At 37.2% G+C, this 60,236-nt stretch overlaps 2 protein-coding genes across 2 annotated transcripts; both read left to right on the top strand.

Annotated features, from left to right (window-relative positions):
- The first annotated feature begins 18,247 nt into the window (after positions 1 to 18,247).
- Positions 18,248 to 26,411, top strand: LOC108365254 (uncharacterized). The gene is made up of 3 exons (XM_017619245.1): positions 18,248 to 18,491; positions 18,561 to 18,703; positions 26,156 to 26,411. Exons 1-3 carry the CDS (start codon positions 18,279 to 18,281, stop codon positions 26,160 to 26,162), a joined length of 363 nt encoding a protein of 120 aa, XP_017474734.1. The 5' UTR covers positions 18,248 to 18,278; the 3' UTR covers positions 26,163 to 26,411.
- Positions 26,412 to 31,911: 5,500 nt separating this feature from the next.
- LOC108365255 (uncharacterized) lies at positions 31,912 to 32,350 on the top strand. Its single transcript, XM_017619246.1, has 2 exons — positions 31,912 to 31,974; positions 32,031 to 32,350. The coding sequence occupies exons 1-2, from the start codon at positions 31,916 to 31,918 to the stop codon at positions 32,320 to 32,322; spliced, it is 351 nt and encodes a 116-aa protein (XP_017474735.1). The 5' UTR covers positions 31,912 to 31,915; the 3' UTR covers positions 32,323 to 32,350.
- Positions 32,351 to 60,236: the final 27,886 nt, after the last annotated feature.

The following is a 60,236-nucleotide window of genomic DNA, read 5'->3' as shown; positions in this document are numbered from 1 at the left end:
TTAGCTCTGGTTTTGTATGGACCGTTTGAGAAGTGAATGGGCTTATTTTTTGTANGCTCTGGTTTTGTATGGACCGTTTGAGAAGTGAATGGGCTTATTTTTTGTAATGGCTTTTGCGCAGTGAACTTCTTCCATCTGTTGGTGCGCATGAGTATCCAAGTTGCTGTTTGTGTAATCTGCATGTGCTTACTATGCCAGCTTCGCGTATGCGTATGTACGCCTGTATGTATGTACATAGGGGTGCTTTTAGTCTTGTTGGTATTTTAGTTTGTGTGTACGCCTACCAGTATGTATGTATGTATGTTCATATATTGGTACCTATGTGCAGTTGTAAGACGTATGCTAGGGTGATGTTGAATATGTTATTGCGGCGTAGGCAAAGCTACGTTCCAAGGCAAAGGTTCGCCATCAACATACAGTGTGCGCAACGTATGCACCCTACGTAGCCTTGATTTGCCAGCGCAGTCGTTTACAAAAGCCGATTATGCCCACTTTGAGTTTTTGCCGATAGAGGACTACAGCCAAGTCAAGCCGTCGTTGCTGTTGGGCCTTGATAATACGTCGTTAAGCGTGCCGTCTACGACTGTACAAGCCAACAGTCAAAGCCCAGTAGCCATTTGTACCAAACTTGGTTGGATAGCTTACGGCCCAACCAGTTTGTCGCCACAAACACCAATCGTACTACATGTCCGCGAGCGAAAGCGCCCAGCCACACTAAATGAACTTGTCACCGAATATTTTGCCGCCGACAACTTTGGAGTAGGTGAGTCGCTCAAGCAGATTGAGTCTGAGGAGGATCAGATGGCCCGCCAGATGCTGGAATACAACACTCGCCGCGTGGGTAAGCGTTTTGAGAGCGTACTTCTGTGGAGAAGCATTCCACCAGCACTTCCTAACAGTTACGACATGGTCTACAAGCGACTGTTAGGAATAGAACGTAAAATGAGAGTCGATTTCAGTTTTGCCGCCAAGTATAAGGAGGAAATCACCAAATATATGCGCAATGGTTATGCCAGAAAGCTGTCCGACGATGTGTGTATGTGTTCGATGCAGCCGCCCAAGTCAATGGCGTAGCATTGAACTCCGCTTTGCTCAATGGACCTGAGCACGCCAAGCCATTATTGAACATTTTATTTAAGTTTCGCGAAGGCGCTGTTGCAGTCGCAGCAGATATTCGTGAGATGTATTCTCAAGTTGTTGTAAAAGAGCGAGATCAACATACTCAAAGATTCCTATGGCGTGATGGAAACAGTGATCGTCCAGTGGAACACTGCGTAATGCAGTCAATGGTCTTCGGAGCCATATGCTCGCCGTGCATAGCAGAATTTGTGAAAAATAAAAACGCCGAAGAATTTCGTCAACAGTATCCCGAAGCCGTTACAGCCATAGTCCAGAGTCACTATGTCGACGATTTTGACGCTAGTTTTAAGAACGAGCGAGACGCCGAACGCATTTGCAGGGAGGTCGTGTATATCATTCGGATGGGGGGTTCCAACTGCGATCATTTGTCTCAAACATCAAACAGCTGCAAGATAGCCTGAATTTAGAGCCAACAACGTCACAGTCTGTCAACTTAGAAGGCTGTGCGAACTACGAGAAGGTATTAGGAATGCGTTGGAACACGGTGACAGATTCCTTTGAGTTTCAGCTCAATTTTCACCGGGTTTCTAAAGCCGTATTAGAAGGAGTTCGTCCAACAACTAAGCGCGAACTTCTCAGCATACTTATGTCAGTGTTCGATCCGTTTGGCATACTCGCCGACTTTCTACTGTTTGCCAAACTATTAGTTCAAGAGGTATGGAAGAGTTCCATCGAGTGGGACGAAGTGATCCCGAATAGTTTAAATCACAAATGGTTTGCCTGGTGGAGTGAGCTCAGACACGTTAGTAATGTGCAAGTCAGGCGTTGGTATTCGCCTCATCTTCAAGCTGCGGTGTCAATTCAACTACACGTAGTAGTAGACGCCAGTCAAGCAGCATTCGCCGCTGCTGCTTAATTTCGTGTCGCCAGCGCCGAAGGTTGTGATGTCACCTTTGCGGCAGGAAAAACCAGAGGCGCACCGCAGAAACTGTTATCGGTGCCGAGGCTTGAACTGCAAGCCGCAGTTTTAGGCGTCCGACTCGCGAATCTAGTCTGCCAAGGCCACAGTATTCAAGCCAGCCAAATATTCTTCTGGTTAGACTCCCAAACGCTGATATAGTGGGTCAATTCGAAAGAGCGAAAATTTAAGCCGTACGTTGGTCACCGCATCGCAGAGATATTGTCATCAACCAAGCCTTCACAATGGCGTTGGATACCCACCGACAAAAATACAACGGATGTCGCTACGCGTCCGACGTGGCCACCCAAGATCGAACTGCCTCGTCCATGGTTGCGTGGTCCAGAGTTTTTGCGATTTCCGGTTGACAGTTGGCCAGCCACAACTTGTACACATATGCCAGATCTGCTAGAGGAAGAAATCACGCCTTGCCTTTACATACAAACCGAGGTAAATAATTTCTTGATAAAATTTAACCGCTTTTCTTCATCCTTCAAGATGAAACGGGTGACAGCCTGGGTCCTGCGAGCTGCCGACAAGTTTCTACGATTACAGCGTAACTACGAAAATGACGATGAGGCCAGCCAAAGTTCAGCATCAACCGCATTTGAACTTGACAAAGCAGAGAAAAACATCGTCAAAGCAGTCCAGCATGAAGTCTACAAAGAANTGAACTGCAAGCCGCAGTTTTAGGCGTCCGACTCGCGAATCTAGTCTGCCAAGGCCACAGTATTCAAGCCAGCCAAATATTCTTCTGGTTAGACTCCCAAACGCTGATATAGTGGGTCAATTCGAAAGAGCGAAAATTTAAGCCGTACGCTGGTCACCGCATCGCAGAGATATTGTCATCAACCAAGCCTTCACAATGGCGTTGGATCCCCACCGACAAAAATACAACGGATGTCGCTACGCGTCCGACGTGGCCACCCAAGATCGAACTGCCTCGTCCATGGTTGCGTGGTCCAGAGTTATGCGATTTCCGGTTGACAGTTGACCAGCCACAACTTGTACACATATGCCAGATCTGCTAGAGGAAGAAATCAAGCCTTGCCTTTACATACAAACCGAGGTAAATAATTGCTTGATAAAATTTAACCGCTTTTCTTCATCCTTCAAGATGAAACGGGTGACAGCCTGGGTCCTGCGAGCTGCCGACAAGTTTCTACGATTACAGCGTAACTACGAAAATGACGATGAGGCCAGCCAAAGTTCAGCATCAACCGCATTTGAACTTGACAAAGCAGAGAAAAACATCGTCAAAGCAGTCCAGCATGAAGTCTACAAAGAAGAGGTAGCAGCACTAAGCAGGGACGAACAACTTCACAAACAAAGCAGTATTAGGACGCTTACGCCGTACCTTGACAGCGATCGTGTTATGAGGATTCAAGGGCGCTTAGACAAAGCCATGGTTTTGCCCATAGCGACAAGGAGACCGATTTTGATGCCGCCCAAACACATCGTCTCCGAGCTCATAATTCGCCAGTATCAAGAAAAGCAACACCACCAGAATTTCTCAGTAACGTTGTACGAAGCCCGCCAAAAGTTTTGGTTTACGCACGCCAGATCATTGTTAAAAACGGTACAACGTACTTGCGTAAAGTGCCGCATCGACAGAGCTAAACCGACACCGCCGCCGATGGGTCAGTTACCGGAGGATCGAGTCACCCCTTATGTCAGACCGTTCACGTACACGGGCGTAGATCTGTTTAGCCCATTTAACGTGACAATAGGTCGTCGACGTGAGAAGCGATGGGCAGTAATTTTCACGTGCCTTACTACAAGAGCGGCTCATTTGGAGCTTGCGAATGATTTGTCGACTGATGCGTTTTTGCTATGCCTGCGAAATTTTATTAACCGCCGTGGCCCACCGATTAGAATACGAAGCGACAAAGGGACGAATTTTGTTGGCGCCCAACGAGAGCTGAAAGAGTCAGAGCGAATTTTGGATTTTCAGCGAATATCCGATGAGGTCACCAGGCGGAACATAGACTGGAAGTTTAATTGCCCTTCCAATCCGAGTTCAGGAGGTTGCTGGGTGAGCCTCATTCGCGTCGTTGAGAGATTGCTGCAGAATACACTGCGCGAAGAAGCACCGAGAGAAGACACACTGCGAAGTGTACTAATTGAAACCGAAAATATTTTGAACTCGAGGCCGCTGACTGAGGTGCCTTTGTTATCAGAGGAAGACGATCCCATAACTCCGAACCATTTTCTGGTTGGTTGTCCCAATTCAACGCAAACACCACAGCCAGTTGACCAAAAAATATGCCTCAGGAAACAGTGGCGTATCGCGCAAAATCTGAAGGACCGCGTGTGGAAGCAGTGGATACGGCATTATTTGCCGCAGTTACTCTTGCGCCACAAGTGGCACGACAAAGTTGAGGCGATTGAGATCGACGACTTGGTTCTCGTCTGCGACGATCTTCAACCGCGGAGCCAATCGAAGAAAGGCCGAGTCACTAAAGTATTTCCAGCCAAGGACGGGCAGATCCGTCTCGTCGAGGTCAGGACCGCTGGAGGAGTACTACGTCGCCCTGCAACAAGGCTTGCCATCCTGCGAATTAAAGGTGAATCCCTTACGTGATTCACGGTGGGGCGGGGTGTAATGGCACCCTGTCCATTTCATTTTAAATCGAAATCTAAACATATGGGCAACCTCGTCATCTGCCTTGTATAAAGGACAGCGATAGCGATGGGAGAGGCAGAGTTTTGACACAACAGCCAACGACAGAACAACACAATTTGGAAACGACGACGACAACGACAACGACGACCACAAAGGCGAACGACGAACGAAAAGAAACAAAGAGCACGGAACAATCCAGAATCTTTTTTGCAATACAGCTATTTTTACCCTTTTATTAACTTTGTATATTCAACACATGTTACAAATAAATTGCAGTAACAACTGTGTAAGCGTGATCTTGCATCTACCTCCGATTGACGAGGTTGCTCGAGGCGTCCGTTATTACAGCAGTAAGACTCAAAGAAACCAATTCAAAAATATTAAGCCGAATTGTAAAAGTGGCGAATTTACAAGGAAAGATTCGACCACATCTGTCCAAGAAGGAAGACGATAGGTATATCAATGGCTTCGTTTGAACGATATTCATGAGATCACATGACTCATTTAGCCAATGTACGCGAAAACTTTTCATCCTGTGGGGGCAGCGAGGATTCTTGGCCGTCCTATAATTGAAAACGCTCATCTGTGCTCTTGAGTTTCCGTATAAGGACTTTTATTGGCATACATGGTACACCGGACCAATGCTGAAGTTGCATAGAAGAATATTACGCACGCTTTTGCCTTTAAACGCTATTTTTGAATTGGCCAACGCAAAAGATCTTATTAGGCGCCGTGAAGCAAGCGGGCATTTGCTAGTAGTTAAATAAAGACTGTGAATTTGAAACACAGACGCAATTACATATGTGTTGAAAAAGTCACATTTAGATATGCAAATACATATCGTGTAAGAACACTTTTAATAATTCTATTTTTAGAATATTTAACTTTTAGGTATGCTCGTCCTTTAGTTATTTGTTGTAAACAAATTTTTGTGAATCGTTGAAATGTAGTGGCAGTTTAGTTGCCAATGGAAAGAAAGTCCTACAAAGAAATCCCTATTATCATGTCAGGTAGTTTAAAGTGGAAAATAGCTAGGTCCATTGGTGCCACGTCCGCCAAATAAAGTTTAACAAAATCTTTCAAAAAGTTTAACAAATCCCGTTAAAATTAAGCAACTTATTTAACGGGTCTTATTAAAACGAAAATGCTTGGAGTTACTGTTTGTTTCATCCTGAGCTTGGTACTTAAATTGGTTATAGAAATAAAAAGTAAGCAAGTCAGTAATTAAGGGCTAAGGCTGAGTTTTGTCGTCAAAAGTAAGGATGTTATAGTCTAAGGGCCAATTTCAAATGAATATTTAAACGACACTTAAGTTTGATTGTGGATTGTTGTTTAAATGCCATTTAGCTTTCGTTGGGTTTCAGATTAACTTTGTTTAAATATGCCAAACAATTGGCAGCGCTGCTGGTTATTCCTTGAAATTGTTGTTGCATTTGCTTGTTTGTTTACTTTTTCTGCTGAACAGCTGATTGTTTTAGGTGAGACTGATTAAACAACCTACCAATAAATTTTGGTTGTTTGGTATAAACACAGGGTTGCATATCTCATATTTAAATAGCAAAATTGGCCATTTAAGTGCAGATTAAATGTATAATCTGAAAATGAATAGTGGAAATTAATCAACAATCTCTACTTAAGTAGGCCATCTGAAATCGGGCCTAACAGTTGCTAAATTTGAAAACTATTACACATTCTTTCAGGCTTTCAACACATACTCCTATATTAGTCATCTGCCCTTTCGCTAGTTTCTTGAATGCATGCAAAGAACGAGTTTGGCGTCATGTTATCCATAATGTGCGTGTTGATCTTGTCACGAAAATGAAGGGACCTAAAGTTTTAGGTCGCCTCCGAACGGCAAATGGTTTTTATGAGAAGCGATTTCATGGCAGAAGTACACTCGGAGGTTTGAAAACGCGATGACCGCAGATCGGGAATTGCGTGGAGCAACATTTGCTGGAGCTTTTTGTTGGATCTGGATGACATTTATTGAAATAGTAACTCTTCTGACTATGAATTTTTGAGGAAAATTATCCTTATTGACTATTTAGACAAAAATATTTAGCAAAACTTAAGCTTAAAAACTTAAGCAATTTTGTTTAAATTTAAGCAAAACGGCAACGCTGGCAAGGTCCACTTTCCAAGAGGATTAGCTAACGTGCTAGCTTTATTTCTTCCCGTTCATATTCTTTTTTTGGGTTTGGAGATGCCACTAGGCATCAATTTAAATTGGCGAAGGTTTCATTTAGACCGTACGTTGCCAGGATATTCAATTCACCAAAGAACGTAAATCTATAAGAAGTGACTACACGTTATAATTGTAGCGAGTGTGAACATTAGGAGCGTGCCTTCTCTTTTGCCCAAATTCCTTTTTAGATTGGATGAAAAGAGAAGGCACTACAATTATAACATGTTGTCTCTTCTTATAGATTTACGTTCTTTGAATTCACATCCTTGCCGTAGTTTTGTTGTGAGCGGCGATCCCTTTTCTTGATTCCAGATAAGACTCTAGCGAAGTGCAAGCAAGGTGACTCACATAATTATGTTTACATATTTTTGCAATTAATATAAAAAAGCAAAAGAGTATATGTGTTCTAATTCCATTGATCCAAGTTAATATTATACCAACAAAGTTGGCTTTTATGAATCTTACGTCTAGTGAATTTACGGAAATCAGGAATACCGAGTATTACCCAAGATGACTAAAAAATGAATACAAGTTTTATAATATGCATAAATTAAGACACATTAGAAAAAGGGCATTAGTTAAAAGCTAAAAATGTTCAAAGCCGTAGACATTATGATTATGCGAATGTATGTATACCTATTTGTACGTTACGGAGCAATATTAATTAATTTTGTTATTATTATATTTTTTTAAGACAAATTTACTAAGCAGTGTTGCCAGTAAAACTTTTCTGGCTAGATTTTGCCGGTTGCGATAGCTAACAACCAGAGAAAATTCGATTTAGCCGGCATCCGATTTGTTAGCCGTTTTGCCAAAAATAGTTACCCGTTTTTAGCCGATTTGGCATTTGCCTTTTACTATTTCATTGACCCAAAATTGATTAGAAATGGCTAGCCTTATCTCGGAGAAAATTTTCATGTCGAAATGTGATATTTAAAATTGAAGGGCAATTTTTTCTAATCCGAGAAGTTTTAAAATACTGGGCAGATTTCAATGATTTTTATTTTAAGGAGTAATATACTGTGACCCAAACATAAACAGGAGCGCGACATTTTAGCGAGTTTTGACTATTTTTCTTTAGTTCATTTAATGCTTATTATTATTATGAAATTATAGCTGATTACTTAACAAACGCCCTTTAAATGCAAATTTCATACTTTTGTGTAAAAATTATGAAATTCTGAAAATTTTACTCAATGTTTTTAACTTTTTAATCAGCATTTTTAGAAATTTAAAATTTTAGTATAATAAAGTGCAAATTTAAAGTACTTTGCAATTACCGGCGATTTTGGTAAATTTTTTGTTGCCTTTTTTCATATAAATAACTTGTCGAACATACTGTGTATGGAAAAAATGCGTAACACCGTCATAAATCAACGTTAGGTCCTAGCTAGTTCAAAATTGCACCATACTCATTTAAAGTTTAATAGACCAAAAAGCTGCATATCATAATTTTTTCTAAAGATATTGAATAAAATTTTAAATTAAAATTTTTGGTGAAATTTTGCAGAATTTTCATAATTTTTGTTTATTGAGTAATCAGCTATTCTTTCATAAAAAAATAATGAACAGTAAATAACCTAAAGGAAAATAACCAAAACTTGCGAAATTTCGCGTCCCAGTTCATATTTGGGTCACTGTATTTTTTCCAAAGAACGTAGCGGGGATTTTTTTCATATAATTTTTGTTATGAATTGCTTAAATTTAAGTGTGTAGTTTTATTCGCAACACTTAGAAAATAACGAATGAGAATAAAAGAGCACGAATTTCGATGTGAAGCAAAACACTCTGGGAAGACAATAGCTGTGAATAATTGTATCATGGTGCCAACATTCTTTATTGTTGCTTATTATTGCTCTCTGACAGTCATGTGCAGAGAGTGAGCAGGTCTTTAAAAACGGAAACGTTTCGAATACATGGACATCAAAATAAAATGAAATAGTTTAATTGTTAAAAACTTAAAAAGCGACCGGCTTGTTCGATATAAATTAATTTTTTCTCGAAATAATGCTCTCCTGTTTTCCCCAGCCCTTTCACAGCTTTACATTTTTATTTCTTAAAATATTGCCCTCCGACTAAGCAAAAGTGCAATACTTCCTACTAATATAGCCATTTTGCAGGACGGAAAGTAATCCAGTGCAAATGTTACAATATAGGAAGGCGAAATTTTTTAATAGTAAAGAAAACGCCAAAAGTTTGTGATTGATCTCTTTTTTTATTTCGCTTTTATTAGCTCGGGATGTAACTATCAGCTCAATTCTGAATACTCCTAGGGAGTTTGTTTCTCCCGAGAAGAAATGCTGCAATAACTAACTACCAGGGAGCAGCATTTTCCCTGAAAATTAGGGAGGAGGAAATTCGAACTTCGAAAGACAGTTTTTTGACAGCCCAACTCCGCCATTTAAAATGAAAAATCCTCCGGGAATTTTTTTCATGATAGGACGAAAGGGAAAAGAGAGAAAACTCTCAGGGAGCTTCTGTTCAGAATCGGCCTGTATGTAATAATGAGGCGCCTAAAGTTCTGAACACATTGAAAACGACGAGCTACGGCCACAGCTTCCAATTTGTTATCTTCATTATCTAAACATGATTTTTATGAACGCGGCAGCGACATAATGACTTTGTATGAGTTTGACATAAAAGAAGACGAAGAACCTTATCTGTCGCTGGAAAAATATAAATAAATCTAATCTGGCCACAACCACAGGCGTCGTGTAGGCCGGTCGTCGCCAAAATAATTATCTACATAAGAGTACGTGTTAAAATAATTTGACAGCTGTGGTCCGCAGCTAGTCGTTTTCATTGAGTTCAGGCTCACGGTGAAATAAAAATAAGGTGATATCAGTAATCCAAAATGGCGTCGCTGTCCCACCGCCTGACTATGACGAGGTACGAATAGCGATTACGCGGCTGAAAAACAACAAAGCTGCTGGACCTGACGGCCTGCCAGCCGAGCTATTCACGTACGGCGGCGATGAGCTGATGAGGTGCATGCATCAGCTCGTATGCAGAATATGGTCAGATGAACGCATGCCCGACGACCGGAATTTAAGTGTGCTCTGCCCAATCCACAAGAAAGGCGACCCCGCCATACGCGCCAACTACCGCGGAATCAGCCTTCTAAGCATAGGTTATAAGGTCTTATCGAATGTATTGTGCGAAAGACTGAAGCCCACCGTCAACGAGCTGATTGGACCTTATCAGTGCGGCTTTAGGCCTGGAAAATCCACCATAGATCAGGTATTCACAATACGCAAAATCTTTGTAAAGACCAGCGAGAATAGGATCGACACACACCATCAATTTGACGATTTCAAAGCCGCTTTCGACAGCACGAAGAGAAGTTGCCTTTATGCCGCGATGTCTGAATTTGGTATCCCCGCGAAACTAATACGGCTGTGTAAAATGACGTTGAGCAATACCACCAGCTCCGTCAGAATAGGGAAGGACCTCTCCGAGCCGTTTGATACCAAACGAGGTTTCAGACAAGGGGACTCCCTTTCGTGTGATTTCTTTAATCTTATGTTGGAGAAGATAATAAGAGCCGCAGAACTGAACCGCTCAGGCACAATACTTTATAAGAGCGTACAATTGCTGGCGTATGCCGACGACATCGATATTATCGGTAAAAACAAGGGCTACGTCTGTTCTGCCTTCTCGGGATTGGATAGAGAAGCAAAGCGAATGGGTCTGGTGGTGAACGAGGACAAAACGAAGTATCTCCTGTCAGCACACAAACAGTCAGAGCATACGCGTCTTGGCACCCACGTCACTGTTGACAGTTACAAGTTTGAAAAAGTAGACGACTTCGTTTATTTGGGAACCAGCATTAACACCAATAATAATGTCAGCCTTGAAATCCAACGGAGAATCACTCTTGCCAACAAGTGCTACTTTGGGCTGAGTAGGCAATTGAGAAGTAAAGTCCTCTCTCGTCGTACAAAGATCACACTCTATAAGTCACTCATCATGCCTGTGCTGGTGTATGGCGCGGAAGCATGGACAATGAAAGCATCTGATGAGGCGGCTCTTGGAGTTTTCGAGAGAAAGATTCTGCGAAAGATTTACGGACCTTTACGCGTTGGTGATGGCGAATATCGCAGACGATTTAACGATGAGCTGTATGAGCTTTACAACGATATAGACATAGTGCAGCGAATTAAAATTCAGCGGCTCCGCTGGCTTGGCCATGTCGTTCGGATGGACAGAAACGCTCCTGCTCTGAAAATATTCAACGCGGGCCGCGATGCTGGTAACAGAGGAAGAGCAAGGCCTCCTCTGCGTTGGAAAGACCAGGTTCAGAAGGACTTGGCTTCACTTGGCATTTCCGATTGGCGTCAGTTAGCTCAGAAGAGAAATGACTGGCGTGCTGTTTTGGACTCGGCCCAAATCGCTTAGGCGGCTACAGCGCAAATAAAGAAGAAGAAGAACACTGCTTCTCTGTTTTCTTTTTTACTTTGACATTCGCCTGCGTTCTTTCAATAAATTGCGAGAAAATTTTCGGAAGTTTTAATTGCGTCGGTAAGTTATCTGTTTTATATTTTCGATATTTTTAGTTAAAGTAATACTTTTTCCATAACTAGCCCCAAATAAATATTCCAGAGCATTTAAAAAGTTGTACCTGCCAAATAATATCGAGTACTGAAGTACTTGGATATAATTTTGAACTTACAGCCTTATTATGTATTTCGAACGANGTTATCTGTTTTATATTTTCGATATTTTTAGTTAAAGTAATACTTTTTCCATAACTAGCCCCAAATAAATATTCCAGAGCATTTAAAAAGTTGTACCTGCCAAATAATATCGAGTACTGAAGTACTTGGATATAATTTTGAACTTACAGCCTTATTATGTATTTCGAACGATCTGTCGTTCGTCTTTGTCTTGTCTTTACGTCGATTACGTTGCAATCGTCTCGGTTACGTTGTATGATGTTGCCGGATGAAATTTTGATGTACTTCCAAAGATTTTTTCTTAGATTTCTAATATTTTCAGCTTATTTCAATGCTTTTTATTTTAAATGGGCAACAGCGGAATTGTTTACATTTTGGTTTTGCTTAAAAGTGTTTTGGTTGTGTTGCGGAAAGAAATATAAAGAAATTTAATTTTTAAAAATGCATGCTGCTATAGCGCTAATGGACGCCGAGGAATCCGAAGAAAGGGAAGGCGGATACAGAGGAGGAGATTTCGAGACCACACCAATGTAATGGAACTACCTGAGACTGAGTAAGTTCAAGATTAGCAAATAATTTTAGTATGCTACAATGTATTCGTTTCTAGATTTGTTGCAAATTTCCGAATCAACAAAGAAATATTCCAATATATATTAAACGAATTAAAGGAGCACATGGCTCCATCACATAGAAGCACCCACCTATCGCACCAGCTAAAACTCGCGACTTTTTTAAGATTTCTCGCCACCGGCAGTTACCAAAAATCTGTTGGTAACGAAAATATTTCGTCGATGGGGCAGTCAACTGCAGCCAACGTGATCAGGGAATGCCTAAATATTTTTGAGGACCATTTTTGAAAGAAATTGGTGAATTTTAGGAGAAACATCGATGAGGAAAATGCAGTTAAAGAATATTTCTATGAGAAATACGGATTACCTGGGGTTATTGGTTGTGTTGATGGAACACACGTTCGTATTAAGTCGCCAGGAAGTGACAGCCACCATTTATACCCCAACCGCAAGGGTTTTTACAGTCTTAATGTAATGACGGTAGGTTAATAATTTACTATCTTTACAAGTATACATATACACAAACTGAGTTTCCTTACAGATATGCGATCACAACATGGTAATCACATTTGTTGACGCTAGGCATCCAGGGGCGAATCATGATTCATTTGTTTGGAATGTGAGTCACGCAGAACAGGAGCTAAAATCTGATTATAACAATGGAAAAACCAACACATGGCTACTCGGTAAGTTTTAAAACTTAAAAAGGCTATAAAACTATTACTGACAATGAAAATTTTTGTAGGTGATTCTGGTTACCCCTTGCAGCCATACTTGATGACGCCATTCAGAAAATATATTTAAATGGCATAATATGTGTTGAAGAAAAAAGTGACCACGGTGGCACAGAGAAGAAGTTTAACTTTTCCTCGAGTTGTGTGAATAACAAGCACAACCAATTTGACAGCTAACGAGCTTTGATTGAGATTATATTTATATGTAAACCATGATTCAATTATTAAAGGTTTTGTAAGTAGCTTGTTTCTAAAACTTGACACTCCCATCCACAGGGATGGTTTATGGAAGCAGGAGAAAAACGGGAAGAATTCNCACCTATCGCACCAGCTGAAACTCGCGACTTTTTTAAGATTTCTCGCCACCGGCAGTTACCAAAAATCTGTTGGTAACGAAAATATTTCGTCGATGGGGCAGTCAACTGCAGCCAACGTGATCAGGGAATGCCTAAATATTTTTGAGGACCATTTTTGAAAGAAATTGGTGAATTTTAGGAGAAACATCGATGAGGAAAATGCAGTTAAAGAATATTTCTATGAGAAATACGGATTACCTGGGGTTATTGGTTGTGTTGATGGAACACACGTTCGTATTAAGTCGCCAGGAAGTGACAGCCACCATTTATACCCCAACCGCAAGGGTTTTTACAGTCTTAATGTAATGACGGTAGGTTAATAATTTACTATCTTTACAAGTATACATATACACAAACTGAGTTTCCTTACAGATATGCGATCACAACATGGTAATCACATTTGTTGACGCTAGGCATCAAGGGGCGAATCATGATTCATTTGTTTGGAATGTGAGTCACGCAGAACAGGAGCTAAAATCTGATTATAACAATGGAAAAACCAACACATGGCTACTCGGTAAGTTTTAAAACTTAAAAAGGCTATAAAACTATTACTGACAATGAAAATTTTTGTAGGTGATTCTGGTTACCCCTTGCAGCCATACTTGATGACGCCATTCAGAAAATATATTTAAATGGCATAATATGTGTTGAAGAAAAAAGTGACCACGGTGGCACAGAGAAGAAGTTTAACTTTTCCTCGAGTTGTGTGAATAACAAGCACAACCAATTTGACAGCTAACGAGCTTTGATTGAGATTATATTTATATGTAAACCATGATTCAATTATTAAAGGTTTTGTAAGTAGCTTGTTTCTAAAACTTGACACTCCCATCCACAGGGATGGTTTATGGAAGCAGGAGAAAAACGGGAAGAATTCAATCACACTTCCTAAAATTCCATAAAAAGAATTTGATTTAATTATTTAATTTAAACAAGCTTATTTACATCGAATATAATAATGATTGTTATTAAAAATAAATATATGTATGTAAATATAAATATGTATGTATGTACATATATACCAAACTTGCGTACGTCACACGGTGCATAACTCGAGAATGGATGGTCCACTTTGAACTTTTTTGTTGTTGTATTTGTTTGCCAGATGCAGAATGTCCAGATTTGGCGATTTCGCGATCTCGCGCGTAAAAATATTGGGAATCTCCATTGGCGATTTTTGGCGATTTGTGGCGATTTTTCCCTTCAAATAAATTTTTTCCAATTATAAAAATAAACAAAACTTAGTTTTCCACGATAATTTTATAGAAGAGGCTAATGAACTGCGTGATAAACTTTACTTAAAAAGCATATTAAAAGACTGTCAAAAATGTTTAATCACCCTAATCCAAGTACTTTTGAAACGATTACCTAGTCAATTAAATACTTATAAAAAAGCTTTGATTTTGTCACCAGAAAAGTGTGTGAATCCCAAGAGAGCGAGTTTCAGGGACCTGCCAATTCACTATTTGACTTTTAAGGAAAGGAAAGCAGCGGAAACGGAATATTTAAATCTTTTGACTTTCCCATGGAATAACTTTTCTCAGAACCATTCCATCTGACTCTGAAGAATTTTGAATATCAAACAGTAGGGGTATTCTCGAAGTCTTGCACGATGCACGGATTGCACGAAATGCAAAAATACTGTTCCAAATTTCGAAGAGTACGAGAGCACCCCATTGCAAAGTGGTAGCAAGCAGCGAAATTATGTATCAAATAAAATAACAAGAGACAGCAAAAAAAATGAAGTGAGCGAGATGAGGGGAATAAGGGAAATATGTAGCAATTCCAACAACAAAACAACTAGCACAGGGTCGCATTTATCTTGCTATGCTATTTTGCAAAATATATACATGGGTTTCGACGTTGCATATTTTGCAGCGATAGGAAATGATACATGAGAAAATGTATTTTCTTGTTGTGTGTTTGCAAGTTATGCAATCCATGCAATCCGTGCTACGTGCAATGGCTGTGCAAGATTTGGAGAATACCTCTAGTATGTTATCAAGGTTGAATAGCTCAATATATGACAACAACAGAAATGTATATCATTCAGACGCTATAGGTGATTTTGAAGAAATTGTGGAAATAGCTGATCTCGCCTTATTATAGGATTTTATTTAATTTTTAGCGCCGAGCTCTTAAAAGCGGATTGTGCGATTAATCAATTAATGTGATTTATAATAAATATAATAATTGCGCAGTCCTATTGCAACTGTCAGAATATTAATCATTGGCTTACACAGCCGCAATTGGCGATACGTGCCGTACGAACTCAGGAAGAATAAAGAGAACGAGCAGCTACTGAACGACTGAGACAGGGTACGTGATCTGCATCGTCAAATGAGAAGTGCCGTAAGTGTGCAATTACATCGCGCCATTAACTAAACCGAGCTGTCGTGTGACGATTGGGCCCATGGACACGGTTTGGCAATATTATATTGTGTCAAAGTCTCATTCGGCGATACCAAGATTGTGTTGTGGAGGGCAATACCTAAATACATTCGTTGGCTCATTTACCAGAACCATTGCGCACTTTACTTTACAGCGACTTGGCAGAATCAAGAGGTCCCCACGAATATCGAAAAAATATATTTCGGCATTTAAGGGAATTTCGTCTCTTTAGCCTACATTGAATTTCTGTAGTCCAACGATTCTTACCCATTTTGTCTTGTTGTCGGCAGCGAATGAAGAACAAACATTTCTTCAAATTTAAAAAGTAAAAATTTCACTACTAAAAATTTAAAAATGTTCTTAAAACTTGCAAACAAATTTGGAAAAGAAATAACACTGCTTTTGTTTTTGGGAGTAGGGTGGGAGTGTCATTGATAAAATTAGAGCGATTGAAAGTTTTGCTTACAAAACCTTTCATTATTGAATCATGTATGTAAACGTACTTTTATGCTTTGCCGTTCGCATATGTTTACACATCAAATTTCATGAGTACCTAGTACTCACGCCTTTTTTTTAATATAAACGTAATACATGAAACCGTATTATAAAGTACTTGGTTCTGAAGAAGTACAAATGCGCACATCAACAGGAAAAAGAAAGACGCAAAACCATGTGACGCTTGCGATTGAAACTGCTGTGGAAAAAATTAAGATGCTATGAGCAAAGCAAAAAGGATTTCCGAATCCACCGTGAAAAAAATTCGAGCTCAAACAGAAATGGAATGTGCAAAAAGTGTTGAAAAAGTGAACGTGGAAAGTGGTGGTACAGTTCAAATGAACCGCCGAAAATTTCGTTCTCAGCGGGGGGAAATATTGAAGGGTTGGGCTTGTCCGAACAAGAGTCCGGAGAGTATATTGAATATTCAGAATTGTCCAAATCGGAATCAGACTTTTTTTACAATCCTTCGCCCCCACATACAAGTGTAGATAGCTGTGAAGAAATTATGTCGTGGGCTGTTACGTATAAGGTCTCACAAAAAAAAAAAAAATTGATTTGTCGATGTCTGCAAAAGCTCTTTTCAACAGAAGCAGAGAAAAAATTAATGTTGGAGCGATTCCTGGAGGTGAATTCCTATACTTAGGAATTCAAAACTATTTTCAGTCTAATAGTTTTGCTTATTTACAAAATAAGGAAGTTTTAATTGACGTGGGGGTCGACGGCTTAAATTTGTTCAAAAGCTCAAATCGTGTTCTTTGGCCAATCCTTGGAGCTATAGTGGGTATTCCTAATGCCAGCCCTTTTATGATAGGTTGCTTTTCCGGTTTCAAGAAACCACAAAATATAGACAGTTTCATGACAGATTTTTGTGCTGAAGTGAAATTACTTAGAACAAATGGAATTCAAGTTGGCTTTAATCTAAGGCGTTTAAAATTTAACGTGCTTTTTTTTTCATGTGACTCTCCAGCTAGGTCATTTTTAACTCGTGTTATTGGACATAATGGGAAAAACGGATGTCCCAAATGCTGCCAGGAAGGGAAATTTAAAAAAAACAGGGTTTGCTTTTCAAAACAAGTTGGAGCATTCAGGACTGATTTTCTTTCCAATCTCGATCTAATCTTTATCATCACAGTGGAGAATTTAAACAAAAAAGAACATTTTAGAAAGAAAGCACACTCTTCTCACAAAATAACATCGCACTATCATCAGAATAACATCGCGTTTCCTTACCTTATGCTCCTGCCATCACCAACACATTGAAACACACCTTCGAAAAATCTAATTTGCAAATCGTATACACAAACAACAATAAACTAAGATTCGCGCTTGGTTCAACGAAAGACAAGTTGCCGATAGAAGATCAAAGTGGAGTATACGAAGTAACTTGTTCGCATTGCGGCTGTAAATACATTGGACAAATAAGGAGGGCGCTGCGTGCTCGAATCGAGGAACACCTGCGTGCTGTACGGCTGAAAAAGATGGACAATGCTATCGCCGCGCATGCATTGGACCTAAACAATTCTCGCTCTCACAACACAATATCCATGGAAGAAAACGTTCGTTTACTTAAACACGTTAAAACCCCAGCTAAACTAGATGCCTATGAATCCCTTTTCAACGCTATTAATGATAACTTAATGAATCTAGAACACGGTGCAATTGAATCTCCTCTATTTAATTGTATCAAAAACTAAATGTTTGTTTATATGTTTATACAGAACTTCCAACTGTCTCTCTAATGTAACTTCAATGTCAATTCTAATGTAACTTGTATGTATGTATAATTGTAAGCATCTATTATGTTTCTATTGCCCTGTCTACTTTTGTCGTCTTGATTAGTGTTCACTTGACGCTGGCTGATGATGGTTGCTCAGTTGTCAACCGAAATGCATCGGTGAAAAACAATTAAAACCCCAATTTACAACAAACAAACAAATTGAGTTTTTATTATACGAAATTTTGCGGTCTATAAGGTTACACAAAAAAATTAAAAAACTGAACATTTTAGAAGTAACAGACTTTAGAATGGTGACACAATTCCCCCTGACAGCATGCACTTAGTAGACTTAGGGGTTACTAAAAAAATTCTTAAATTTATTATTAAAAGAGCGAAAGTAACAAACATAAATGAAAAATTATATTTTATTGCTAATTATGTCCCATCAGAATTTAGTCGCATAGCTAGGAGCTTAGATGAAATAAATGCGTGCCAAATGCGAAATGGAAGCTCAGAATAAGCCATTGCGAGAGTGTAAAGTCGTGGCGAAAAAAATCGAGAGGTCTGTTCTTAGAATGACCGGTGAAATTCAAGATGGTAACTTGAATGACGTCGCAAGTTCCTTACCACTACAGTCCTCCAGCGCTGTAATAGAAATCGAACAAAAATTAAAAGAGCCAGAATACGCGCAAGCAATGGTAAAAAATTACATAAATGTATGATTGCATACCTATTTACGAATTTAATTCTTAACAATTATTTTCTAGATTACGTTTATCCACAAAATAAAGGGTTTGTCTGAGAACTTAAGCAGAGTTATCCGGAGCATTTTTTCTGACGATGTGCTGGAGCTCTACAACTGGGACGGTACGTGGGAGAAAATTGTTGCTAGTGGACAAAATTTTGCGAGGTAAATATTTATGTTTATCTTTGAATATCTTTCTTTATCACTTCCTCTTATATTTAAGTAGATGTTTTTAAAAAACAAGGCACGATGGAGTTTGAAAAGGCCATAAAAAAGGCAGTTGAGTTAAGCCACCACCGCGTTCACCAGAAAAAATATTTAAACAAAAACCCAAGGAAAATAAGTAGATTTAAGGTTATTTTTACAGTTAAATTTTCATCTAGTTTTACTACACCATCATTTTTTTTAAATAACATGAAATGAAAACNTACCACGATTGTTTATTAGGAAAAACTGAAAAAGCAACAAAGTCTAAGCGGTAGAAGTTATAGCAGCTATTTCGGAGATCACCACATCTCCTTATCAGACTTCTTTTTTCTAGACTTCAGCAGGGATCGAACCTGCGTAATCGATGATCAAAGTCAGAAGCGTTAACCACTGAGCTATGTACATCCCGTTTTTACATTTTCATGTTGTTTAACTGCCCAGTTGAACTCATATTTTTTTTACTCTACATTAAAGTGGTCCAAAAATGTATTTGAAAAAATTAGGTCGGATTTTTAATGCCGCTACCGCCTAGGATTGTTCTATACCGAAAGAAAATATACCCCTATTTTTTTATTTTGAAATAAAAAAAAAAATTAGGGAGGGCTCAAAGCGCTCAAGGTTTCCATGTATTTTATATGGGGAAAAAACAACTTTTCGTAGAAATAGTGTAGGGTTCTGGAAAATCATTATTTTTCAAACGGAGAACTTTGCTTATCTTCAGAAAATAATGCCCAATTGTTTCATTAACCATTTTTTCATGCTAACTATATTTTATAGGTCCTCCAAAACCGCAAAGAAAATTCAATGGGGGACGAATAAAAAATCTTTAATATTAGAACATGGTTAAATAAACAATTGGATATTAATATTGGAAGTCTCCTGAAGAGAACCACAGTTTTCCGACCGAAAAATATTAATTTTCAAGAACTTTATATCATTTCTATGAAAAGTTCTTTTTTTCCCCATATAAAATACATGGAAAACTTTGAGCGCTGTGAGCACTCCCTAAATATTTTTTGATTTCAAAATAAAATAAATAGAGGTAGATTTTTTTCGGTTCAGAACAATCCTAGGGGGTGGCGGCTTTCGGGTTTCGGTAGGGGTAAAATTTGCGAAGCTGTAACGCATATCCCAGCAAAAATTTCGAAGGGCTTAGCATGTGTATTTCAGCATAAAATTTGTATTTTCATTAGAAGCACCCTGTGTTTGCTTTTAAATGGTTGCATAAATTTAGGAGGAAATGCGCTACAATTGATTATTACTTCCGATTATTTAAACTCCGCACATGCATACGGCTTTGTATCTATATATGTACATAAATATGTATGGACTGATTTGTTGCAACTGGGCATGAATCGTTCAAACGATACTGACAAAACGATGTTGTCAAAACACTGATTTATGCATTTGTGTTGCTGTTACGTATTACTGTTACTGTTACGTGAAGCAAAACTGGAATCGAGTTGACGATATCGCACAAACGATCAAACAATTTTTGATTTTTATGAAGCAAGACAATCTCGACACGATATCGTTCAGACGATTGTCGTCATACGTGATTCATGCCCTGGTTTTGATATTCGTAGATGGTTTTAGGCATAGGTTTAGTAGTCTATTTTGATAAAAAAGCAAGGCGAAAATTTAAAAAAATACTGAAATCATTTTAACTGGGACCGTTGATAACTGATGAATATACATGAATATATGTATGTATAATATGCATATGTATGGATGATATAATAGCTCTGATCCAATACTTTTCGTGTAAAATCCTGGATAAAGGTCAAACAGCAAAATCACTCTCTGACGTGAGAGTAAAAAGTGAGTAACAGCAAAACGTACGAAACAAAAAAGCATCGGGTAAAATCCTGCAACTTCAATCTCTACACAGCTCTCCCAAAAATCGCTCAGATTATATTCCGAAAAGAAAAACTAAATTTAGGAATATATACAAATAGAAATGCTCAAACTATAAGCTCAAAAACAATAACTGATGCGGTGTTTCCAAGATATTTTAACGTCCTTGAGTCACAAGTATATATATAAGTATCATATTTTATCAATCATACCGATAATTTCATGTATTGAAAGAATTAAAAATGAAAATGAATACAAAAATTAAATTAGCAGAATGAATAAAATTAAGTGAAATTAATGTTTAATTTCTAACCTAACCTACATTTGTATGTATGTAACTGAATCGCCTTATAACAGCTTTACATATAAAAAGATTATCCTAATTTTCGAGCTTAACTCCCTAATCTGTTATTAGAAAAAGAGATTAGCCATGCAAAATTATAATTCAAAATATCTCAGATTAAACCGATAACTTTTTGGTGTCCAACCTAGTTTTATCGATTATACTTGCGAGGAAGAGGAGGAATGTCAAATGTTAAAGTAAACAAAAATTGACGCTAGTAAGGAAAATAGGTTTGTAAAGGCATTTTTAATAAAATATTCAGTTAAAATATATTGAAATGGCATAATATGTGTTGAAGAAGAAAGTGACCACGGTGGCACAGAGAAGAAGTTTAACTTTTCCTCGAGTTGTGTGAATAACAAGCACAACCAATTTGACAGCTAACGAGCTTTGCTTGAGATTATATTTATATGTAAACCATGATTCAATTATTAAAGGTTTTGTAAGTAGCTTGTTTCTAAAATTTGACACTCCCATCCACAGGGATGGTTTATGGAAGCAGGAGAAAAACGGGAAGAATTTAATCACACTTCCTAAAATTCCATAAAAAGAATTTGATTTAATTATTTAATTTAAACAAGCTTATTTACATCGAATATAATAAAGATTGTTATTAAAAATAAATATATGTATGTAAATATAAATATGTATGTATGTATATACCAAACCTGCGTACGTCAGACGGTGCATAACTCGAGAATGGATGGTCCACTTTGAGCTTTTTTGTTGTTGTATTTGTTTGCCAGATGCAGAATGTCCAGATTTGGCGATTTCGCGATGTCGCGCGTAAAAATTTAGGGAATCGCCATTGGCGATTTTTGGTGATTTTTCCCTTCAAATAAATTTTTTCCAATTATAAAAATATACAAAACTTAGTTTTCCACGATAATTTTATAGAAGAGGCTAATGAACTGCGTGATAAACTTTACTTAAGAAGCATATTAAAAGGCTGTCAAAAATGTTTAATCACCCTAATCGAAGTACTTTTGAAACGATTACCTAGTCAATTAAATACTTATAAAAAAGCTTTGATTTTGTCACCAGAAAAGTGTGTGAATCCCAAGAGAGCGAGTTTCAGGGACCTACCAATTCACTATTTGACTTTAAAGGAAAGGAAAGCAGCGGAAACGGAATATTTAAATCTTTTGACTTTCCCATGGAATAACTTTTCTCAGAACCATTCCATCCGACTCTGAAGAATTTTGAATATCAAACAGTAGGGGTATCCTCGAAGTCTTGCACGATGCACGGATTGCACGAAATGCAAAAATACTGTTCCAAATTTCGAAGAGTACGAGAGCACCCCATTGCAAAGTGGTAGCAAGCAGCGAAATTATGTATCAAATACAATAACAAGAGACAGCAAAAAAAAATGAAGTGAGCGAGATGAGGGGAATAAGGGAAATATGTAGCAATTCCAACAACAAAACAACTAGCACAGGGTCGCATTTATCTTGTTATGCTATTTCGCAAAATATATACATGGGTTTCGACGTTGCATATTTTGCAGCGATAGGAAATGTTGTTTCTCAAGTATTTTCTAGTTGTGTGTTTGCAAGTTATGCAATCCATGCACTCCGTGCTACATGCAATGGCTGTGCAAGATTTGGAGAATACCTCTAGTATGTTATCAAGGTTGAATTGCTTAAATATGACAACAATAGAAATGTATATCATTCAGACGCTATAGGTGATTTTGAAGAAATTGTGGAAATAGCTGATCTCGCCTTATTATAGGTTTTTATTTAATTTTTAGCGCCGAGATCTTAAAAGCGGATTGTGCGATTAATCAATTAATGTGAGTTATAATAAATATAATAATTGCGCAATATAATAATTGCAACTGTCAGAATGTTAATCATTGGCTTACACAGCCGCAATTGGCGATACGTGCCGGACGAACTCAGGAAGAATAAAGAGAACGAGCAGCTACTGAACGACTGAGACAGGGTACGTGATCTGCATCGTCAAATGAGTAGTGCCGTAAGTGTGCAATTACATCGCGCCATTGACTAAACCGGGCTGTCGTGTGACGATTGGGCCCTTGGACGCGGTTTGGCAATATTATATTGCGTCAAAGTCTCATCCGGCGATACCAAGATTGTGTTGTGGAGGACAATACCTAAATACATTCGTTGGCTCATTCACCAGAACCATTGCGCACTTTACTTTACAGCGACTTGGCAGAATCAAGAGGTCCCCACGAATATCGACAAATATATTTCGGCATTTAAGGGAATTTCGTCTCTTTAGCCTACATTGAATTTCTGTAGTCCAACGATTCTTACCCATTTTGTCTTGTTGTCGGCAGTGAATGAAGAACAAACATTTCTTCAAATTTAAAAAGTAAAAATTTCACTACTAAAAATTTAAAAATGTTCTTAAAACTTGCAAAGAAATTTGGAAAAGAAATAACGCTGTTTTTGTTTTTGGGAGTAGGGTGGGAGTGTCATTGATAAAATTAGAGCGATTGAAAGTTTTGCTTACAAAACCTTTCATTATTGAATCATGTATGTAAACGTACTTTTATGCTTTGCCGTTCGCATATGTTTACACATAAAATTTCATGAGTACCTAGTACTCACGCCTTTTTTTTAATATAAACGTAATACATAAAACCATATTATAAAGTACTTGGTTCTGAAGAAGTACAAATGCGCACATCAACAGGAAAAAAGAAAGACGCAAAACCATGTGACGCTTGCTATTGAAACTGCTGTGGAAAAAAATTAAGATGCTATGAGCAAAGCAAAAAGGATTTCCGAATCCACCGTGAAAAAAAATCGAGCTCAAACAGAAATGGAATGTGCAAAAAGTGTTGAAAAAGTGAACGTGGAAAGTGGTGGTGCTTGCAGTTCAAATGAACCGCCGAAAATTTTGTTCTCAGCGGGGGGAAATATTGAAGGGTTGGACTTGTCCGAACAAGAGTCCCGAGAGTATATTGAATATTCAGAATCATCCAAATCGGAATCAGACTGTTTTTACAATCCTTCGCCCCCACATACAAGTGTAGATAGCTGTGAAGAAATTATGTCGTGGGCTGTTACGTATAAGGTCTCACAAAAAAAAAAAATTGATTTGCCGATGTCTGCTAAAGCTCTTTTCAACAGAAGCAGAGAAAAAATTAATGTTGGAGCGATTCCTGGAGGTGAATTCCTATACTTAGGAATTCAAAACTATTTTCAGTCTAATAGTTTTGCTTATTTACAAAATAAGGAAGTTTTAATTGACGTGGGGGTCGACGGCTTAAATTTGTTCAAAAGCTCAAATCGTGTTCTTTGGCCAATCCTTGGAGCTATAGTGGGTATTCCTAATGCCAGCCCTTTTATGATAGGTTGCTTTTCCGGTTTCAAGAAACCACAAAATATAGACAGTTTCATGACTGATTTTTGTGCTGAAGTGAAATTACTTAGAACAAATGGAATTCAAGTTGGCTTTAATCTAAGGCGTTTAAAATTGAACGTGCTTTTATTTTCAAGTGACTCTCCCGCTAGGGCATTTTTAACTCGTGTTATTGGACATAATGGGAAAAACGGATGTGCCAAATGCTGCCAGGAAGGGAAATTTAAAAATAACAGGGTTTGCTTTTCAAAACAAGTTGGAGCACTTAGGACTGATTTTTCTTTCCAATCTCGATCTAATCTTTATCATCACAGTGGAGAATTTAAACAAAAAAGAACATTTTAGAAAGAAAGCACACTCTTCTCACAAAATAACATCGCACTATCATCAGAATAACATCGCGTTTCCTTACCTTATGCTCCTGCCATCACCAACACATTGAAACACACCTTCGAAAAATCTAATTTGCAAATCGTATACACAAACAACAATAAACTAAGATTCGCGCTTGGTTCAACGAAAGACAAGTTGCCGATAGAAGATCAAAGTGGAGTATACGAAGTAACTTGTTCGCATTGCGGCTGTAAATACATTGGACAAATAAGGAGGGCGCTGCGTGCTCGAATCGAGGAACACCTGCGTGCTGTACGGCTGAAAAAGATGGACAATGCTATCGCCGCGCATGCATTGGATTTAAACAATTCTCGCTCTCACACCACAATATCCATGGAAGAAAACGTTCGTTTACTTAAACACGTTAAAACCCCAGCTAAACTAGATGCCTATGAATCCCTTTTCATCGCTATTAATCAGGGACGTGAACCGGTTTTGAACCGGACCGGGTTTGAACCGGAAAACCGCTTTTTTCTATTAATTAACTGAACCCTTAACCGAACCGAAATTTTCCACAAATGGTTGATCCGAACCGAAAACCGAACCACGTTCCTAAAGGTTTAAAGGTTCATTTCAACCAATTTTCAATAGATAAATGTACCCACTTTGTTTTCTTTTTGGTAAACCTACCATGTTTTTTTAGCATGTGACAATATCAAATGTAAAGGCAACCCATCTCATTTGACAGACACTTGACCCTTAACCTTGCGCGCTGTTGCACTTGACACTTGACACTTAAACTTGCGCGTTATTTTTTTTGTTTTTCGAACCGTTGAACCGAACCGAAACCCCGGTTCAAAGACCATGAAAACCGCTTTGACGAACAAATCCAAAAGTGCAAAAACGGTTCGAACCGCTTAACCGAACCGACCAAATTTTTCATCCGGTTCACGTCCCTGCTATTAATGATAACTTAATGAATCTAGAACCCGGTGCAATTGAATCTCCTCTATTTAATTGTATCAAAAACTAAATGTTTGTTTATTTGTTTATACAGAACTTCCAATTGTCTCGCTTTGTTTACAATTCTAATGTAACTTGCTTTTTCACACATATTATTGTTTGGACATGTATTTATGTATGTATGTATAATTGTAAGCATCTATTATGTTTCTATTGCCCTGTCTACTTTTGTCGTCTTGATTAGTGTTCACTTGATGCTGGCTGATGATGGTTGCTCAGTTGTCAACCGAAATGCATCGGTGAAAAACAATTAAAAACCCAATTTACAACAAACAAACAAATTGAGTTTTTATTATACGAAATTTTGCGGTCTATAAGGTTACACAAAAAAATTAAAAAACTGAACATTTTAGAAGTAACAGACTTTAGAATGGTGACACAATTCCCCCTAGACAGCATGCACTTAGTAGACTTGGGGGTTATTAAAAAAATTCTTAAATTTATTATTAAAAGAGCGAAAGTAACAAACATAAATGAAAAATTATATTTTATTGCTAATTATGTCCCATCAGAATTTAGTCGCATAGCTAGGAGCTTAGATGAAATAAATGCGTGCCAAATGCGAAATGGAAGCTCAGACTAAGCCATTGCGAGAGTGTAAAGTCGTGGCGAAAAAAATCGAGAGGTCTGTTTGTAGAATGACCGGTGAAATTCAAGATGGTAACTTGGATGACGTCGCAAGTTCCTTACCACTACAGTCTTCCAGCGCTGTAATAGAAATCGAAGAAAAATTAAAAGAGCCAGAATACGCGCAAGCAATGGTAAAAAATTACATAAATGTATGATTGCATACCTATTTACGAATTTAATTCTTAGCAATTATTTTCTAGATTACGTTTATCCACAAAATAAAGGGTTTGTCTGAGAACTTAAGCAGAGTTATCCGGAGCATTTTTTCTGACGATGTACTGGAGCTCTACAACTGGGACGGTACGTGGGAGAAAATTGTTGCTAGTGGACAAAATTTTCCGAGGTAAATATTTATGTTTATCTTTGAATATCTTTCTCTTATATTTAAGTAGATATTTTTAAAAAACAAGGCACGATGGAGTTTGAAAAGGCCATAAAAAAGGCAGTTGAGTTAAGCCACCACCGTGTTCACCAGAAAAAATGTTTAAACAAAAACCCAAGGAAAATAAGTAGATTTAAGATTATTTTTACAGTTAAATTTTCATCTAGTTTTACTACACCATCATTTTTTTTAAATAACATGAAATGAAAACTTAATTTTCAGTTTATACATGATTCGCCTTTATTAGCGAAAAATGTTTTATTCTATTTCATTTTGTTCAACTGTGCACTTGAATTAATTAATTAATTTTTTTTTTTGTCAATGTTATTGTGGCTTATTAACATTTAATTTTTCGTATTTTTATTGAGCTTTGTACGACGATTGTTTATAAGGAAAAATTGAAAAAGCAACAAAGTCGAAGCGGTAGAAGTTATAGCAGCTATTTCGAAGATCACCACATCTCCTCATCAGACTTCTTTTTTCTAGACTTCAGCAGGGATCGAACCTGCGTAATCGATGTTCAAAGTCAGAAGCGTTAACCACTGAGCTATGTACATCCCGTAAACTCTTGTTGCTAATTCATTTTCCTTATTCAACCATCTACTATCAAGTGCAGTTGATTTGCCGCTATTTAAACTCGACATCCCGTTTTTACATTTTCATTTCGTCTAACTGCCCAGTTGAACTCATATTTTTTTTACTCTACATTAAAGTGGTCCAAAAATGTATGTGAAAAAATGAGGTCGGATTTTTAATGCCGCCACCGCCTAGGATTGTTCTATACCGAAAGAAAATATACCCCTATTTTTTTAATTTGAAAAAAAAAATTAGGGAGTGCTCAAAGCGCTCAAGGTTTCCATGTATTTTATATGGGGAAAAAACAACTTTTCGTAGATATAGTGTAGAATTCTGGAAAATCATTATTTTTCAAACGCAGAACTTTGCTGATCTTCAGAAAATTCCCAGTAATAATGCCCAATTGTTTCATTAACCATTTTTTCATGCTAACTATATTTTATAGGTCCTCCAAAACCGCAAAGAAAATTAAATGGGGGGACGAATAAAAAATCTTTAATACTAGAACATGGTTAAATACACAATTGGATATTAATATTGGAAGTCTCCTGAAGAGAACCACAGTTTTCCGACCGAAAAATATCAATTTTCAAGAATTTTATATCATTTCTATGAAAAGTTCTTTTTTTCCCCATATAAAATACATGGAAAACTTTGAGCGCTGTGAGCACTCCCTAAATATTTTTTGATTTCAAAATAAAATAAATAGAGGTAGATTTTTTTCGGTTCAGAACAATCCTAGGGGGTGGCGGCTTTAAAATTCCGACTTTATTGTTTTTAGACCACTCTACTCTACATATGTATATACATATATAGGTTTTTTCTTAATACCGTAAGTTTGAACTACATAAGTTATTTTAAATGTCTATAAAATATACTAAAATAAACGAAAAAATCAAAAGTTTAGTACATACATTTGTACCATTTATGACAGGCTTTGATATCAAGCGTGAATTATCACAGTTGACTGGTATTTGCATCAAGCGTGAGTGATCACACTTGACTGATATTTCCATAAAGCATGAATGATCACATTTGACTGATATTTGCATCAAGCGTGAAAGATCACACTTGACTGATATTTACATCAATTGTGAGAGGTCAATTCTGACGGAGTAACTCATCAATTATGATGGGTCAATCTTGTCGGACAATGCTATCAATGTTGATTAGTCAATGTTTACATCTTGTATGATAAAAACTCGTGTGCTGAACTCTGTTGGAGTAAGCAGTGCAGATATCTGTTTATGGCTTGTAATAACTTATAAGTTAGAAAATAATGCAGCATCACACGTACACAAATTTTTCCGTCAAATTTAGCACACTGCGCTTTATAATTTGAAGGAAACTTGCTCTAAGGCAATGACTGAAATTTGCATCAATTTTGTAACTCATATGATCTATCAATTGACTGTCACTGTTCTTGTAGGGCAGGGATCAACACATACAAAAACGTGTTTGATTCCAAAAGTTTTTTAGTCTTTTACCTAATTAAATTCGAAATAAAAATTATCGCATGACACCCTAATGTCTAATAATTACTGTCTATGTTTCATTATTTAAATAATAAATAATTGCTGATTTATTGTCACTCCAGTACACATTAGGTCAAATGATTACTTTTTCTGTGCGAAATTAATAGCAGCTAAAATATTGCATTATTTTAATGTAAAAAGATAAACGTTAAAACCAGTGTAAAGGCAGTAAATAAAATGTTAAACAGACTTGGCTTTCGTAAAACAGACTTTACTGCTTTTTTGTATGTTCAAAATGATGAGTATATGTTTTTAGGTAGTACTCAAAAACATTGTCCCATTAGCTTGGTTTTGACACAAGCTATTTTCTTACCATACTCAACCCCCTCCCCTTTAAAATGAGCTACATAATAAAATAAGTATGGTCACATGTACATAAATGGTTTCATCTAGCCATTAATTATGGCATTATGGAAATTCCTAAATTAAAAAAAGAAAAATATTTACTACATGTCTCGCAGATATGTCTTGAGGAGAGATTCCTAAAGCAGTTAGTCTTCATAAAACACTTCATTTTCACTTGAGGTTTCAGTATTTCCAAATTTTCCACCGATATTATTTATATTCAGAATACAAATGGTGCTTTGTGACACATTTATCAACAACCGCTGGTAACTTCCTGAAAATAATACGAATGTTTATGAAACTAATTTGTTAAAAGAATGTTCAAAGCTTTATTCACTTTGATTAAAACAAATTCGAAATTTAAGTCCGTAAATTCTCTCAAGGATTTGCCTTTTTGCGAAGGCTGCTCATCAATGGCCTTTGCGAATCGGCGCTAGTGTATTTGTAACACAGCCTCGGCTACGCTACAGGATATGAAATGTAATCCAAATTGAGGCTGCTATTTTTTTTTTGCTATCACATACTTCCATTTTCTCTATTTATCGCCATTAAAATGGATTATTTATCACCAAAAAATGTTGGAGATAGCTAAACATTCGGAAAAAGGTTAGCTATCCTATTTTAGCACTTTAGCGATAGCGAAAGTTAGAATCCGGCTGATGGTCGACACAGTTGGCTTTCTGATTTCGAAAAGAACCTCATCAGCAAGAAACGCTATGTTTTCAGATTTAAATATTTTAGCATCCTTTCCAAATTGTTTCCCATAATTTTCATATTTATTTGATAAATAATTGCAAAAAATACGCGTTTTTTCTTCTAAGAGTTTCATGGAACTTTCGCAAATATCAGCAGCACCAAATTTTTTTCAACATGGTTGACAACCGAAAAGGCTTTTCTTTTTTTGAACATCCAATCAGCCAAACTTCAAACAACTTGCCTTTTGTCATAGCATGATAGCCCAGAAAAAACCGTTTTTCTTGAAAACGGCTACAGACGGCAAGATAAGTGAAACAAATTCAACTGCCAAAAGTAAACAAAATTGTAAAAGCTTACATAAAATCATAAACGGAAATAAATCAGAAAATTTTTGAGGTTATGCAAATAAGTCAGTTTTTTGCAAACAAATGATAAAAAGTCACTTTTTTGAATTGAGACCTAGGTTCTCACTTAGATATAGTTTTGTTTCCCATTTAAAATTTTCCTTTAGTTATTCGAAATTTACAAAAACAATGCACTTGAAATTTACAAAATAAACCGGTTGCGCAAACAACATATCAATAGCATTTTGAAAGTGTAACTTTGGTTTATTGCTGTATAACGGTGTTTTTTATTTTACAAAACTAGGTTTCTGTTATTTTGGAGTATGCCCTACAGAATGGCAACAAAAAATAATGTAAAACTGCCTTTACGAAATTGGACTTTCGCACAGCCAGATGTATCATTTGACCTAACGTGCAGTACTACGATTTTAATAAAGTACTAAAAAGTAGTAAGGGGTATCAAAATATTCCCTTTTCTACTAACCTCAAATACATGACCGGAGTATGAGGGCCAACAAATAGTACAAAAACAGCTTCTGATGTCCCCTTGTTTTTATTTCACCATGGTTCGGGCTATAAAAGATGCAGAAATTTCCATTATTAATTTACATACCTAATGCCAGTACGAATGGGAATTGCCTTAAATTTCCATTTTAATTAAAGTTACCTGATGACAGTACGAATGAAAATTCCAATGATTGATTTCGCGTGTTATTCTATTAATTATACATAATAGATTTAAGATCAAGTGAATTTAAGACTTAAAAACTATAAACTCGCTTTTATTAAAATGTGAACTTAAAAGTAACAAATAAAACTAATTCAATTCAACTTTTAAAACCAACCTAAAGTAGTATTAAAGTAATTGTCAATAAAATTAATTTTACCGGAAACCAAGCCTGGGGTGCCTCTTACATTTTGTAGTCCTTGTTGGCGCGGTTTGGCGGTTATATATAAAGATTTTGTAATTTGGTATGTTGGCAACCATAAATGTATTCCGAATTTTTGTAAAAATGTATGTAGGTGGCAACGCTTTGCCAAAAAAATGTAACCGAGGTTTCAGCCATTATGTGCTGTGAAAATAGCGGCATTCGTGACTGATATACCGGGGAGAACACACCAAAGTGTAAGTAATTGTCTATTTATAATTTGTTAATAATTGTATACTTCCTAAAGGAAATAAAACGAATCCAACACGTCCGCTTATATGAAACACCATTGGAAACCCATGGTCAGCGTTTAGTCAAAGTTCCGAGCTACATATTTTTCAGCATTTTGAAAGTTCCACCATCAAGGGGTGGCATGCATACATACATAAGCGCCAGTGCACTACAAGCTCCACCATCAAGGTGTGGCATACATACTAAAGCGTACAACAAGTTCTAGCGTCGAGGGCATACATAATTTTCAAGTTAAGCCTCCAGAATTTCACCGGCTCCATCATCAGCGTTGTAGCAAAAGTTAATTTCCAGCACGGAAAGTTCAATCATTAAAGCACCACGTTATCGATGTCAACGTGGTTATTATAAGCATATTGAACAGAAGCAGGAGCTACAGGCGGAGTTAAGGCGGAGCCAAAAAAGACAGCAAGAAATATTAACGGGAGCCTCTAGAGCACCTAGCAACGTGGGAGTTGAAAGCTTTAACGGCTCGCTTGCGGACGTATTGAGCGATCTTAAGAGAACATTGGCAGATACTCGATCTGGTCAAGGTCGTAAGCTGTACGATCTTCCACAATTTGATGGGCATCCTGAAGACTGGCCCATGTTTAAAGAGGTGTTTACTATAACAACGAATGAATATCGCTACAGTGAGCGACAAAGGTAAGAGAGGTAGTAGAATGTATTTTAATTCATAGTACTAACGTTCGCGTTATTAGTACCCTGGAAGATCGCTTCGGTAGACCAGAGCAGCTGGTAAAAAGTCAAATCGGGAAAATACAAGATGTTGCGCCAATACATGAAAACCTCATCAAGCGAATAGTGCCATTCGCCACTAAGGTTCAAAACTTAGCATCGTTTTTGGAGTCGGCTAATTGTGATCATCACCTAGCGAACCCGACACTCATGGATGAACTGTTGGCGAAGTTGCCAATGCAGAAGAGGATCGACTGGTCCCGGCATGCCTTGACGATAGTACCGAGGCCGAAAATACGCCATTTCAGCGACTGATTGCAAGAGCTTTCGAGATTGGGGGCAAGTGCTTGTGTTAATACAAACACGGATCACAGGCAGAGCGGAAGTGCGGATGGTCGAACGCGCTTCTTTCACACCCAGGACCTTAACGGTGGCAATCGCGGTAGGAGCATATGTGTGGTGTGTGAAGGCGAGCACGTAATAGGCAGGTGCAAGAGGTTTCTGGATATGCAGTGGGGTCAACGATGGCGTCTGGTTCGGCAAAAACGATTGTGTTTTAATTGTCTGAGGAGTGGACACAGTAGCAACAACTGCACCGAGCAACATAATTGTAACATAAACTACTACATGCTAGGCGGCAGGAAATGGCAAACAGGCAGCGTTCATCGGAAGCAGCAAAAATACAACAAGTTCTCACCAGTGCCATTATACCAAACCCAAGTTCGAAATTGCTATATAAAATATTGCCAGTTCGGTTGTACGCCAACGGTCGAGTTATAAACTGCTTTGCTCTCTTTGATGATGGTTCGGCGATATCGATGATGAACAGTGACTAGGCTGGCCGCCTCGGTATTAAAGGGCAGAAGGAGAATTTGACGCTGCAATGGTTTGGCGACACTACGGCAACGGAGCAGTCCAGCAGGGTCGATGTGCAAATATCCGGAGTCGGTAGGTTCAATAAAAGGTGTTGTTTGCGGAATTTCAGAACGGTGAGCATCCTTCAACTGGCTGCACAGATACTCCAGCTGTCAGAGATGCCGTATAAATATCGTCATTTGCCGATCAAGAAATACGATGGAGCGGTTCCTGAACTGTTGGTCGGGTTAGACAACGCACACTTGAGCATCTCAAGGAAGACTGTTGCTGATGGAGTGAATGGCTACTCGGTGACACTTACGAAGCTCGGCTGGATTGTACATGGAGGCAGGAATCGAGGTATTGGAAAACGGTGCAACTACGTGTACTTTGCTAAAGTGGACGATAACAGTTTGGAGAGCCTGGAGCGCATGGTGAGCGATTATTTGATCAACGAAGGTCTTAGTGTACGCGAAGGGGTGCAGGACTTTGAAGCTGCAGATATAGTCAAAGCTAAAGAGTTGCTTAACAGCACGACAGTGAGAAAGGTTTCTAACTTCGAGACAGGCTTGCTTTGGAAGCAGGATAATGTAGAACTACCAGATAGCAGGAAAATGGCAGAATACAGGTTGTTAGCTCTGGAAAGGAAATTTAACCGCAATAATAACCTCAAGACAGCATATGTGAGAGAATACAGGGAAAAGGGGTATTCAAGAAGACTGACAACGGATGAGATCACGGGTGGAGGGAAACACCTGGTATCTATCCCACTTCGGAGTTTGGAATGCGAATAAGCCAGGAAAGATGCGACTAGTTTTCGACGCTGCTGCTGAAGTCAACAGTAGACTGGACCTTAATCAATCCCTAGCAACAAGTTTTCATGAAATTTAGACAGAATCCGGTGGGTGTATGTGCGGACATAGTGGAAATGTTCCACCAAGTAAAGATACACGCCGAGGATCAAGCAGCACAACGTTTACTATGGAGAACTGGCCCTAAACACCCCATTGCGGTATACGCTATGAACGTGATGACATTTGGAGTCTAGGGAACGGTTCCCCGAAGCGGTCGAGGCCATAGTCAGCAACCACTACGTCGACGATTTTGTCCACTGAAGAGAATGCTATTCGATTGACTGAGCAGGTAGCGTACGTGCACAAAAGAGGGGGTTTGGAACTAAGGCGATTTGTGTCCAATTCTGAATGGCTCACCAAGAAGATGAATGAAGAGGAAACGCGCTCGTCTTGTGTAAACCTTGAGATAGACAACGCAGGCCTTTTTCAGAAAGTACTTGGCTTGCACTGGGATACTAATAATGACGTTCTGAGATCTGTGCTGTCGTTCACGAAGGTGGATCCGGTTGTGCTCGCTGGCAAGAGGGAACCAACAAAGCGCGAAGCAATGAGTGTTACAATATCGGTGTTTGATCCATTCGGTATGCCTGGCGAATACACCATGGAAGCGAAGCTTCTCATCCAGTCTAATTGGGCGTGCCAGTATCGGTTGGGACGAATATATTCCGGAGGAATCAAGTGTCTTGAACAGGAACCAGTTGAATTGCAAATTTTTTCGGACGCGAGCGAAGTAGCCTACGCTGCAGTAGCGTATTGGAGGACGTTAGCTGGAGCAGGTATCACTAAACCTATATTCATTGCAGTAAAGACTAAATGCGTGCCGTAGAAACTTACATCTATCCACCGTCTCGAGCTGCAGGCAGCAGTATTGGCTACACGACTTCGGCAGAGCATCCTTCACTGCCATGACAAGATACCAAAGAGAGTGGTGATGTGGAGTGATTCCAAAGTAGTTTTATCTTGGATAAAGTCCTACCAAAGCGTACGTAGCTCACTTTGGAGCACTTGAACCCAGCTGATTTTGGTCCCCGACCAAGTGCAGATAGAAGGAAATCGACCTGGATTGACGGGCCAAGGTTCCTAGAAGAAGACGAGTTCATGTGGCCGCAGGACGAGGTTTCCTTAAATACGAACGAGGAAATCCGCGCAAAATATGCGGTGCTGACGATAAATGTCGACGTTCCCATGTTTGTAAGATTTTCGATGCTGATACGACGATTAGACAAACAGTCGCAGTGAACAGACGTGCTCTTACGCACTCCGTGAAATAATCATTTAAAAGTAATATTACGGCCATTAAAAAAATCAAAACTCAACTTTAGTGGTTATTACTTTGGTGGTAATTACTTTTTCAAGTTATAGCATCTTGCATAGTTGGGAGTTTTCCTTGCCAAATGCTGGTGTATTAATATTCTGGTGCTGAGTTATCTGCCCACCACTTCTACAGACGTCACTGCCGCTGCTTTCTCTACATTATCGCTGACTCTGTCTCTGCTTTCGCTCCTGTCTTTGACGCTACATTTGCTGATATCCTTCCTACACTCTTTCCATTGCTGTTGCTGTGTTGCTGTGAACTTCCATTGGAGATAAGCTGCTCACTACATAACATGACGACGCGCACTAAATCTGGTCGCCTGGTAGGTACCCACCGCACAAATCAACACCCCAACTGAAACCGTGCAAAGCCCGCCATCGCCTGCATGGCGATCACGTTTGGAAAATAAAATCGAGAGTATAGTGGAACAGATAATCACTCGTATGAAGTAGGTGGAGGAGCGGGTAATGCAGAGGATAGGAGAGATAACTGCTGATCTGGCCAACGTCAAGCTGAGTATGAGCAGTTTCGAGGTCAGAATAGATACGGCTGAGCATGTTAGTGCACAAATTATGATTTTACGTAATGACCCTGTAGGGAAAACACGAACTAGTGAACCAGATTTCTAGTTCAGTACTAGTTCTTTTTTGCCAAAAACGAACCAGGCCGATGTAACTAATTCCGCACCAGTCCAAAAGCAGTGAAATGTGGTACTTTCACTAAACTATTCTATTTTAAATTTTAAAAGCAGGGAAGGTAATCATTATGAGTAAAGTAATTTAAATCAGCAATTAATCATTATTTTACGAATTATTATTGAGTTTTATTTTTTCGCTCAAACGGAAATAATTATTATTTGATTTTTATTTTTGGCATTACAAATAATGATTATTTTATGATTTTTATTTTTTCGCGCAGAGATTATCATTAATTTTCAGTTTTATTTTTCCACTTAAAAATAATGATAATTTATAAAATTGAAAAGGCCATAAAGAGGCAACCTACTGAAATTTTTACCTGAAAAGTTTGGGTCTTATTCCTTTTATAAGGGTGCGGCTACCTCTTAAAAGGATACGACAGTAATCACGCTGGTATAGTTTTTGAGTTGCTTAATAATCATTATACTTAGTGATTCCATAAACAAAGGCCAAGATCCTGAAGGGCAATTGAGAAAGGCAATGCAGTTGCAGAAAAAGAGGCATTTAAAAAAAAAGTGTCAAAATAATTATCACTTTCTCACTAAATTTATTTAAAAATGCAAGCCACCAGAGCTACCTTTTTTTTAAGAAAAGACAAATTAATTATTTTTTATGCAATCCAGCACAGCTACCTTAATACAGTCAGTCAATAAAGTTTAGGTACAACGAATTTTTTACAATACGGGCAACTATTTTTTAAAAAATATCAAAAATCATAGTTCCAAGCCTTGTGCAAAATTTAAGAAAATTCTGCAAAATTTCATTAAAATAATTCACTTTCTATTTACGCTCTCTAGAAAAAGTGGTTTAGCCCATTCAATTTCAGTATAATGAAGTGCAAGTGTGAGGAAGCTAGGACTTACCAACAACAAAACAAAATATTGCTAAATATCAATGGTAAGTCCTACCTCAAATTTTGTTATACTAAAATTGAATGGGCTAATAACTGAGTACTTAACTTGGTTCTAAAGAGTGTAAATTGCAACACTTGGATGGAAATTCGCACAGTTTTCTTTAATTTTGCATAAGGTTTGGAAGTCTGATTTTTGAGGTTTTTGGTGTAGAATTAACCATATTTTTATAAAAAATTAGGGGAAAAAAATATTTAAAAAATAGTTGCCGGTATTGTAAAAACTTCACTGTACCTAAACTTTATTGACTGACTGTATATCTTATTTAAGTTAAGTACGACAACAACTTTCGAAGTACATCTTATACATATAAGCTTAAAAAGAACTGAATTTACTTAAAAATCAATATGCTTAAATTTAGAGAAGTAAGGCAAAGTGAACTAATATTTTTACTTTTGAGCAGAACGCACTTTTGTTTTTTACTTACTACTTAAGTTTAATACTACTACTACTACTAATGTGGTTTATAAATTTTTAATAAATGCGTTTAAACATTTGTGATGGTATTGTCCTTCCTTCAACCGATCGTATTTAATATAAAAGGGAAATGTTTCGACAAGCCTGATTAGAAATATATATCTAAGGTGACGAATTTATAACAGGTTGGGAACTACACATAAAAAATGGGTGCAGATCGAACTAGATCCCGTCTGTCGAATTAGGAACTGGTTTAGAACTAAAGAAGAGGGGATGCAGAACGAACTAGATCTTATCTGTCGAATTTCGAACTGGTTCGGAACTAGAGCCAAAGGGATGCAACGGGGGACAATTGACACTTCCTAGGACATCGCAATGTTAAATTTGCCAGTCGCTAGCATGCAAAAGAGAATTAACGCGTACTAGTCATGGTTCCAAACGCACTAGAACTGAACCAGTTCCGCACTAGTTCGTTTGCCTACAGGGGATATGCAGCGATTAAAGGAGGAACTCGCTGAACAAGAGAATGGTAGCGTAGCAGCGGACGTCATTCTAAATGGAATCCCGCGCGAAAAAGATGAAAACACTGTCGAAATTTTAAAGAAAATCGGCAAAGCACTAAAAGTCGACGCTGTCCCTGTGCGAACGGCCTTCCGTGTGCGCACTTATAACGCAAAACTGCGCCACTCATAGCTAAGCTCGCTTCTCCACATGACAGCGCTTTGTTATTAAAACCAACAAAAGAGGTCTGCAGCTTCGTGACATTGGTCGTGTATCAGAGGAGAGAGTATTTTTAAACGAGTGTCTCACCAAATCTGCTCGTGAGACTACGCATTTCGCCACACAGTTAAAATTGCAGAAGCGCTTAACATCTGCCTTCCCAATGAGGGGAAAAGTATTTGTTCGAGTGCGGACTAGAGAAACTGCAGTAACCCTGTGGGGAAAATCTCGAGTTCTGAACTGGTGCGCTTCTAGTACATTTAGACCCAGTACTGGTTCGCGATAAATCTCTTTTGCATGCAAGCAACTGGCGAATTTAACATGGCGATGTCCTAGGAAGTGTCAATTGCCCCCCGCTGCATCCCTTTTTCGATAGTTCCGAACTAGTCCTAAATTCTATAGTTCCGAACCAGTTCCAAATCGACAGACGAAAGAAAAAAGTATCATGATTTTTCAATCTTTTTCGTTCTTCCGTGTGTGCGATTTTAAGTTATTTTGTGTTTTCAATTTGAAATTAAATTTGTTTGAATGATTTTAAGAAATGTACGTTTACATACCTTGAGCTGTAGCTGAGTTTGCAGAGGTGCTTGCAGTTATTTCTTAGATTCCAGACGGTCCCAAGATGTTGAAATGTTAACACAAATTTTAGTTTTATATTACCAAGCTATGAAAAAGCATCTGCGAAGCACAGAATAGAAGCGTATTTGAACGAAAAAGCCGCCGAAAACATATCTGTGTAAAGTAAACAAGCCCCCCGCTGCATCCCTTATTCGATAGTTCCGAACTAGTTCGAAATTCGACAATTAGNTTCGATAGTTCCGAACTAGTTCGAAATTCGACAAATAGGATCTAGTTCGTTCTGCATCCCTTTTTCTATAGTGCCGAACCATTTCTAAATTCGTCACTTTAGATATGGATTTCTAGTGAAAAAAAACTGAAAAAAATTAGTTTCTTAAAAGTACCACTTTTCGCCGATTTTGGACTGGTGGGGATCTAGTTCCTATCGGACTAGTTCCTTTTTGGCGATAAAGACCTAGTACGGAACTAGAAATTTGATTCACTAGTCCGCGGTTTCCCTGCAGGGAAAGGTACTTTGCAAAGAAGATATCGAAAAACTAATTCAAAGCAAAAAGTGACTATTGTACAGTGTTGCCAACTTTTGATTTTCAAAAAGCACCAAAAACTTGGAAAAAAAGCGTTTTACCACACTAAAAGCACCAAATGGTTTTGAATCAATGGATGCTTTTTTCATAACAGTTTGTATGTATTTAACAAAAACAAAAAATTAACAATATTTACAAGAATGCATACATAAATCAATAAACAAAACTTTTTCGCTCATAACGATTGAAAAGCCACATGCTATAATGACTCATGCTTACGACGTAATACCGAAGTACTGCACACTAAAACTGATATATCTCAAGAAAGAAAAATCGAATCCCAACAAACGAAAATCATGCCCTAAGTAGAAATGAGCAAAAAAAATTATGTTTTCTTTATATAACCTCAAATATCACCAAAAACCGTGATTTGGCACTTTGAGGTTAGGATATCTCAAAATTCTAGTGCTAGAGTAATTGTGCGGCCAGATTAGGATTCAGCACCAAGAAACGATGTGTTTTACTCAGGTGGTACAAAAATAAAAATTTTTACAAATAATTAGAAAAGAAAAAAAGAAATAGATACTTAACTTACTCGCATATCTACCTGCATTTTCCACGCGAATAGAACTGAACTAGGAGAATTTGCAATTTCAGCTTTTTATCAATCATGGTTGTATTTAAATGTATTTAAATTTGTAGATTTTTGTAAATTCAGTGCTGCCACAGCTTTAAATATTTAGACATTATTTCAGGTTTTAACTATATCGGAGTAATTTTAGTTCAGAAAAAAAGCACTAAAAAAGGCACTAGGCACTAAATAATTTTTTTTGGAGTTTTAATTTTCCAAAAGCACTAAATCTAGTGCTTAAAGCACCAAGTTGGCAACTATGCTATTGTATGTTCATTCTATTTCTATTGTCTAAGTTCTCTCTTCCTTTCTGTTTATATATTTTACATTTATATTAAAATTAAGTTATTATATACTTTTCAAGTACTTGAGCAATGTCTTCTCTACTTTCAACCCAGCTAATCTCCTCCCACTCAATACACACTTTCTCTCTATTATTGCTATTTTTTCCACCCTTTATACATTTGCCATTGAGAGCAGTGTCGATGTTAAACATTAATGCTTACAATCGCTGCAGTTCCAAAGACTGCACTCATAACATGATACGTGTACTGAGTACACAAAAAGGGCGGACTTAAGGTGTGCCACATTAATGCTCAAAGTCCCCCAGTAAAAATTAATGAATTCAGATATATTTTTGAATATTCGAATGTAGATGTTGTGTGTGTGTCGGAGACTTGGCTTTCTGCGTGTCAAAGTGATGCTTTGTTTAATATAGAGGGGTATAAACTTTATCGCTCAGATAGGCTTTGGGCATGGTGGTGGTGTAAAAACGTGTATCTCATGTAAACTTACGTGAGTATCAGTAGCTTCCGATTCTATTGAGTATATTTTCATTGAAGTAGCATCCAGACTAAATAAAATGCTCATTGGCTGTTTTTACAGACCCAATAAACATATAAATTATATTCAATTTATCGAGTTTACCGAAAATATTTTACTTGGCTACAGTGATATTGTTTTGACTGGTGATTTCAACAGTGACCTGCTGACCGACAGTAAATTTTTACTTGCTTTGGAAAATCTCGGCCTTCTGCCTGTCAGTTATACGACACCTACACACTTCACTCGAAGCAGTTGTACGCTTCTCGATGTATTTTTTGTAGATTCAAGGACAAAAGTACTTCTGTATGACCAACTATCAGTGTCCAACTTTTCTAAGCACGATCTAATATTTCTAAGTTAAGACTTCCTTTTCACTTGTAATTCGCTCTCCTACACATATCGTGACTCTATACAAATTGATTATCACCGGTTAGGGAAAGCTGTTGATGCAGTTAATTGGGGGTCAATTTATGCTATGATATCAGCAAATGAACAAATGCAATTTCTTCAGTCTAAAATGAATATGCTTTTTGAACAATTTGTGCCCCTTGTAACGAAACCAAACTATGTCAAGAACCGTCCTTGGTTCAACCACCATATAAAAGACCTAATTGTGAAGCGAAATAAAGGATACTTAAAATGGAAGCAGTACAAGGTGGACGAGACCTACAACGACTACAAAAAGCGGAGAAGGGAAGTTACAAAAGCCATTAAAATACAAAAATCTGCCCATTATGAACGGCAATTTAGCACAGCTATAGGATCAAACCAAACATGGAAATGTATTCTCGAAATTGGGATTGGTAACAAAAACAATTTTACCCACGAGTCCTTAGATGTAAATGAGTTGAATGGAAAATTTGTTGAGTTGTCTGCTTGTAATAGAAATATATGTTATGATCGTTACAGTCATAAAATTAGTGTTGTTGCGCCTGGTTTCTGTTTTAAGTGTGTTGATAATTGTGATGTTGCTCAGGCGGTACTTGGCATCAAATCGAATATCACTGGTTTTGACAGTATTAACCCAAAATTTTTGAAATGTTTACTGCCTAAAATTCTGCCGTATCTTACTTACGCCTTCAATACCATTTTGACTGCGTCGGCCTTTCCTAAATGTTGGAAAAAGGCCAAAATCATTCCTATAAAGAAATCTAATGGCGACTATAGGCCAATTGCGATTCTGCCTTTTTTAGCAAAGGTCCTAGAATGCATCATGCATACTCAGATTAATTATTTCATTAATGATAATTCACTGGTGAGTCAATACCAATCTGGTTTCCGGAAAAACAGAAGCTGTGTCACAGTACTACTAAAAGTCTCAGATGATATTAGAGTAAACATCGACAATAAAAACGTAACATTTCTCACCCTCCTTGATCCCTCCAAGGCTTTTGACTACGTGAATCATGCACTTTTATATTTAAAACTTGACAATTTGTTTGGTTTCTCACCATCAGCATTAAGGTTAGTCAAAACATACCGTCTTGGCCATTCGCAAGCGGTAGCGAGATCCCTGCTTATAACTACAGGCGTTCCATAAGGGTCAATTCTGGGTCCACTATTATTTATAAGTTAATGACCTTGAAAATGTGTTAAAATATTGCAATATTCGTCTATATGCAGATGATGTTCAGTGCACGCATAGAAAACTTAAACACTGATCTAGATGCAATTAATACGTGGGCCTGTGACAATGGCCTGGTCCTAAATCCCAATAAGCCTCAATGCTTTGCTATATATAAAAAAAAAACTCAACCTTGGTCATTGCAATAAAGTAAAAAATTAACAATTCTGAGATAAAACTTGTGGACACTGCTAAGAACTTGGGTGTTATTTTTAATAGAACGCTGACATGGAAGAACCACATTTTTAGTGCAATCGGTAAAGTATATGGCATGTTGCGATCCTTATGGAGTATTCAGTACTTCACACCAGTGAAGATTCGACTGTTCTTAGCTAAAACTTACCTACTACCTACACTACTATACGGCTGTGAATTGTATGCTAGTTGTGATATTGTATGCAATAGAAAACTCATGATCCAACTACACAAGATCTGACAAGATGAAGCAAAAGAAAAAAGTAATATTCTGGCTGACGTTTGTAATTTCGGCGCCATGTTATTTTCTTTGAAAAGTAAACAAAGAATATCAAGACGAAGCATAAAGAAAAAAATGCAAGCAATTTTGCAGCACATGTTTGTGCTAATCAATTTATTATTTTGTACGTGTTTTTGCAACCAATCACCGCGCGCTTAATTTTAATTACATTTGCACAAAAAATTTATTGAAAATCGCTTAAAATCACTGAAATAAACCACCGACAAAATACACATACAGAAAGAAGCAAAACAGAAATAGCAAACTTCAAAATTACGAACGTCACACTCTTTTTTCTCAATTGCTATTACAAATGTCTGCTTCTCAACCGGTCAGACCTGTTCTAATTGGTTCATATAGAAAACTTAATATCCTGCATAACAACATTGTTCGGTATATTAACTGCGTCGGTCGTTATGAACATATTTCTACTTTTGCTTTAAAGATATTTTCTATTCCGTTCGACGATCTACTGAAACTAAGAAGTTTGACATTGCTACACAAAATCATAGTTTCACAGGATCCCGATTATTTGAAGGAACGATTACAGTTCACCAAATCTTCCCGATCGCTTGCTATATGCAATATTAAATTTACGTGCTTAGTATCTGAACATCAGCTTTTTTTCTCAATCCGTCTTTGGAATACTCTGCCCCCAGCGATTAGCTTTTTAAGAAACCCAAATCATTTTAAGAACGAACTAATGCGCCATTTTGCAAATGAATACTAAAGGTCTCAACATCTCTTTATGTCTTCTTCCTCTCCATCTTTCTTCTCTTTTCAATTAAAATAATTTTTACCCCTACTTTTTTTTATAATTTTTTTATTTTATATAGATGTGTAATTACATGTAACTTTTGGTTGTAAGATATCATACACTGTAAATATAACTATTGGTTGTGGTGTGTGATTAAGTAATTAAATAAAAATAAATAAAATAAATACGCATGACCAGGGTGGTAGGCTGGATATTGCGGTTTCGGAACAACTGCAGGAAGAACGCGAGCGCGATAATCTACAAAGGGCTAAGCGCTACAAAAATAAGGCGAGCGGAAATAGCGATAATCCGTGTAGTAGATGAGGTAGGTGTGATGACATTAGGCGGACGATGCTGCCACCGCTATCCCTCCGCATTCACATCGGTCCTGCCTAAGCGTCACCACGTCACTGAGCTTATAGTAGAATACTACCATAACATCTGGAAACACCAAAACGAAGGCACGATAATTGCGGAGATACGACGGCGATACTGGATACCGCAAATAAGAGCTGAGGTGTGTCGTGCTACCAAAAGATGTAACTAATGTAAAAAGGATAGAGCCGTGGCAAAATCTCCTTAAATGGGACAGCTTCCAGTGGATAGACTCACACCGCTCGTAAGGCCATTCACATATTAGGCAATTCACGTCAAATGTTCCAAGCGCGCTGGGTGGTGCAAAACAAGCTACTTTTCGACTAGTTGGGAATTAGACAGCAAATGGGAAAAATAATTCGAAAACTATGATTTATATAGATTTTTATACGGGCTATCCGATGGTAGTATGCGTTTTCCAAAATTTTCCCATTTTCATGGTGATAATTTTGAACGAAAATTTATTTGTAATTTTTCTCAATTATGGCAATTTTTAATATTGCTTTTAGTTATCTCAATCGAAGGATCAAGTCTTTTTATATAGAAATGATTAATAAAAAAAGTACTACTTGATATTTAAATATTAACTTTCGTTAGTTTTAGTTTACTATTAGCCAATGAATACAAAAAATTCTTACAGGCTAAGTGGATAACAGGTGACAGGTAATAAGATCAACGGAAATAAGGTCAATTGACTTTATTTCCCACCCTGGTGCGAAATAAAGTCAATTGATATTATTACCTTTTTAAAAACGAAATAAAATCAATTGACATTATTTCTCTTTCAAACATTAAATTTGCTTAGCTTCGCGGCGGCCCGCGTCAGCTACGCCGCGGCCCCCCGGCCCCCCGGCCCCCCCCTCCCCCGTCTCCCCACGTGCTGTAACGCAGGTAGATTTATTTTTTGTATACGTTGAAATAAAATTTTTATATATTTTAAACATCGAGGGCTTATATTCAATAATACCCCCTATATGCACACTTTTCACAAAGATGAGATTCTGATATAAAAATCCACCTAAGCTTTAACTGTCATCAGTGATATTAATGTTACCTTATATAACGACAGGTAATAAGTCCCAGATGGTTTCTAAAATCACAAATTAGTTTTTGTGCAAATTGCAGATAGAGGGTATTAATGAATTCAAGCCCTCGATATTTCACATTTTTATATTTGTAAGTTATTGGAAGCAGGGATGCCAACTTGGCTCAAACCGTGCCATTTGTTCCTATTTTACTTCAAATGGCACTTAATTTTTCAATTTGGCACAAAATGCCAAAATGGCACTTTTGTAAAAAAAATAACATTTCAATACATTTTTGTGAAATCCTTTGCGTGCACTTCTTTTTCTCAACTAAAATTTTCTAATTTATAAAGGCTATTCAACTGGTTTATCTTATTTTATCATTGCACTTTTGTTTTGAAAATGTGGCTTTATTTTATTGCTAAATGTGAATGACTAAAAGGAATTACACCTTTTTTGGCACTTTTATTTTTCTATTTGGCACATTTTGGCACTTTTTTATCCTCAATATGGCACCTCATAACTAAGGATAGTTGGCAGCCCTGATTGGAAGATTTCTGCTGTGTTTTGGGGCAACAACTTGTCTGCAGTAAAAAAGCATATAATTTGTGTTTCAAAAGTGTGTGAAAACCAATCAATTAACTTATATGATCTCGGTTCCGATATTAAATAATCAATAATTGTTTATACCCGCATTTTGGCACATTGGCTCGTTGAATGTGCCATCTAATAAATAGTGTCGTCATTCTCCTTAGCTGCTTTTAAATGATGTCGTCACAAATTGCTGGCGGAGACATGAATACAGTGTAAGAAAATTCTTTTTCTATAATTGTTTCCTTATAGAAAGGTTGGTTTCTTTTCCACCTTAGACATTCCGAATTCGTTCAAAATATGCTAATTTAAAACACAGAATTCTTTCAGTGTTCCTCCGGGGTTTTTGGACATGGACTGTTTCATCAATTTAATAGTGTTCGCTTTATTTTTGTGGAAACGAAACATGTTTTGCAAGTTATGGATCATTTCTACACTCTTTCTTCAAATATTTCTCGTATTCCAGCTGTGCGCAGGCGTTTAGTTTTTCGCATCGTGTTTTTACATATTCGTAATTTAAATTTTTTTTATTATAATCAATTGGTGGTAGTTCATGATTGTGTGTGGATTAATATCACAACACTGAGGATTTGGCAAAAGCCTTTTTCATCTATTAAAAAACAACACTTACGGGGCAATGTTTATTGTAAGAACAACATTTTTTTCTATGAATCGACATACTTTAAGCATTGTTGACGCTATTTCCATTTGAATGAGGAAATAGCGTCAATGACTTTATTTCCAAATTTTTGTTGACTTTATTTCGCTTTTGAAAAGGTAATAATGTCAATTGACTTTATTTCGCACCAGGGTGGGAAATAAAGTCAATTGACCTTATTTCCATTGACCTTATTACCTGTCACCGGATAACAATATAATACGAACATTCGTAAAATAGAAACAAGCGTGAAAATCAAAATCAATAAGCTGAGAGATTCTGTTGAACTCAATCAGGGCCCTAGTAATAGAAGCATTTCGTGCATACAGAGCCAATATGGAAAAATTCGGGATACCAAGGGGGTCTGGCAGGAATGTTAAAGCAAATCCTCTCAAGGAGGGCGAGACAGTCTACAACACCACAAACGATATTGAAGACGAAAGACAAAGACAAGATTGTCCTCCTACTTTGCAGGGTCCTTAGATTTATCAGTAAGCACCTCGATTCATATGTAGGAATCGGGTACGAAAAGCATAAGCTACGAAGCGCAAAGTATAAAAATACCTTCTGTATACGTTCGCTCCTTGCAATGTGACACGTAAAGTACTGTGACCAGATAAAAGACGCGTATTCAAGCCTTGAACGAACAAACAACATATATAACAATTTCAATATATAGGGATCGGTGACTTCAGAGCTATCACGCCGAACGAAAGCAAGCATAGCTTACGATTTAGAGACAACGAAGTTAATATGACTAGTGAATGTAAACTTGGAGTCAAAAACTACTCCAAGGTCTTTTATTTCATGCACACGTTTGAGGGGTGATAAAGAGATGTGGTAGGAAGTCTGAATAACATTACTACATTTAGCAGACGTAACATAAAGACATTTATTTATATTCAGCGAGAGTCGATTTTTGTTACACCAGCTGCTGACGTTATCAATATCGATCTGCATCAACGTAGAGTAGAAACTTTGAGGAAGAGAAACATGTATTAATATCGTTGATAAACAGAACAAAAAGCAGTGGACTCAGGATACTACCTTGCGGGACTCCAGAGCTAGCGACAAAAGGTAGGGACCTGACATTGTCAACGCAATCCAATCCAGGAAAACTGGTTGAAAGCCAACAGAGGCTAGCTTTTTTAATAGGATAGCGTGGGAAACCCTATCGAAGGCCTTCGAGAAGTCAGTATAAACAGTGTCAACCTGAACCCCAGTTTGGAAAGCAGCTATACAATCGTCAGAAAATACTGCCAAATTGGATACAGTTGAGCGACACGGAATGAATAATTAACGTAATTTGATTGGAAAAATGACGCAAACAAATTAGCAGCTGCTGTGGGTGTATTAACCGCTTTATGACGAATAAATAGTGTAGAGGGAATACTCGAACATTTTTTTTTAATTAACATAATGCCAAAATGCTTCCGGGTTGTTTTTTATGTTAGATTCAAAACTTAGGACGTAGCTTCTGTGCAAGAACTTGTCCAAACAAACGAATTTCTTGGAAAATTATTTACAAAGGCTGAAGTAAGCGTTATTATTGTTTTTTTTTGAACTTGCGAAGATACCTGTTCCTCTTATTTCGGAGTTTCATCAGCTTTGCGTTGTGCCAGGGCTCTTTATATAGTTTCTTTGTTAAGACTGGAAAAATACTTTTAAAAATGCCGACTACAGTGGATCTAAAGATATCAAAGCATTCAGAGACATAACATTGGTTAAACAAGCTATTCCAGTTGGTATTCAACAGAAGGTTGTTCAGTTTCGAGAAATCGCATAATTTAAAGTTAAAAGGACAAACTAAAACTAGCGTCACAAACAGCGTTGCCGAATTGACGATTTCGTCGTCATTTNTTTTTTTTTGTTGACAAGTAAAGTATGTTCGACCATTTTTTTGAAAAAGAAGCAAATAAGCAGCACTTTCCACTGGCACTTTATTATACTAAATTTCAATGAGTTACAAAACCGCAAACCAAATTTTTTTCTAAAGATTGTAAGTAGAAAGTTTGAAATTTTGGCGAAACATTGCAGAATTAATTTTTATAGTTTTTTGCACAAAGTTGGAAATTTGGTATTATATGGTTTTCGTTAGAAAAAGAGCTTTACTTTCTTAAAATAAATAATAAACATTAAATAACCTAAGGAAAAATTACCAAAACTTACTAAAATGTCGAGTCATAATTTATATTTTGGTCACTGTATGTATTCCTCGATTCGAGTCACATGCATTAAATAAGAAAATAATACATAGCTGTTTATGAAGAAAATTGCAATCATATACCAACATCACTTAAATCACCTTCATGCCATTTTAATGAGCTGTTAAGGCGTCGAAATGCCGAATACGGGACAAATACACGACATTAAAAGAAATACAGAACGTTTCGCGTCCCGTATAAAATAAATAAATTACCAGGACAATAGGTCAAAAAAGAGGACTGTCCGGTATAATACAGGACGAATGGTCACCGTACATATAACGGTAATTTCCAGAAATACGAAAACTGCGACATTTTAGTAACTACTGAAGAGAATTCACTCAAAATTGATATTTACAACAATTTTTGGACGAAAAATAAGAATATTATAAATTTTTGGAAAATGGGCGTAGCCACGCCTACTTATGGTTACATGTGTATATATTTGTAACCGCTGCACCAATTTCATCCAAACTTGGCACAGTGTTGGCCATGACACAGCATACTAAATGGCCGAAAATTTAAAAAATCGGACAATAACCACGCCCACATCCCATATAACGGTAATTTAAAGAAATACAAAATCTTCGATAAATCAGTAAATATTAAAGCATATTTATTCAAAATTGATGCTTGCAACAATTCTTTACCAGGAAATACGTTTATGGTAAAATTTTGGAAAATGTGCGTGGCACCGCCCACTTATGATCACATATATGTATATCGGTAACCGTTTTACCAATTTGTACCAAACTCGGTATTTTTATTGTGCTTGCCACATAAAAGCAAAACGTTGAAAATGATTGAAATCGGACTAAAATTACGGCCGCTTTTCATATAACGGTATATTTCAAAAATGCTTGAAACTGCAATATTTCGAAATTTAAGGACGCTAATTTACTCAAAATTGATACACTCCGGCTTACCACCTAGCGGTAGCTTTCGGGAAGGTGAAAAAACATATATTTAATACATACGCCGGGTATTTAATGTTCGGCTCCACCCGAACTTAGACTTTCTTACTTGTTTATTTTATTGCGTTTTCTTTTATCGAAAAAAATGTCACCTTATATTGCAATATTATCAGAGTGCAGCTATTGAAAGAAAGATAATGCAATATTCATGTGAAGATGCTGAGAGAAGAACACGAAAACTTGACAGCCCTGGCGCAGGGCAGAGTAAATGCAATATTATTTCGAGAAAGGAAAACGCTATTAGTTTTTCCACTAAATAACATATGTATGTATGTAAAAAATTTGTTACAGGAAAACGTAATCCAAAATACAACAATGCATTTATGAAGTTTTTTTCTACAACCGTGCTTTTAGTTATATTAAATTTGTTCTAGAATTGTAACCAAATAGTTAATTTGCACTGGTGACACTGATTTGAAAGAGAAAGAAAAGTAGGAGAGGGAATTTGTTCAGTCAAAATTTTCTATGTTAGTAAATGCTAATGTTACACTAAGGGTCTTCACATCCATTTTGGTAGTTTTGGTAAATTCCTGGTTGACACTCGGTAATTGTATCAACTGTGAACATCCTTTTCAGTTTTCTTTTGTTAGTCTGGTAAACTATTTTTATCAAGAGCGGATTCGTAGCTTTTTACCTAAAAAAAAAAAGAAATTGTAACAAAAAATTGAAGGAATTTTATTTACTCATATGCGTTATGCCTTTCGGCAGCGGGCATTTAAAACTGAATAAATATCGAACAGCTGATTGCAGTTTACCGACTACCAGAAAAATTATCAAGCTTCCTTCACGATAATTCGGTAACTGGTACACCGATAATAAAATAATTTTACAGAAACCAAATACATTGGGAAAAATTACCGAACAGCGAGTACCAAGCTCGGTGTGAATACCCCTACTTTAAAACTGGATTAAAATCTTCAAAAACTTCCATCCAGTGGAGTTCAATTATTTAAAAGCAGTTGCATTTTAAATTGTAATTTTAAATTGTCGTTAACAATTGCAAATCCACTTTTATTAATCCATATTCAATGTGGGTTCTATTTGGTTTTATAATGTGTGGTCATATTTATTGGGTCGTATGCATAAAACCTAAGCAAATTAATTTTCTTAAATTTCAGACCTTTCACTCAATTTTTTTCAAATAAATTTAAGTTAAAGGTATGCAATTTTAAGAGAACGCAATTGCTTAGTTTTTATGCATACGACTCATTGTATGCAATTTCTTTATATTTTTTATTTTGTTAAAAAAATGCAATAAAAAAAACTTTGACGATTTTTTGGCCGAAAAACGATTTTTTTAGGGTAAAGTGACGATTACCAGCGAAAGATTTCGGCAACGCTAACAACTAGGGGCACATGATGAGTATCAGGCTTGGATATAGGAAAGTTACATTCATACACGGGGAAATTTACAGTTTAACTTAAGAAAATTAAATCTAAAACCCGACCAAGCTTATTTGAGAAACGATTAATTTGCATAAGATCGATACTTAAAAAGCTATCCACTAGGTAAGTTTCACATGACTATTTACATCACAAGCAATAAGAGACGATTTGGAAATGGTCTTTGACCAGGTACCATTGCCGAAGTTAAAGTCGCCAAGCACGCAAAGATGATCATCACCAGCTTTACTCCAAGCAAGAGAGGTTATATTGTCGACGTGAGCAGCGTAAAGACTTACATCCCTATTCTGGAACCCGAATTTTTGTAATTCGTAATACGTAGATACGTTACGAAAAACGAAAAATCGACATGTTGCAACACTTGTGGAAACCTGTGCAGCATTGCCAGCTATCAGTTGTTTTTCGAAGACAGCTGTATGAAGGAAAATAAAGTGGAAAGGAATTAACAAAACATTCATCAAGTGCTTATTTATTGTAAATTTTTTTTGATTTTACATATTTTGAAGGAAACGATGGATTCGATTGCATTTGCAATTATAGCAGCAGAGTAAGAGCGTGCTATGGAAGTGAATTCATAAAGATATGCGGGGCTGTCGGGCACAGTAACCATGGACGCATCTATCTAAGCTTCTGGTTTAATTGTTCAACCACAATTTCATATGCCTGAATAATTGGTTCTCAATCCATTTAGTGCAATAACAGCTTCTTCCAGGCCATTGAAAACATACACTTTTTTGGGTCCACCATCTGTTGCGCTTGCTTCTGCCTTCGGACGCGCTTAGGGATTATAACCCTTACTAAGTATAATCCTCCTTTCTGTATTGCCGGAGAAGAGGGGCTTCCGCATGTCAAAGGCAACGTTTCTTGTGCATATAACTCCGGCTACGCCGTCCACAGTATTTTTGCGCAGAACCCACATCGAAATTTACAAAAAAGTGCATAGTGCAAACCGAATTTAATAAAAAACTATTGCTCGGAAATTTGAAACATTTATTTTAAATTAAAGTTTAATTTGTATGTAAAAGTAGATTCGGGTTATGCCTTTGGACACAACAACCGAAAATCATTGTACAAATAACTAAACCGGACCCAAGTTTCTCGATAAGGGCAACAAAAATTCTTTTTTGTTCTTTTATATAAAGCGGTGGATAAAAATATATGTATACATGAAAGGCAAATCTATCTGTTTAAATGAACGCCACTAAATTTGTTTTCGTACAAAATTAAGCGAAAAAGCTTACTCGTTCGTTTTTAGGCATGCCATTGTTACGAATTTCGAAAGTTCGAAAATACGATTCGGATTGCAGCATACTATTTCTACGATTCGTAGCAATATCCGAATACGAAAGAGTTGCAGAATAGGGGTGTATGGCTACTATTCGGTGGTATATACGAAGCATATACTAAAGGTGTTCTTACACGATACGTATTTGCATCTGTAAATGTGACCTTTTCAATACCTATGTAATTGAGTATGTCTGTCAAATTCACAGTCATTATTTAACTATTTAAAAATACGTTCTTTGAAAACGAAATAAACTAAACTCAGATGATTCTACCTGTGTGTCAGATGTAAATAGAATAATCTATTTCGTATGTGCGTGCATCTGCTTTGTACAGAAGCAAATCTAATTTGCCTTTACACGATATGTTGGAATTTGCATATGTAAAAAGTGGCATGTACACATGTAAATACATATCGTGTAAGAACACCTTAAGAGGGTGTCGGTTATACCACCGACTCGGACACAGATTTGATCGAATAGCGCATTTACAATGTACGGCAATAAGAACGCCGCCGCCACCCACTTAGACTATGACTCCTATCTTTGCGAAAGACATTATACAGTCTCTATGTCTCTATGATGACAATAACATCATGCATTATGCATGTAGATTTTAAGGTGACTACGATCTCCTGATGAGCCGGTCAATGACTGTTGGATATCTGCTGATGGTCTTTTTTTCTTCGAAAAAAACGATTCGGGCACACAACTACATTCGAGGGCCAAAGCTCGGGCAATAACAGTTTAGGATACGAGTTTGCGTGTACCCCTAATTTGAAGTTCACACTTGTGAGAGTATTAAGCTGAATTCCCTTCTTAATCAGACAGTGACAAAATGTAGAGTTCTTATCAATCCTAGCGCGTCTGGCTACATAGTCCTTTAGTTTATCTGCCGTGACCGAAGTTGAGAAGGGCAAGAGATGCAGCCATTTGAGGCGTTCAGCTACTTGAAGCTCGGAATTCGTGTCCGACCCCACAAAAAGAAGCTTTGCGAACAGCAGGAATATTATTGCTAGCTGTATTATAAATTTCATTACTAGCTGTATTAGCACGCGATGTGAGGGAAGTAGTCACAGGAGTAGCAGAAAGCAAGTTTACATTGCGAACTGGGGCTGTAGTTTCGTCCAAGGGGACATTCATTTGACGCGCAGTGCTAGAACTACTCGAGCCAGCACCAGCACCATGAACAGCAATAGGAGCCGTATAAGTGTTAGTATTAGTATTGATCAACAAAACAGCATCAGCGAACGACGAGCAAGATGGTTTAGTAGTAGTGCTAAGAGAAACAGCAAGAGGTGTAGATTGAAGAGCAACAGATGACAGCGATGTAGGCGCAGTAACATAGGTGTATGTGATATCGTTTGCTACATGCGTATTGACAGCTGTAGCGACTGGCACAACAGAATCCATACGAGCGGGAGAGATGCCGTTAACGTTACTCCCAAACTGTGCCCGTGGCGAATTAAATGGATGAGGGACAGCGGATAACTCAAAAACTCCAGGTCGAAGAACAATAGTAGTTATTGTTGTAAGAAATATTAGCACCAGTTTTAATCGCATTAAATTCCTCAGCCATCATATCAGCATTCACAGCGTTTAGATTATTTGCACTCGAGTTGTTGGTCGAATGCAAAGAAATTATTAGATCTTTTATTTCATCAAATTGTTTAGATGAATCTTTGAATTTAGCATCAAAAGTGTTTGAAATTAAACCAATACTAAGCTTTTGAGTCACAAGAACTGCATCGAGAGCTTTGATGAGTTTCTCTGGCATGATAACACACTCTTCACAAACTTCAACTTAATATAAGTTACGTTTAGTTTTGATCAAATTCAAATCATATTCAGAAATGCCTTTACAGCAAACACGATGAAAAGTTTTTTTTACAAAATCCATTACACATCAGCAGATTAGCATCAGATTTTCAAAAGGCTTTACTACATTTTCCGCAAAAGTTCACCATTACACACCGAACACTCGAACTCGGTAATCGCAAAATTCCTTAGATAGTCATCTACAATACTGTTTTATGACAAAACAAAATTTTTCAAACTTTCTAACACAACTTTTGCATTTGAAAAAAACCACCCTCTTAATACTCATAAAAACTTAAAAGACCTGTAGTTTGGTTTGTACTGAGTATTAAGAAGTACTATTCTTTGGAATAGTTTGTAGCACTGAACCATTAACCGAACCGAAACTTTCCACAAATATTTGATCCGAACCGAAAACCGAACCACTTTCCATAACGGTTTAAAGGTTCGTTTCAACCAATTTTCAATAGATAAATGTAATCACTTTTTTTTTTTCTTTTTGTTAAACATGGTAATACCTACCATGTTTGTTTACCATGTGACAATATATAATGTAAAGGCAACCCATCTCATTTGACAGACACTTGACCCTTAACCTTGCGCGTTGTTGCACTTGACACTCGACACTTAAACTTGCGCGTTATTTTTTTGTTTTTCGAACCGTTGAACCGAACCGAAACTCCGGTTTAAAGACTAAAAAAACCGCGTTGACGAACCAATCCAAAAGTGAAAAACGGTTCGAACCGCTGAACCGAACCGACCAAATTTTTCATCTGGTTCACGTCCCTGGTTTGTAGTTTATTGTGTGAAAATTTCAAATCGATCGATACACAAACGACTGAGATATAGCAAATTTAAATGACAATTTTGTTAAAATTTGTTATCACAGACTGATGTTTTAATTCGTGCAAGCAAGCGGAGCCGAAATGACGCGACGTAACGCCGCAATTTGTTTAGTGCTTTCTAAAACGCTTTACATCCCGGAAAAACAAAAAAGGCCCCTTTTTTATTAAGGATTTCTATATAAAAACACCTGATCTTTCGATGAAGATAAATAAAAACAATATTAAAAATGACCATAATTGAGAAAAATTACAAATAAATTTTTGTTCAGAATTTTCACCATGAAAATGGAAAAATTTTGGAAAACGCATAGTACTATCGGATAGCCCGTACAAAAATCTATAGCCATCTTAGTTTTCGAATTATTTTGTTTTGCACCGCTCAGCGCGCTTGGGACCGTTCACCGTTGCAATTGGCAGGAGAAGCGAGAAGCGTTGTTTACTGCCTTACGAGCACGGCAATACATTTAGAACTTGCAAATGATCTGTCGACGGATACCTACCTTATGTGCATACGCAATTTCATGAATCGGCGAGGAGCTGACAAAGAGTTGAGACGCCAGAGAACAGACTTCGAAAATGGAAAAATTTTTAACGCACTGAAGAACAACAAATTTGAATGTGTATTTAATTGCCCGCTGAATCCCCATGCTGGTCCGTAGCGTGAAAAGAACCATGGGACATGCGCTGAACAACGACAACCTCCAGGAGCACTGCTTATATAGTCTCATATACGAAGCAGAAAATATAGTAAACTCACGACCGTTGACGCATATACCATTGGACGAATACACTGACGAACCACTAAGTCCTAACCATTTTCTCTTAGGTGCTTCAAACTCAGAACAAATGCCCCATCCTCACGAGGAGAAGATGATCCCCACCAGGAAGTAGTGGTTAAGATACAGGAAATGCAGCACAGGTTCTGAAGGAAGTGGATGGACGAAAATTAGCCGGAGCTAACGAGGCGAACAAAATGGTACGAGGCGCTGAAATCCCTAGCAGTGGATGACGTCGTACTCATCTGTGACAGCAACGTGCATCGTGCAAAATGACCGATGGGGCGAATAGTCCAAGTGCAGACAAAGGAGGGTGCATTCAAACGCCCAGCATGTATACTGGCCAAGTTGGCCGTTGGTGAATCCGGTTAAATTCACGGAGGCGGGGGGTTGGCGTGGTTTGGCGGTTATATATAAAGACTTTGTAATTTGGTATGTTGGCAATCATAAATGTATTTCGGATTTTTGTAAAAATGTATGTAGGTGGCAACGCCTTGCCAAAAAAATTTAACCGAGGTGTCAGCCATTATGTGCTGTGCTGTGAAAATAGCGGCCTTCGTGACTGACTTACCGGGGAGAACACACCAAAATGTAATTTGCAACTAATTTTATACTTCCTAAAGGAAATAAAACGAATCCAACACTTGCAACTGTACATCAAGCGAAAAATTGGAGAGTTTTTATTTAACGTCCGTGTAGCCACGAATCAAAGAAACATCGTTTCTTAACAGTCCTGCTATTGCCAATATTCATTATTGCTAAAATGAAAAGTTCAAAACACTTGATATAAGCATCTCCCGTTTTGTTTTCCGGTAAAATTAATTTTATTGTCAATTACTTTAATACTATTTAATGGGCTGTTTTTGCTTACAAGTTAAAGCACATTTAGCGCATTTAGCTCTAAATGCTACTCTACATGTACATTTATCCATCAAAAATTCGTCACCTAAATGCAACTCCATTTTTGCATTAAAAATCTAAATGCTAAAAGCAACCCTGTCATCTTCCAAAATTTCCACGATTCGAACATGGTTTAATGGGAAAAAGTGGCAACATTGCTTTTTCGCGTATACTGTGGCCGATCGAGATTTCATTTATTATTTTACATTATTTGGATAAAGAAAAGTTACGCAAATTCAACATCGATGTGATGCTGATAGAAATGTGGATCAATTTGTGATCAACTCTGTTTGTTTTGTTTCCTAATTAAGCACCGACAAATGAATATATACACAAACATATGTTCGGTTATGGTTAAAACAATACAAGTTTTCGTATTGAATTTTTGGTTTAAAATTAATTTTTTTCCTTTTCAGTAGGGTTTTTTGCACATTATCTTCTGCGTGAGAACTGATCGTAATAGATACGGATCTGAATAAGCGACTGGAACAAAAGCATACGATTTCGAACTCGCGTAAATGTACATTTGCTAAATGCGATGGCATGAACGCTCTTCGAAAACATATGTTCGAAAGTGCTAAATGTTGCATTTTAAATGCACCAAAAACGCTGCATAAGGTTGGTTTTAAAAGTTTAATTAAATCAGCTTTATTTGTTACGTTTTAGTTCACATTAAGGGCCGGTTTTTCAGTGCCAGTTTAAACTTAGATGAAGTAACCTGAGTTTAAATTGAACAGCTGGCTGACATTTGATAGGATGATCTTAGTTTAAACCAGGCAACACGCGCGTTTAAANTGTCCGATTTTGCCCATTTTCAATACCATCCGTCCTACGCCCGAAAGAACGGGCGACGGACGGACAGACGGACGGACGGACAGACAGTCACCGCTTAATCGATTTCTCTTTTCATTCTGATCATTTATGTATACATTTGTCTATATCTATCTCGAAATATTTGCAATGAACTTGTACGAAAAAGGTGCGCGGGATGCTACGCCAAATTGAAAGAAAGAAGATTATTGGCTAGGAAAGCCAAGCAAGCACCGTGGCCGATCGAGATTTCATTTATTATTTTACATTATTTGGATAAAGAAAAGTTACGCAAATTCAACATCGATGTGATGCTGATAGAAATGTGGATCAATTTGTGATCAACTCTGTTTGTTTTGTTTCCTAATTAAGCACCGACAAATGAATATATACACAAACATATGTTCGGTTATGGTTAAAACAATACAAGTTTTCGTATTGAATTTTTGGTTTAAAATTAATTTTTTTCCTTTTCAGTAGGGTTTTTTGCACATTATCTTCTGCGTGAGAACTGATCGTAATAGATACGGATCTGAATAAGCGACTGGAACAAAAGCATACGATTTCGAACTCGCGTAAATGTACATTTGCTAAATGCGATGGCATGAACGCTCTTCGAAAACATATGTTCGAAAGTGCTAAATGTTGCATTTTAAATGCACCAAAAACGCTGCATAAGGTTGGTTTTAAAAGTTTAATTAAATCAGCTTTATTTGTTACGTTTTAGTTCACATTAAGGGCCGGTTTTTCAGTGCCAGTTTAAACTTAGATGAAGTAACCTGAGTTTAAATTGAACAGCTGGCTGACATTTGATAGGATGATCTTAGTTTAAACCAGGCAACACGGGCGTTTAAACTTAGTTTAAACCACGGCCGTGCACTGAAAACCTGGCCCTAAGGGCCATTCATTATAACCCGTATAAACTTGTAATTTTGTAAACCTTATAAATTACATGTCAAAATTTGTATGTAAACTCGTTTACACATTTCTGATAAATTTCTTNATTACATGTCAAAATTTGTATGTAAACTCGTTTACACATTTCTGATATTTTTCTCCAGCGGTTTCACTGAATAAACTTGATAAACCGAAGACAATGCAACTCTGTCGCAACTCTAGCTGTGTTTTCTGGGGCAATAATCGGGATCCGCATAAAAATTTTGCACACAAATTCAAAACCAACGATATGATCCTGATAGAGATCTGGTTCAATTTATTATCCGTTCTGTTTGTTTTGTTTCACTGATGATTTGGCCGCACAGTTCGGTGGCAGTGGCAAATTAATTCATACACAAACAGCCATTCTGCCATTGTTTATTTTAACTTGCTAACATAAATCGCCTTTATGTTAATTATTTATTTAAATGAATATTACCTCATCTAAATATAAAGAAAAAAAAAACAAAACCAACGCGAAACACAATACTAGGCATAAATAAGCTTTCTGCTTATTTGCCTGTAATTATAAATTACTTTTTCTGAATTTTCGCAATGCCGCGAGAAATTCAACTAAATGTGCCAACATACAATAAAATAAAAGCAGCTACGGCCCCACCGCGCTTACCGAATAGTGAAACAAGCACCAAGTGAAATAAACCTTGCCGTAACAGAAGCTCACCAAAAGCATTCAGCTGATCGACGAAATGCTTACTTTTCGTCGTTTCCCCACAAACAATGCTGATCGCGATAAATAGTTCTCTCCCTCCCCCCAAACCTCGTGCATTACATCTTGGCATGCACAGTCGCCAATGTCTCTGGTAGACCAAGCTGTTCAAACGCAAGAAAAAAGCACTAGCTCAGCAGCAGCTCTCACAACAACGACTACAACCACGACTTCAGCAATGACAGCGGTTTCACAACGCAGTTCACCCACACCTGCGCTAACGGGAATTTCGGCACCAACCCAAGCCAAGCAACGCAGCTAGCGCAAGCTGACCTACTTAACAACTTCCCTGTCCTCATACAATGCATTTTGTTAATGCCCCACGTCCACAGGTTTTTTGCTCTAATATGCTTAAGAACGTCCATATATACCATAAATAAATTATAAATTGGTATATATTGCTTTAAGTTGTTCTTGTTATTTTATTTTATGACTCATATGTGACTCATGGACGTAGGACGTAGGGTGGCCAGATGCGCTGATTTAATCAGTACGTGTGCCAATTTTTTTCTATTGTACTGATTTTCAAGAGCCCGAAATCAGTACGCAAAATCTACTGATTTTTTGAGTTTGTACTGATTTTGTACTGATTTTTACATTTAATACTTTTGTAAATTCGTGTAATTGAAATTTACTTGAGGTTTACATGTTCACAACAATGGTTTTTGATAACTCATACGTGTGAGCAGATTGAAAGCATTAAATAAATTTAAACCATTATTAAAAAGGTGTCAGCTTGCAATTGTTTCGTTTCCTAGGATTTCGCAAAATAACAAACTGTTTGGATTCAACCCAACACAATTTCACAATTTGCAGGTTTTACCGGATTTACAGGAAAAGCTGGTTTCGCCATTAATAAATCTTATGAAAGGTGGTGGTGAGTTAATTATATATTAAGTACACTGAGAAGATGACAATAAGAGATAATCTTTCGATTATAATTAAACATCCACTGTCAGTATTTCAAACTTAAGACGACTACTGCTACGGTGCAATGTATGTTCTAAAAATTTGGAAAAGGTTCAAACTACCGACTCTTGGATGTGATATATGTAGCTTTACTTTAATTTTTGATGTCCGACCACCTGAAATTTTACTTGCACATACACATTTAACACAATTAAATTTCATTCGTACTCGAAAATTCGTTTAGCGATGATTCGGTAATATACCTTTTAGTCAACATTTTAATGTGAATGTTGTATTTAATAAACACACCAACTAAATATGTTTCAAATTTGTAGGTTAAAATATGCAAACAGATTCTGACTCGAGCTCGTCTTCTACTGAAACTGAATGGGCTAAAAATTTTTTTTATTTTCTCAATTCTTATAAATTTTCTAGAAAGTTTGAGACTTCAACTCACATGTCTTTTGTTATAGAATTAACTATATTTTTATAAAAAAATTAAGTTAAGTAATTTTCAAAACCTGTCAATACATTTTACTACTATTTTCCTGAGCACAGCTGTACATACATACGTAATACCATTGATTTGTTTTAAAGTAATGAATTTTTGTATTGATAATACTATACGTATTTAAAAGTCTATTAGCTATTTTTTTTTAATTAATGCGCTGTTATTTGGTTGTTATATTGTTAACAATAAACAAGTAAGAAAGTCTAAGTTCGGGCGGAGCCGAACATTAAATACCCGGCGCAAGTATTAAATATATGTTTTCCACCTTTCCGAAAGCTACCGCTACATGATAAGCCGG

This window comes from Rhagoletis zephyria, unplaced genomic scaffold (assembly GCF_001687245.7).
Source record: "Rhagoletis zephyria isolate East Lansing unplaced genomic scaffold, Rhagoletis_zephyria_1.1 Rzeph_scaffold_01819, whole genome shotgun sequence".
NCBI classification, from domain to species: Eukaryota; Metazoa; Arthropoda; class Insecta; order Diptera; family Tephritidae; genus Rhagoletis; species Rhagoletis zephyria.
The sequence above is the reverse complement of the archived record's forward strand: the minus strand, read 5'-3'. Positions and strand labels throughout refer to the sequence as shown.

Coding starts and splice junctions, on each gene's coding strand:
- LOC108365254 (XM_017619245.1), top strand. CDS start 18,279: ATGCGTGCCAAATGCGAAATGGAAGCTCAGAATAAGCCATTGCGAGAG. Junction 18,492..18,560: donor CAGAATACGCGCAAGCAATG/GTAAAAAATTAC, acceptor ATTATTTTCTAG/ATTACGTTTATCCACAAAAT.
- LOC108365255 (XM_017619246.1), top strand. CDS start 31,916: ATGTTTAAAGAGGTGTTTACTATAACAACGAATGAATATCGCTACAGT. Junction 31,975..32,030: donor CGCTACAGTGAGCGACAAAG/GTAAGAGAGGTA, acceptor TCGCGTTATTAG/TACCCTGGAAGATCGCTTCG.